At 45.9% G+C, this 72,089-nt stretch overlaps 2 protein-coding genes across 8 annotated transcripts; both read left to right on the top strand.

The window, feature by feature from the left end:
- The first annotated feature begins 14,970 nt into the window (after positions 1–14,970).
- Positions 14,971–36,934, top strand: LOC125508882 (vacuolar protein sorting-associated protein 52 A-like). Of its 7 annotated transcripts, none has more exons than XM_048673725.1 (20): positions 14,971–15,422; positions 15,817–15,904; positions 16,154–16,211; positions 16,663–16,758; positions 17,632–17,733; positions 21,093–21,176; positions 21,423–21,503; positions 24,169–24,312; positions 24,482–24,573; positions 25,208–25,289; positions 26,266–26,448; positions 26,632–26,747; positions 26,821–26,879; positions 31,324–31,424; positions 34,147–34,197; positions 34,280–34,459; positions 35,297–35,436; positions 35,516–35,590; positions 36,148–36,205; positions 36,298–36,484. In XM_048673725.1, the coding sequence occupies exons 2-19, from the start codon at positions 15,834–15,836 to the stop codon at positions 36,179–36,181; spliced, it is 1,749 nt and encodes a 582-aa protein (XP_048529682.1). In that variant the 5' UTR covers positions 14,971–15,422; positions 15,817–15,833; the 3' UTR covers positions 36,182–36,205; positions 36,298–36,484. The 7 variants fall into 7 exon arrangements, with proteins under 7 accessions (XP_048529682.1, XP_048529645.1, XP_048529651.1 ...); XM_048673682.1 differs by having other exon boundaries at positions 14,981–15,422; positions 35,297–35,431; positions 36,298–36,934; XM_048673688.1 differs by lacking the exon at positions 21,093–21,176 and having other exon boundaries at positions 14,980–15,422; positions 35,297–35,431; positions 36,298–36,934.
- Positions 36,935–48,192: 11,258 nt separating this feature from the next.
- LOC125532761 lies at positions 48,193–49,651 on the top strand. Its single transcript, XM_048696690.1, has one exon. The coding sequence runs from the start codon at positions 48,271–48,273 to the stop codon at positions 49,207–49,209; it is 939 nt and encodes a 312-aa protein (XP_048552647.1). The 5' UTR covers positions 48,193–48,270; the 3' UTR covers positions 49,210–49,651.
- The last annotated feature ends 22,438 nt before the right edge of the window (positions 49,652–72,089 follow it).

Here is a 72,089-nt window from a genome sequence, read left to right as displayed (position 1 = left end):
ATCAACATCTTCATCATCACCATCTCTTCTCAAAACCCTAGTTCATCTCTTGTATCCTATTCTTGTCTCCAAGTCCGAGATTGGTACCTGTGGGTTGCTAGTAGTGTTAATTACTCCTTGTAGTTGATGCTAGTTGGTTTATTTGGTGGAAGATCATATGTTCAGATCCTATATGCATATTAATACCCCTCTGATTATGAACATGTTTATGCTTTGTGAGTATTACGTTTGTTCCAGAGGACATGGGAGAAGTCTTGCTATTAGTAGTCATGTGAATTTGGTTTTCGTTTGATATTTTGATGAGAGGTATGTTGTCTCTCCTCTAGTGGTGTTATGTGAACGTCGACTACATGACACTTCACCATTATTTGGGCCTAGAGGAAGGCATTGGGAAGTAATAAGTAGATGATGAGTTGCTAGAGTGATAGAATCTTAAACCCTAGTTTATGCGTTGCTTCGTAAGGGGCTGATTTGGATCCATATGTTCCATGCTATGGTTAGGTTTACCTTAATACTTTTGTTGTAGTTGCGGATACTTGCAATAGAGGTTAATCATAAGTGGGATGCTTGTCCAAGTAAGGACAGTACCCAAGCACCGGTCCACCCACATATCAAAGTATCAAAGTATCGAACGCGAATCATATGAGCGTGATGAAAACTAGCTTGATGATATTCCCATGTGTCATCGGGAGCGCTTTTCTCTATATAAGAGTTTGTCCAGGCTTGACCTTTGCTACAAAAAGGATTGGGCCACCTTGCTGCACTTTATTTACTTTTGTTACTTGTTGCTCGTTACAAATTATCCTATCACAAAACTATCTGTTACCACTTGTTTCAGTACTTGCAGAGAATACGTTTCTGGAAACCGCTTATCATTTCCTTCTGCTCCTCGTTGGGTTCGACACTCTTACTTATCGAAAGGACTATGATAGATCCCCTATACTTGTGGGTCATCAGGGACATGATAGGGATGAATATGAGAGCAGGAAAAGAGGTCCCAGGCAAGTGTGGGTGGCAAAGGTCGAAGTGGACAGACAGGAGGGACATCATGCCTTCATTCACGACACTCGACGTAAAACGTCAATAATGCTTGATCGCATCCCGGATGACTATGAGAGATCGGCGGACCCTGGGACCCAGGGCCGTTGGGAGCTATGAATATCCTAGCCTGGAACTCTCGGGGATTGGGGTTGGACTCGACAGTGGGCGAACTACGCGATCTGATTAGGTCTCACAACCCAGCGGTGGTGTTTCTGAGTGAAACTAAGAAGAGGACGAGGGCTATGGACAAGCTCAAGTGGAGTTTGGGCTTTAGGTGCGGGTTGGCCGTGGATTGCAATGGCAAAAGTGGGGGGCTTGCCCTCTGGTGGAGGGATCACTTACATGTCACTATAAGACCATGGTGCCAATATTTTCTAGATGTTGAGGTGGTCAGTGAGGGCAAAACCTTTAGGATCACTGGATTCTATGGGGAACCGGATGTCGAGCGTAGATGTAAATCTTGGGATGCTCTTAGCTATCTGAAGAGGCAGGATAACCTGTCGTGGTTGTGTGTTGGGGATTTCAATGAGACTCTCTTTCAGTCGGAGCAGAGGGGAGGCAATCAGAGGGGTTTTCTATAGATGGAAGCATTCAGGGACTGCCTTGATGATTGTGGCCTTGCAGATCTTGGTTCTACAGGATACCCGTTCACTTGGGATAACAAGCGAGACGACAATGACAACATTCAGGTGCGGTTGGACCAGGGTACATGCAATGATGATTTCCTGGCCATGTTTCCCACCTCCTTTGTGGAGCATATCATCACGGAGGAATCTGACCATGTGGCTTGGGTGGTTCGTGTTTTGGAGATGGCTCCAACGCTTGAACCCCGGAGGGAACGGTTGTTTCAATACAAGGAAGCATGGACACGTCACGAAAGCTATGAGGCAACGGTCGCTGAGCAGTGGGCTTGCGCCTCAACAGGCGAGTCGGGGCTGGCTGCTGTTTGTAGCCGCCTTAAGGGCATGACAGTCGGAATGCAGGAATGGGGCAAGATGGTTTTTGGTTCGGTTCGCAAGCAGATTGTGCACCTCAAAGATCAGCTTCAAAAGGCCAAGTTCAGAGGCTTAGCGGCGGAGAACTTGTAACACCCACGATGCCTTTACGGTTCCCCAGTTAACCGTTGGAGTATCAAACGAACTCCAAATGGCACGAAACTTGACAGGCGGTCTACCGGTGGTGTACCAAGGCCGCTTGGCAAATCTCGGTCCATTTCGAGAAAGTTTAACACCTGCTCATGAAAAGAGACAAAAGGGGGACGCTAGAGGACGTAGGAGTGTCGGATTGCAAAACGGACAATAGGGAAAATGCTCGGATGCATGAGACGAACACACATGCAAATGATATGCACATGATCACATGATAAGATGCAACACGCAAGCAAATGACAAGGCAACTGTTGGGGAACGTAGCAGAATTTTAAAATTTTCTACGCATCACCAAGATCAATCTATGGAGTCATCTAGCAACGAGGGAGAGAGGAGTGCATCTACATACCCTTGTAGATCACGAGCGGAAGCGTTCAAGAGAACGGGGTTGATGGAGTCGTACTCGTCGTGATCCAAATCACCGAAGATCCTAGCGCCGAACGGACGGCACCTCCGCGTTCAACACACGTACGGAGCGAGGACATCTCCCGCGCCTTGATCCAGCAAGGAGGAGGGAGAGGTTGAGGAAGAGGGCTCCAACAGCAGCACGACGGCGTGGTGGTGGTGAAGCTGCAGTACTCCGGCAGGGCTTCGCCAAGCTCTTACTGAGGAGGAGAGGTGTTGGGGAGGGGAGGGGCTGCGCCTTGGATGTTCTGTGCAGCCCTCCCCTCACCCCTCTATTTATAGGGGAAGGGGGAAGGGGGCCGGCCCCCTCTAGATGAGATCTAGAGGGGGGCGGCCAAGGGGAGGGGGGCTTGCCCCCCAAGCAAGGGGGCGCCCCCCTTAGGGTTTTCCCCCAACCCTAGGCGCATGGGCCCTAGGGGGGTGTGGCGCCCCATCCCACTTGGGCTGGTTCCCTTATCCATACAGCCCATAAGGCCCTCCGGAAGAGGTGGCCCCTCCCGGTGGACCCCCGGAACCCCTCCGGTGGCCCCGGTACAATACCGATATGCCCCCGAACCTTTCCGGTGACCGTATGACAACTTCACATATATAAATCTTTACCTCCGGACCATTCCGGAACTCCTCGTGACGTCCGGGATCTTATCCGGGACTCCGAACAACATTCGGTAATCACATACAAGTCTTCCTAACAACCCTAGCGTCACCGAACCTTAAGTGTGTAGACCCTATGGGTTCGGGAGACATGCAGACATGACCGAGACGACTCTCCGGTCAATAACCAACAGCGGGATCTGTATACCCATGTTGGCTCCCACATGCTCCACGATGATCTCATCGGATGAACCACGATGTCGAGGATTCAATCAATCCGTATACAATTCCCTTTGTCAATCGATACGTTACTTGCCCGAGACTTGATCGTGGTATCCCAATACCTTGTTCAGTCTCGTTACCGGCAAGTCACTTTACTCGTACCGTAATGCATGATCCCGTGATCAACCACTTGATCACATTGAGCTCATTATGATGATGCATTACCGAGTGGGCCCAGAGATACCTCTCCGTCATACGGAGTGACAAATCCCAGTCTTGATTTGTGCCAACCCAATAGACACTTTCGGAGATACCTGTAATGTACCTTTATAGTCACCCAGTTACGTTGTGACATTTGGCACACCCAAGGCACTCCTACGGTATCCGGGAGTTGCACAATCTCATGGTCTAAGGAAATGATACTTGACATTCAGAAAAGCTATAGCAAACGAACTACACGATCTTTGAGCTAAGCTTAGGATTGGGTCTTGTCCATCACATCATTCTCCTAATGATGTGATCCCGTTATCAATGACATCCAATGTCCATAGTTAGGAAACCATGACTATCTTTTGATCAACGAGCTAGTCAACTAGAGGCTCACTAGGGACGTGTTGTGGTCTATGTATTCACACATGTATTACGATTTCCGGATAACACAATTATAGCATGAACAATAGACAATTATCATGAACAAAGAAATATAATAATAACCATTTTATTATTGCCTCTAGGGCATATTTCCAACAGTCTCCCACTTGCACTAGAGTCAATAATCTAGTTACATTGTGATGAGTCGAACACCCATGCAGTTCTGGTGTTGATCATGTTTTGCTCTAGGGAGAGGTTTAGTCAACGGATCTGCCACATTTAGGTCCGTATGTAGTTTACAAATCTCTATGTCTCCATTTTGAACACTTTCACAAATGGAGTTGAAGCGACGCTTGATATGCCTAGTCTTCCTGTGAAACCTGGGCTCCTTGGCAAGGGCAATAGCTCCAGTGTTGTCACAGAAGAGAGTCATCGGGCCCGACGCATTGGGTATGACTCCTAGGTCGGTAATGAACTCCTTCACCCAGACTGCTTCTTCTGCTGCCTCCGAGGATGCCATGTACTCCGCTTCACATGTAGATCCCACCACAACACTTTGCTTGCAACTGCACCAGCTTACTGCCCCACCATTCAAAATATACACGTATCCGGTTTGTGACTTAGAGTCATCCAGATCTCTGTCGAAGCTAGCATCGACGTAACCCTTTACGACGAGCTCTTCGTCACCTTCATAAATGAGAAACATTTCCTTAGTCCTTTTCAGGTACTTCAGGATATTCTTGACCGCTGTCCAGTGTTCCATGCCGGGATTACTTTGGTACCTTCCTACCAAACTTACGACAAGGTTTACATCAGGTCTGGTACACAGCATAGCATACATGATAGACCCTATGGCCGAGGCATAGGGGACGACACTCATCTTTTCTCTATTTTCTGCCATGGTCGGGCATTGAGCCGTGCTCAATCTCGTACCTTGCAATACAGGCAAGAACCCCTTATTTGACTGATCCATTTTGAACTTCTTCAATATCTTGTCAAGGTACGTACTCTGTGAAAGACCAATGAGGCGTCTCGATCTATCTCTATAGATCTTGATGCCTAATATATAAGCAGCTTCTCCAAGGTCCTTCATTGAAAAACACTTGTTCAAGTAGGCCTTTATGCTTTCCAAGAATTCTATATCATTTCCCATCAACAGTATGTAATCCACATACAATATGATAAATGCTACAGAGCTCCCACTCACTTTCTTGTAAATGCAGGCTTCTCCATAAGTCTGCATAAACCCAAACGCTTTGATCATCTCATCAAAACGAATGTTCCAACTCCGAGATGCTTGCACCAGCCCATAAATCGAGTGTTGGAGCTTGCACACCTTGTCAGCATTCTTAGGATCGACAAAACCTTCCGGCTGCATCATATACAATTCTTCCTTAAGGAAACCATTAAGGAATGCCGTTTTGACGTCCATTTGCCATATCTCATAATCATAGAATGCGGCAATTGCTAACATGATTCGGACGGACTTCAGCTTCGCTACTGGTGAGAAAGTCTCATCGTAGTCAACCCCTTGAACTTGTCGATAACCCTTAGCGACAAGCCGAGCTTTATAGATGGTCACATTACCATCCGCGTCTGTCTTCTTCTTAAAGATCCATTTATTTTCTATGGCTCGCCGATCATCGGGCAAGTCAGTCAAAGTCCATACTTTGTTTTCATAAATGGATCCTATCTCGGATTTCATGGCTTCCAGCCATTTGTCGGAATCCGGGCCCGCCATCGCTTCTTCATAGTTCGAAGGTTCACCGTTGTCTAACAACATGATTTCCAAGACAGGGTTGCCGTACCACTCTGGTGCGGAACGTGTCCTCGTGGACCTACGAAGTTCAGTAGTAACTTGATCTGAAGTTTCATGATCATCATCATTAACTTCCTCTCTAGTCGGTGCAGGCACCTCAGGAACATTTTCTTGAGCTGCGCCACTTATCGGTTCAAGAGGTAATACTTCATCAAGTTCTACTTTCCTCCCACTTATTTCTTTCGAGAGAAACTCTTTCTCTAGAAAGGACCCATTCTTGGCAACAAAGATCTTGCCTTCGGATCTGAGGTAGAAGGTATACCCAACAGTTTCTTTAGGGTATCCTATGAAGACGCATTTTTCCGATTTGGGTTCGAGCTTTTCAGGTTGAAGTTTCTTGACATAAGCATCGCATCCCCAAACTTTTAGAAACGACAACTTAGGTTTATTCCCAAACCATAATTCATACGGTGTCATCTCAACGGATTTTGACGGAGCCCTATTTAAAGTGAATGCGACAGTCTCTAAAGCATAGCCCCAAAATGACAGCGGTAAATCGGTAAGAGACATCATAGATCGCACCATATCTAATAGAGTACGATTATGACGTTCTGACACACCATTACACTGAGGTGTTCTAGGCGGCGTGAGTTGTGAAACTATTCCACATTTTCTTAAGTGTGTGCCAAATTCGTGACTCAAGTATTCTCCCCCACGATCTGATCGCAAGAACTTGATTTTTCTGTCACGTTCATTCTCAACCTCACTCTAAAATTCCTTGAACTTTTCAAAGGTCTCAGACTTGTGTTTCATTAAGTAGACATACCCATATCTACTCAAGTCATCAGTGAGGGTGAGAACATAACGATAGCCACCGCGAGCCTCAACACTCATTGGACCGCACACATCAGTATGTATGATTTCCAATAAGTTGGTCGCTCGCTCCATTGTTCCTGAGAACGGAGTCTTGGTCATCTTACCCATGAGGCATGGTTCGCACGTGTCAAATGATTCATAATCAAGAGACTCTAAAAGTCCATCTGCATGGAGCTTCTTCATGCGTTTGACACCTATGTGACCAAGGCGGCAGTGCCACAAGTATGTGGGACTATCATTATCAACTTTACATCTTTTGGTACTCACACTATGAATATGTGTAGCATTACGCTCGAGATTCATTAAGAATAAACCATTGACCATCGGAGCATGACCATAAAACATATCTCTCATATAAATAGAACAACCATTATTCTCGGATTTAAATGAGTAGCCATCTCGTATTAAACGAGATCCCGATACAATGTTCATGCTAAAGCTGGCACTAAATAACAATTATTAAGGTTTAAAACTAATCCCGAAGGTAAATATAGAGGTAGCGTGCCGACGGCGATCACATTGACCTTGGAACCATTCCCGACGCGCATCGTCACCTCGTCCTTTGCTAGTCTCCGCTTATTCCGCAGCCCCTGCTTTGAGTTACGAATGTGAGCAACTGCACCGGTATCAAATACCCAGGAGCTACTACGGGTACTGGTAAGGTACACATCAATTACATGTATATCACATATACCTTTCGTATTGCCGGCCTTCTTGTCCGCTAAGTATTTGGGGCAGTTCCGCTTCCAGTGACCACTTCCCTTGCAATAAAAACACCTAGTCTCGGGCTTGGGTCCATTCTTTGGCTTCTTCCCGACAGCTTGCTTACCGGGCGCGGCAACTCCCTTGCCGTCCTTCTTGAAGTTCTTCTTACCCTTGCCTTTCTTGAACTTAGTGGTTTTATTCACCATCAACACTTGATGTTCCTTTTTGACTTCTACCTCTGCTGATTTCAGCATTGAATATACCTCAGTAATGGTCTTTTCCATCCCCTGCATATTGAAGTTCATCACAAAGCTCTTGTAGCTCGGTGGAAGCGACTGAAGGATTCTGTCAATGACCGCGTCATCCGGGAGATTAACTCCCAGCTGAGTCAAGCGGTTATGCAACCCAGACATTTTGAGTATGTGCTCACTGACAGAACTATTTTCCTCCATCTTACAACTGAAGAACTTGTCGGAGACTTCATATCTCTCGACCCGGGCATGAGCTTGAAAAACCATTTTCAGCTCTTCAAACATCTCATATGCTCCGTGTCTCTCAAAACGCTTTTGGAGCCCCGGTTCTAAGCTGTAAAGCATGCCGCACTGAACGAGAGAGTAATCATCAGCATGTGACTGCCAAGCGTTCATAACGTCTTGGTTCTTTGGGACAGGTGCGTCACCTAGCGGTGCTTCTAGGACATAATCTTTCTTGGCAGCTATGAGGATGATCCTCAGGTTACGGACCCAGTCCGTATAGTTGCTGCCATCGTCTTTCAGCTTGGTTTTCTCTAGGAACGCGTTGAAGTTGAGGACAACGTGGGCCATTTGATCTACAAGACATATTGTAAAGATTTTAGACTAAGTTCATGATAATTAAGTTCATCTAATCAAATTATTCAATGAACTCCCACTCAGATAGACATCCCTCCAGTCATCTAAGTATAACATGATCCGAGTTAACTAGGCCGTGTCCGATCATCACGTGAGACGGACTAGTCAACATTAGTGAACATCTTCATGTTGATCGTATCTTCTATACGACTCATGCTCGACCTTTCGGTCTTCTGTGTTCCGAGGCCATGCCTGTACATGCTAGGCTCGTCAAGTCAACCTAAGTGTATTGCGTGTGTAAATCCGGCTTACACCCGTTGTATTCGAACGTTAGAATCTATCACACCCGATCATCACGTGGTGCTTCGAAACAATGAACCTTCGCAACGGTGCATAGTTAGGGGGAACACTTTCTTGAAATTATTTCGAGGGATCATCTTATTTAAGCTACCGTCATTCTAAGCAAATAAGATGCAAAACATGATAAACATCACATGCAATCAAATAGTGACATGATATGGCCAATATCATTTGCTCCTTTTGATCTCCATCTTCGGGGCTCCATGATCATCGTTGTCACCGGCATGACACCATGATCTCCATCATCGTGTCTTCTTGAAGTTGTCTCGTCATCTATTACTTCTACTACTATGGCTAACGCTTTAGCAATAAAGTAAAGTAATTACATGACGTTTATGTTGACACGCAGGTCATAAATAAATAAAGACAACTCCTATGGCTCCTGCCGGTTGTCATACTCATCGACATGCAAGTCGTGATTCCTATTACAAGAACATGATCATCTCATACATCACATATATCATTCATCACATCCTTTGGCCATATCACATCACAAAACACTTGCTGCAAAAACAAGTTAGACGTCCTCTAATTGTTGTTGCAAGTTTTTACGTGGCTGCTATAGGATTCTAGCAAGAACGTTTCTTACCTACGCCAAAACCACAACGTGAATTGCCAATTTCTATTTACCCTTCATAAGGACCCTGTTCATCGAATCCGATCCGACTAAAGTGGGAGAGACAGACACCCGCCAGCCACCTTATGCAACTAGTGCATGTCAGTCGATGGAACTGGTCTCACGTAAGCGTACGTGTAAGGTTGGTCCGGGCCACTTCATCCCACAATGTTGCCGAAGCAAGATAAGACTAGTAACGGCAAGATAATTGACAATATCGACGCCCACAACTGCTTTGTGTTCTACTCGTGCATAGTAACTACGCATAGACCTAGCTCATGATGCCACTGTTGGGGAACGTAGCAGAATTTTAAAATTTTCTACGCATCACCAAGATCAATCTATGGAGTCATCTAGCAACGAGGGAGAGAGGAGTGCATCTACATACCCTTGTAGATCACGAGCGGAAGCGTTCAAGAGAACGGGGTTGATGGAGTCGTACTCGTCGTGATCCAAATCACCGAAGATCCTAGCGCCGAACGGACGGCACCTCCGCGTTCAACATACGTACGGAGCGAGGACGTCTCCCGCGCCTTGATCCAGCAAGGAGGAGGGAGAGGTTGAGGAAGAGGGCTCCAACAGCAGCACGACGGCGTGGTGGTGGTGAAGCTGCAGTACTCCGGCAGGGCTTCGCCAAGCTCTTACGGAGGAGGAGAGGTGTTGGGGAGGGGAGGGGCTGCGCCTTGGATGTTGTGTGCAGCCCTCCCCTCACCCCTCTATTTATAGGGGAAGGGGGAAGGGGGCTGCCCCCCTCTAGATGAGATCTAGAGGGGGGGCGGCCAAGGGGAGGGGGGCTTGCCCCCCAAGCAAGGGGGCGCCCCCTTAGGGTTTTCCCCCAACCCTAGGCGCATGGGCCCTAGGGGGGTGTGGCGCCCCATCCCACTTGGGCTGGTTCCCTTCTCCATACAGCCCATAAGGCCCTCCGGAAGAGGTGGCCCCGGTACAATACCGATATGCCCCCGAACCTTTCTGGCGACCGTATGACAACTTCCCATATATAAATCTTTACCTCTGGACCATTCCGGAACTCCTCGTGACGTCTGGGATCTCATCCGGGACTCCGAACAACATTCGGTAATCACATACAAGTCTTCCTAACAACCCTAGCGTCACCGAACCTTAAGTGTGTAGACCCTACGGGTTCGGGAGACATGCAGACATGACCGAGACGACTCTCCGGTCAATAACCAACAGCGGGATCTGGATACCCATGTTGGCTCCCACATGCTCCACGATGATCTCATCGGATGAACCACGATGTCGAGGATTCAATCAATCCGTATACAATTCCCTTTGTCAATCGATACGTTACTTGCCCGAGACTCGATCGTGGTATCCCAATACCTTGTTCAGTCTCGTTACCGGCAAGTCACTTTACTCGTACCGTAATGCATAATCCCGTGATCAACCACTTGATCACATTGAGCTCATTATGATGATGCATTACCGAGTGGGCCCAGAGATACCTCTCCGTCATACGGAGTGACAAATCCCAGTCTCGATTTGTGCCAACCCAACAGACACTTTCGGAGATACCTGTAATGTACCTTTATAGTCACCCAGTTACGTTGTGACGTTTGGCACACCCAAGGCACTCCTACGGTATCCGGGAGTTGCACAATCTCATGGTCTAAGGAAATGATACTTGACATTTAGAAAAGCTATAGCAAACGAACTACACGATCTTTGAGCTAAGCTTAGGATTGGGTCTTGTCCATCACATCATTCTCCTAATGATGTGATCCCGTTATCAATGACATCCAATGTCCATAGTCAGGAAACCATGACTATCTTTTGATCAACGAGCTAGTCAACTAGAGGCTCACTAGGGACGTGTTGTGGTCTATGTATTCACACATGTATTACGATTTCCGGATAACACAATTATAGCATGAACAATAGACAATTATCATGAACAAAGAAATATAATAATAACCATTTTATTATTGCCTCTAGGGCATATTTCCAACAACAACAATAGCAAAAAACTGGAAGACACCTGGCGCAACGGTCTCGGGGCGTCACAGAACTCTTCGGAGGTTCGAGCGATTGAGGAACAACTCCGCGAGACATACGCCGGGGAGGAGTTGCTCCAGCATCAACGCTCCCGAGTGGATTGGCTGCAGGCGGGTGATATGAACACGAAGTATTTCCAAGGGAGGGCGTCTCACAGGAGGAGGAAGAATACTGTACGGACGCTTCAACGCGAGGATGGCTCCAAGTGCAAGGTAAATGAAGAAATGAGAGAGTTGGCCGCTGGTTTCTATGAGCAGCTTTTCGCCTCAGAAGGGTCTAATCATGCTGTTGTTCTTGAAAATATTAATGAAGTGGTCTCGGCTGAGATGAATGCAAAGCTAACCGCCCTGGTTTCTGATGATGAGGTGGAGACGACCTTGTTCCAAATGGGGCCGACGAAGGTGCCGGGCCCGGACGGCCTTCCGGCGATGTTCTACCAGCGACACTGTCGCTTATCAAGGATGATGTTTGCTGCGTTGTCAAGGACTTCCTTGCTGGCGTGGCTGCACCGGATGCTTTCAATGCTACGGTGATTGTTATGATACCGAAAGTTAGCTCACCGGAGTCGCTCTCACAATTTCGCCCTATTAGTCTATGTAATGTCTTGTACAAGATCGCGTCCAAGGTTCTTGCCAATAGGCTCAAGTTTGATTCTGCCGGTTCTCATTTATGAAGAACAAAGCGCCTTTGTTCCCGGGCGGCTTATTACTGATAACGTTCTTATGGCCTATGAATGTGTTCACGCGATCAGAACAAGGAAAAGGAAGAGACCACTTTGCGCTGTCAAACTAGACATGATGAAGGCGTATGATAGGGTGGAGTGGAGTTTTCTTGAGCAGATACTGGCACGCTTTGGCTTTGAGGCTGGTTGGATAGCCATGATTATGCGATGTGTCACTTCAGCTAAATTTGTTGTGAAGCTTAACGGTGGCTACTCCAGGAGATTCTGCCCATCCAGAGGATTGCGGCAAGGGGACCCCCTATCCCTTTACCTGTTCTTGTTCTTGTTCTGCGTGGAAGGTTTCTCTGCCTTGTTGAAGCGGGCTCAGGAGGAGAATGAGTTGAAGGGGGTGTCGTTTGGGAGCACTAGCCCCCAAGTGACACATCTTCTGTTTGCTGATGATAGTATCGTCTTTCTTCAGGGGTCAGCGGATAATCTTGAGAAGCTGAAAGCCATTTTGGAGGTGTATGAGGTGGCTTCGAGGCAAAAAGTGAATATGAACAAGTCCTCTATCTTCTTCGGGAAGGATGCCCGGAGGGGCAAAAGGAGGTTCTAAAGAGGGCTATTGGGATTGAGTCAGAGGCCTTGAGTGAGCGTTATTTATGCCTACCAACGGTGGTTGGGAGAGCTAAAGATGGTGTGTTTAAATATGTCACGGAAAGCTCGAAAAAGAAGGCTACGGGATGGAAGGGGCAGGGCCTATCCAAGAAAGCTAGGGAGGTCTTAGTGAAATCGGGACTGCAGTCTACTCCCATGTTTACCATGAGTTGCTTCCACCTCACAAAGAGGATGTGCCGGAATTTGTCATCAATCTCCTCTAAATTCTGGTGGGGTGCTATCAATGGTGAACGCAAGGTACAGTGGATTGCTTGGGACAAGATGTGTACTGCTAAGCGAGTGGGTGGCATGGGGTTTCGTGATCCTGAAGTGTTCAACCAGGCGCTTCTAGCAAAACAAGCTTGGCATCTACTTCAGTTGCCGTCCTCATTATGCGCCCAGGTTTTGAAGGCTCGGTATTACAATGATAGGGGCATTCCGAATGCTACTTGCCCAACGGGTGGACCGTACACATTCAGGAGCATTATCCATGGGCGTGATTTGCCGTGAGCTGGCTTAGTGTGGAGGATCGGAGATGGAATGCAGGTCAATATCCATCATGATCAATGGATCCCGAGGAAGGGGGGTTTGACACCGTTGGGTGCTGAGTTCATCCCGGGTTTGACAAAAGTTAGCCACCTACTGGATCAGTCAGGGGCACGGTGGGACGATCAGAAGCTGGCTGCTATGTTTTCAAGTGATGATGCTCGGGATATCAAACAAATTGCAGTGGGTGGGCTAGGCGTTGAGGACTGCCTCGCGTGGAACTATACGAAGAACAGACAGTTCACGGTCCGCTCGGCCTACCACTTGCGGATGGAGATGAACAAAGCAAGGCACGATAAGGCAGAGTCCTCATCTGTGAGTAATCACAAAAGCTGGCTGGCTCTATGGGATTCAGATGCTCTGGGGAAGGCCAAGATACACATGTGGCGCTTAATGAGGAATGGCCTTGCTGTTGGGAATGAGCTGCGGAGGAGGAGCATCAAAGCTGGTGTATTCTGTGCTGCTTGCGGTCGAGACGAGACCATTTTCCATCGTTTTTGGAGATGCCCGCACTCGGCCTTGTTCTGGAAGAGGCTGTGCTCAGAAATGGGAATGAGGGTGGCGATCCCGCCCTGTCAAATTGATTCCCAGAGTGCACTCAATCGGTGGCTGCTGGATTGGCTTCCCGTTGCTCATGAGGACGAGAGGTCATTGGTGATCCAAGTTGTATACACTCCGTGGCCAGCGCGCAATGAAACCAGTGAAGGGAAGCGCATTGAGGATCCACCAGCGATTGCTCGCCGGGTGGTGGCTCTCACGGAGGAGTGGAAGTAGGTCCATCAGCATTCGCCACCACAGCCGAAGCAGAGGGCTCAGGTCAGATGGGAGGCGCCAGAGGCCGGGTGGGTGAAGGCCAATGCTGACGGGGCACTGTCCATCCAAAGGGAAAGGGGAGGGGCTGGAGTACTTCTCCGAGACCACAATGGTGGTTTTTTGGCTGCTGCATGCCACTCCTACAAGAATATGGTGAGCCCCGAGATTGCTAAAGCCCTCGCATGCAAAAGGGCAATTCAAGTGGCAGCTGAAATCAATGTGCAAAGGCTCCATCCGGAGCTGGATAACGACCCTGTTTGGTTCCACGAGTTAGAGTTAGTTTGGGTTAGTTTGGACTCAACTAACCCAAAAATATCCAAACATGAGGGTTAGTTTGGGTTGGATGCATCTAACTCATCCAAAAAATCTAATCAATCCAAGAGGTGCTTATTTGGGTTAGTTCTCCTTGGGACCACTAAAAAACATCTTTTTCTCTCATTCTCCTTGCAGCAGATCCCTCCCCACTTCCTCGAAGTTTCTCGTCCTCTCCCTTCCTCCCTCTCGCACCGCTCGTGAAGGCGCCTCGTCGTATTCGCGCTCTCGTCCGCCGCCGGTAAGCAGCCCCGCCCTATCCTCCCGTTCCACCCCCCTCGTCTCCCCGCGGCCCGTCCACCCGCCGGTAAGCAGCTCCTTGCACGGCCCGGCCCCGCCGGTCTCGGCCAGGGACGACATATTCGGTCGGTGGGCTACGCGAGAGGCCAGCGCGGCTCCTTGCCGGACGCGTCCCCGTCTGCCTCGGCTAGGGCTCGCTCTGCCAAATCCGGCAGGAAATAGGGTGCAAAGTAGCCAAATGATTGAGAAAGACCATTTATTATTAATCTAACCCTGCCATCCAAACATCTCTTTGGTTAGAGTTAATTAAGGACTAGTTTAGGGTTAGAATCTAACTCTAATTTCTAAGTTAGAGTATCCAAACAGGACCAATGTGGCTGTTGTTCAGGCTATCTCTAGCAGCAAAAGAGATTTCTCTATGTTCGGGCCTGTTGTGTAGGAAATAAAAAAATATGCTCCAGGAGTTCACTAAAATGAAGGTGTCGTGGAGGAGCCGTGAAGCAAATCGTGCCGCCGATAAATTAGCTAAAGCAGGTTTAGATGATGATTTATGTAAGGTGTGGTTTTCTGTGTCCTAGAGTACGTTCTGAAGTTTTACGACATTCCTAGCTTCGTTTAATAAATGGCGGCGATGATGATCCAAAAAAAAAGTTTTCCCGCTGAAAAGTGCCACGGCCCTGCTCCCGGCGCAATGCGCTAATCGCGATTTTGCTCACTAGGGTCTCGCCGGGATCGTCGCGCGAGGGCTCCTTGGATCCCCCCCAGGTCCCAGCGCCGCTCGGGATGGATTCCGCGGCGGAGCGAGGAAGTCGGAGCGTGGGGGCAGGGCGAGGTCCTCAGCCTCACGCGTGGCGGGCTTCCCCGCCTGTTCGTCCGCCCCAATTCTCTCGCCACCACGACCTCTTGGCCCGAGCCGCTCCTAGTTCCCTCCCACTAGCAACGCCAGGGAGCTCTTCCTGATAGTCGTCCTCCTCCCCCTCCCCGCCGCTGGATTGGCCAGTGGAGATCCGTCGGGGCGCGATTCCTTTTGTTGGTGAGAATGCCCTAATCCGTTTGGGTTCTTGTTCGTTTTCCTTGCCGCTAACAATCGAATCCGACCAAATCTCCGCTCTTCGTGGGTCTCAGTTTATCCATATCCTGTTGATCCACTGTTAATAATTAATATACGAACTACTGCTACCAAGAGCCGTTTTTTATTTCAGAACAAAATTAGGGTCCCAACTGTTTTAAACCTTGCGTCTTCGACTATGTTTCAGCCTTATCCCGCAAAAAAAAAGACTATGTTTCAGCCTTGGGTGATTCTTCTATAATTTTTATTAACTCAGCTGAGTATCAGGCGAGAAATGCAGTTTACCCCATGACAGAATCTGCATCAGTTATTTATTCACCATTTCTTGCAAGAACTAAAAGAAGGGCGATTATTACAGGAACTGCAAACAGCTGCATGACGGGGGTCCAGGAACAGCAATACGAAGAGTTCTTTGGTGGGTTTTTCTTTGATGAAGATGCGTTAAGGTACTACCACCCTAGTAGCGTTGATGAAATAGGTACTGTATATCAAAGGCTTTGGGCTCCGTGGAGCAATGCCATTAGCTTACAATGCATGCTTGTAAGGAAAGTATAGGAGTAGGACACTATGATTTTTCCCCTGTTACCTTAGCTAAACATATTTGCTGTAGTCGAGAGTGTTGTTGCTTGTTTGTGCGAGAGAAGATTACTTTCTTCAGTCATGGAATCTTCATTGTTGGTTATTTGCTGGAACAGCAAGGATATATCATTGGATGGGCTGGACAAGGAACTTGAGGAGCACAAGAACTATGATGTGAGTCTAAAGCCCACTGATCCACATTCTCCATTTCCATATAACAATGGTCTGAATTAACTGTTCTTACCATTGGAGTATTGCACTTTAACGATTTTTAGTTATTAATGACTGCACAATTTGCAACTTTTACTTGATGAAGTACTGATTGCATATTAATGGCGCAGTGTATGTAGCGTCTTTATTTGTTATTGATGGTTTTAACATGTATCCTATATTTTGGACCACCAAATGCCTGTTATCCGATTTCCTTACCATTCCGAAAGATGTCTGATGTTCTTTTTACAAAAATAAAAAAATAAAAAAAAATCCTGAAATAAATGAGACCTAGGCTATGCGCCATTAATTAGCTTCCACCGCTACATACACTGCCCAGGTTCTTAGAAGCACGATCTTTCTTTTTTCATATGATAATATCAAGTGTCATACGCTTCTCTGTGCTGTTTTCCAGGTGCTAATAAGTATTCTAGCCAACGGTGAAAAACAGCGTGACATGGCAACCATGGTGGAAGGCAACCTAGGCCATATTGAACAGGATCTGATTCAAGTATGTGTTTCTGCAAGCTTCAGCTGTGTCACCAATCTGCTAATAAAACTATACACACAGTGCGGCACATGTGTGTCTTCCAAAGCGTTGGATATTGGATTATTGCATGGTACTACTGATTGTTTCTTTAGACTAGAAATATTCTACATTTTCCTTGCTGGAGCTATATTCCATGGAAAGAGAAGGAATTTGAATGATTCAATGTTTATGGCAGCAAACTGAGGAGTTAGGAAAAATATTATTTCTAATGATATGATTCTAGCCAGTTTTTCTTTGAGCAGAGCATGATTAAACTTGTTTTGAGTCTTTGTTGTCCTGTTTGCTTGCTATATGGTACAAGCTAAATCTATATTTTTCCTAGCTTCGTTTACCCACATATTGTTTTGAACTTTAAAACAATGGACTGCTATCTCATCTGTTCAAAATGACTCATCTACCGATGCTTGCTTTTCTCTTATGAATGACTCTCATGTTACTCAAGAACTCAATTCAAAGCTCTAGCAGGTAGACATGGACATAGCAAAGGTCACAAACCAGTAGTGATAGGAAGTTTTGTGTAACAGACCTAGGGAAGTAGGATTTACAATTAGTGCCAGTGCTTAGACATGGCATGATACCATTTTTTAGAAGGTATTGATTCTGATACTTATAATGAGTCTGGGCCATGTGTTGTGACTTATATTTTGCTAACTAGTATGTGGTTCCTATAATGTATGAAATTACCAAGGGAAGGTCTCTTGCATAGTTTCTTGATCTTCAACATAGCTGTGCCGTGATGTTTTGCATATTTCAATCCATACGTTTCTAAACTTTTATGTACAAAATTGCATGGAAATATCTAGATCTTAAGAGGATCTTTCTTCATGTCTACAGGATTATATAAAAGATAATGACAGCCTAGTTCTGTTGCATGATCAGATTCATGACTGTGACATTGTTTTATCTCAAATAGGATCACTTCTTAGTGGATTTCAGGTATATTCTTGATTACTATGTAGTACATGTAGGGTCCTTATTTATTTGATAACCTTTCTGTTGCAGTAGGTTAGCTTTTTCTCCGAGGGAAAATATGTATGGTGTTGATGTTATAAGCAAACTGTTGAGATTTCATACATGTCAATATGTAAAGTGTGGGGATGTAGCTAGCATGACGTGACTGCTTATTTGAACGTTTAATTTTCAAATTTTATTAAATTGATAGGCTGTATCCCCGTTGAGGTGTGGAGAAGCCTTGGGGACATAGCGATAGTATGGGTAACCAAGCTTTTCAACCTCATTTTTCGGGCAAACAAGATACCAGAAGAATGGAGACGGAGTATATTAGTACCAATCTTCAAGAACAAGGGGGATGTTCAAAGTTGTACTAATTACCATGGAATTAAGCTGATGAGCCATACAATGAAGCTATGAGAGGGAGTCATTGAGCACTGCTTAAGAAGAATGACAAGCATGACCAAAAATCAGTTTGGTTTCATGCCTGGGAGGTCGACCATGGAAGCCATTTTTGTGGTTCGACAACTTATGGAGAGATAGAGGGAGCAAAAGAAGGACCTGCATATGGTGTTCATTGACCTGGAGAAGGTCTATGATAAGATACCGCGAAATGTCATGTGGTGGGCCTTGGAGAAACACAAAGTCCCAACAAAGTACATTACCCTCATCAAGGACATATACGATAATGTTATGCCAAGTGTTTGAACAAGTGATGGCGACATTGATGACTTCCCGATTAAAATAGGACTAACCAGGGGTCAGCTTTGAGCCCTTATCTTTTTGCTTTGGTGATGGATGAGGTCACAAGGGACATACAAGGAGATATCCCATGGTGTATGCTCTTTGTGGATGATGTGGTGCTAGTCGATGATAGTCAGACGGGGGTCAATAGAAAGTTAGAGCTATGGAGACAAACCTTGGAATCGAAAGGTTTTAGACTTAGTAGAACTAAAACCGAGTACATGATGCGGTTTCAGTACTACTAGGCATGAGGAGGATGTTAGCCTTAATGGGCAGGTGGTGCCTCAGAAGGACACCTTTTGGTATTTGGGGTCAATGCTGCAGAAGGATGGGGATTATCAATGCAGATGTGAACCATCAAATCAAAGCCGGATGGATGAAGTGGCGCCAAGCTTCTAGCATTCTCCGTGACAAGAGAGTGCCACAAAAGCTAAAAGGCAAGTTCTATAGGACGACGATTCGACCCGCAATCTTGTATGGCGCCGAGTGTTGGCGACTAAAAGGTGACATGTTCAACAATTAGGTGTGGCGGAGATGCGCATGTTGAGATGGATGTGTGGTCACACAAGGAAGGGCAGAGTCCGGAATGATGAGATACGGGGTAGAGTTGGGGTAGCACCGATTGAAGAGAAGCTTGTCCAACATCGTCGGAGATGGTTTGGGCATATTCAGCGTAGGCCTCCAGAAGCTCAAGTGCATAGCGGACGGCTAAAGCGTGCGGATAGTGTCAACAGAGGTCGGGGTAGACCGAACTTGACATGGGAGGAGTCCCTAAAGAGAGATCTGAAGGAGTGGAGTATCACCAAAGAACTAGCCATAGACAGGGGTGCGTGGAAGCTTGCTGCTATCCATGTGCCAGAACCATGAGTTGGTTGCGAGATCTTATGGGTTTTACCTCTAGCCTACCCCAACTTGTTTGGGACTAAGGGCTTTGTTGTTGTATTAAACTGATAGGCTGTCAGAATTTATTTGGTCATACACGAGACCTGTTACGTGTCAAAGTAGCCCAGTGCCCACCTGAACTCTATGTTGCTTAGGTGGGGCAGGCCCAGCGTTGCAATTCAGTACTACCAGGATTGAGTGTGTGTGTGCATGGGTGGGGGGGGGGGGGGGGGGGGGTTACAAATGAAGAAATATGAGAGATAGAGAAGAATGCATAGTACAATATGAATATCTCTCAATGCAGTCTCGGATTCATTTTTCTGCCCATGATTCATGATGCTTTTAACCCATGCTGTCACATGGTGGGTACTTTCTGATTGGCAATACATTGGCTCAGTATATTGGTTGATGCTCAACAACCGTGGTTATCATTGTCCGTCATGCCTTTTAGATTGCTGGTCCGTGGCCTTGCCACGCTGCGCGACTTACAACCAAGCCTTTTGCGGTCTGGTTGCCACTCATTCAATGCCTCATGGTAAAGAGAGGAAAGGGAAAACAATGATAGAGAAAGAGGAGGTCCAAGGGGAGGGAGTGCATCTAGAACTCGCTAATCCAGTGTTAGGCATATGATTGCCCATTCTAATGAACCTTCTTGCCATCAATCCCACTTATATATTGCAGCAAATGGTTGTGGTTGCCGTCGCCTACCATATTTGTGGGATCTGAGAAGTTCATTCTTTCATGGTCCTTTGCCATTATACGAGGCTTACCGGCTGTCATGCACTCTTTGCCATCTAGTTGCCACTCTTTCAGTTCCTCTGGAGTTGGGAGCAGAGATCGCTGAGCTCAGAACGAGCAATCACCAGTGGAAGAAGACTATCTGGGGAATCCTGTTAACCTGGCTTTGGGTTGGTACTTGACCGGACAATGCAGGACAAATGGGTTGTCATTGCCATACTACTAGCTGATCAATTAGATCATAACCATCGTAAGCTCACAGCGCACTGAAGTTTGAAAGCCTGAGAAAGTGAGAGTGCTTGTTATGGATGTGGTACTAGTGAGGCAGCGCTAGGCAAGGCGAGTATCACACAATAACTGTTGCCATCTGTCAGCACTGCCCCTGATCTGACTGTTGAAGTGTATATGTGGATTGCCTAGCCCTTTCCATCAGTTCGGACTTTTGGTTGCGTTGGCTAGTGCATGAAGCTTAACTTGGTATCAGGGCCTATCTTGAGTTCAAGTCCTGGCTTTCGCAGTTTATCCAAAAAATTGCTGCTGCCCCCTCTATCACTATGTCCACGTATAGGCCTCTTGAGCCATACCTCTGAGTCTATCCACGTGTTGACTTTCCACGTCACACGTGAGAGGGGGTGTTGAAGTGTATATGTGGATTGCCTAGCCCTTTCCATCAGTTTGGACTTTTGGTTGCGTTGGCTAGTGCATGAAGCTTAACACCGACATCCTTGCCCTCACCACAGGTGTTGGCTTGCAACAGCGTTTGGAGGGGGAGGAATCCTTGCATCAACAAAGTAGACCTGAAATGGAGAGGGTTGGTGAGGCTTGGGTGGCCATACCTGACGGGGAAGTGTGTGCTCCCTAAAACTTTTAGTTTTGTGATACAATTTGCAAATAGATGTCCAACATTAGCTCCCAGCTTCCCACACAACCAGCTTGTGACCATAATCATATTATTGAAATTACGTCTTGTTGCATGACAGGTTCACATTGGTTCTTTAAGCTCGGAACTTAGAAGTCTCCACGAGAAATTCTTGGACTTGGGTGTGAGGCTGAAGAACCGGAAGGTAAGGACAATCCTGTTAGGCTTTTACTGAGACTGCGCGATAATCTCATATAGGTACAGAAATTCTTCACTTTAACAAAATACTTTACGAGTAACAAGAGTTACACGGAAGTTTAGTTTTGGCGTGATACAAAATTGAATGGTAAAATATTAATTGGCAGCAGTAGCATACTTGATGCACTCATAATGTTTACTTTAGTGGTTCAGTAAATATTAATGGGCTGATACGGGAGCTTATGCTGTACAGTTGGCTGAGACAAAGCTTGCAGCATTTGTCGAAGAAATTGTCGCTCCTCCTGGTTTGGTGAATGCTATAATTGATGGAGAGGTAAGCATCTAACAACAACTCTGCAATTTGATGCGGGGGTTTTCCAGTATGATAGGTTACTTTTGAATTCTTTTGTTCCACACTGCAAGTCTTGACGGTTTTAGTAGCTATGAGCCAGTGACTTCAATATTTTTTCTTCATGCACATCAGCACATGTAGATGAGAGTATATGTGTGCATCAGTGCATGTGATAAACAGTTGCTGTACCATTTACTCTGTATGTTAATGTGCTGTCTAATATTTGTCGTTTTAGTTAGACATGATTGTTCAAGGGTGAAGTGCACTAAAAATGGTTTTTTCTAAATGCTCAGTTCAGCACCACCCCACTAGGCCATCACTATCATCTTCAATAGTTAGGACGATCCAGTATATCTTATTCTTATCCTGTTCTCAGTTTCAATCAAATTATTGATATTCATATGGATTTTTGTTTTGGTTTGCTCATATGGAATTGAAAGGTTTTAGACTTAGTAGAAGTAAAACCGAGTACATGAGGTGCGGTTTCAGTACTACTAGGCACGAGGAGGTTAGCCTTGATGTGCAGGTGGTGCCTCAGAAGGGCACCTTTCGGTATTTGGTGTCGATGTTGCAGAAGGATGGGGATATCGCTGAAGATGTGAACCATCAAATCAAAGCCGGATGGATGAAGTGGCGCTAAGCTTCTGGCGTTCTCTATGACAAGAGAGTGCCACAAAAGCTAGACGGCAGGTACAGGACGGCTATTCGGCCCGCAATGTTGTATGGCGGCGAGTGTTTGCCGACTAAAAGGCGACATGTTCAATAGTTAGGTGTGGCGGAAATGCGCATGTTGAGATGGATGTGTGGCCACACAAGGAAGGACTGGGTCCGGAATGATGATATACGTGATAGAGTCGGGGTAGCACCGATTGAAGAGAAGCTTGTCCAACATCGTTTGAGATGGATTGGGCATATTCAACGCAGGCCTCCAGAAGCTCCAGTGCATAGCGGACGGCTAAAGCGTCAGATAATGTCAAGAGAGGCCGGGGTAGACTGAACTTGACATGGGAGGAGTCCGTGAAGAATCCGAAGGACGGAGTATCACCAAAGAACTAGCCATGGACAGGGATGCGTGGAAGCTTGCTATCCAATGTGCCAGAACCATGAGTTGGTTGCGAGATTCTTATGGGTGTCAGCTCTAGCTTACCCCAACTTATTTGAGACTAAAGGCTTTATTGTTGTTGTTTGCTCATCTATTTTGTCCCGTTTAGATGATAATGAATGCCAAGCTGTGCAGAAAGAAAGTTGTGGTTTCGTGGATCCACAAACATACATTGTTTCTTACCGCAGTGAAGACGGCTAGACAGCATGGTTGAAGGGGGGGGGGTGGTGGTGGTTACGTAGTCATATGTTGGGATAAGTGAACTAGAGGATCAAATGATAGTGTACAGAGATTTGTTTCTTACTGCTTGCGTCAAAAGAATATGAGCATTCTCATATGCTGGATGCTTTGGTCTTGACATTTCCTACACACGACCCAATTCATTAGATCTTTCCTAGTATAACTGTGCTCCCTAAATATATCTTTCCCTACCACCTGGTACACTCTTTCTTAGTATTTCTGGACTATCCGAATCCTGTTATTTCCTGATTCTCCCTGAGTGTCCAACTTGGCTCTGTAGCTCAAACACAACCTATCCAATCTGCTGATGCTGCTATCCTCGTCCAATACATGAACAACATTGCACCCCTCCTGGACACGCAGATTGTCCTCAAGCTGCCTTCCGATATGCACATATTTTCATTACAAAATTGAACCCTGGTATGCTGGTATCCTTTTGAAGGAATTAGCAGGAGTTCTTATGTATGTTTTGGTTAATGCTTTTTAGTTGCAGCCTTTTCGTAATTGTTGGCCAACATTACCTGGTTTTCTGTGTAGTAGTTGTATTTTAAGGTTCGATTGTGGCAGCTGAACTGTGTTGCGCTGAACTTACTCTATAATCTGCTGTAGAAAAATAGGCACAAAAGTAGGAAAAGTTGGCTATTTAAACGGTAAAGCGTGCGGGTAATGTCAAGAGAGGTCGGGGTAGACCGAATTTGACATGGGACGAGTCCGTAAAGAGAGATCTGAAGGGCTGGAGTATCACCAAAGAACTAGCTATGGACAAGGGTGCGTGGAAGCTTGCTATCCATGTGCCAGAACCATGAGTTGGTCGCGAGATCTTATGGGTTTCACCTCTAGCCTACCCCAACTTGTTTGGGACTAAAGGCTTCATTGTTGTTGTATTGGTTGACTAACCACCCTTTCCTGCTTCCGTTCCTATTCTTCTACAGTAGATTATAAATAAATTCATCACATCATATTTGAGCAACCACAAACTGTGCCTAAGTTGGCAATTCCAATGCTTTCTTTACGCACTAAAAGTTTTGTTGAACATCTGTACGACGCTGTTTAAGCTTTCTATAGATGTGGTGTTGGCCCTTTTCCAAAGAAAACAACATAGACCATCAGATGTTTTTCCTTTTCAAAGAAAACATCATGGATCTAGTAGCATACTGGAACCAGCAAGCCACCCAATAAATGGAATTTAAGATGTTTCTCTTTTTCAAAGAAACATCATTCTCCTTTTGCTTTCCTAAATCACATATTTGCTGATGCACGAATATAATAAGTTCAATGACTTGCTATTCCAGTTCCTTTTGGCAGGTAAATGATGATTATATCAAAAGCCTAAACATGTTGAGCAAAAAGTTGAGATTTGCTCAAGTTGATCCACTGCTTAATGCATCAAAAGCTCTGAAAGATATTAAGCAAGAACTGGAAAGGCTTCGGAAAAAGGCACTATCAAAGGTTACCTAAGAATGCACTCATATAGATTAACGATTGCTTTATGCCCTGGTTTTCAAGCTAACAGAAATCTGTTTGTGTTCTTACATTTTGCTTGCCTCTGTTGATTACTGTAAAATATTTACTACTGGTGTGATGCTTACCATTTATTTACCACTATTTACTTTGTCAGGTGTCCGCCTATGTCATTGGGATATTCTCTTCCATGAGAAAGCCTGGAACTAATATCCAGATACTTCAACAAAATTTGCTTCAGAAGTATAGGTATACATGGTGGAAAATTAAATGTCTATGGAGTATCTAGCCGTTCTGTCTTCTCTACCCAATAGTTATCTTCATGGTATTAGATCTTATGTTCCTGGTTGTATGAAGAATCGTACCTATACTCTTCTCATTCACGTTAGACTATATGTGCCTGAAAGCTGTATGCATTTTTGTTTTTCTTAAAGTCAGTTCATGCTTGATTTTTGAACTAAGTGGATAGGGGTAAGGAAAATCATTTGAGGTTGCTAAAGACAACAAGAAACACAGAATAAACAGCCACTTGCTACGATGAAGTTCATAAAATTTAGAAGTTGGAAGCATTATTTTCTGTGATATACTCCCTCCATCCCGAATTACTTGTTGCAAAAATGGATAGAAATGGATGTATCTAGAACTAAAAATATGTCTAGATACATCCATGTCTGCGACAAGTAATTCCGGACGGAAGGAGTATATTTTTTCAGTTAATTTAGCTTCTTTAGTCCTGTCGTTGCACGAATGAACAAAACAAGACAACATGACATCATCATTTGCTTTATTTCAATTAGTCATGTCACTGTTGCATATGCAAGATACCGTAAGCATTCTGATAATTTCCTACAGGAGCTGATTATTGCTTGCATGGTTCTCTCAGGTATCTTGTTCTCTTTCTTAAAGAACATGGAATCGAGACATATAATGATGTCTGTGCAGCATATGTTGATAAAATGAACAAGGTAAATCTGTGTGAAATTATTTCCACTCTTTTTTGAGAGAAAATATGTTTTCCCATGTCTGTCCATGACTACATGATTGGCTGAGGAGTATGAAGAGAGTTTTCAAGACTTATCACTTGTGTCATGCCTGAGCTATTAGGTACTGGGAGATCAACATACATGTTGAACATATGACTTTTGGCTGGTGATGAAATATGACAGGCCTCATGGTTGGAATTCTGGTGGAAATAGATGGCAGTAGGCTGAGGCTCCGATTGCTTTTGATTGTCTGTCTTTTGATGAATGGATTTTAATTTAGTGAAATATCAACATTCAGATGGAAATTTGCATGCTCAGAACTACATGTAGTTGCGACTCTGGCAATATGGACCATGCTTCCTTTCATTTGGCATCAACATTCATCAATTCCTCTCATCCTTTCCTTGTCCTTGACTTGCCTCTTACCTTTTTTCTCTATGTGGTGTCAATCGAATTGTCCTTTTCAGACATCTAAATTACATTGTCACGTAACTACTAATACAATGACTATCTGCTGTGATGTCGATACATTGTTCCTTCTAAATAGCCACCTGAACTCACATAGTGCAATGATGATATGTCTGCTTGTATGGTCTCTTATCTTGTTCGCCATGGTCAGAGTATAGACGCAACTGTGCCCACATTACACATTGGACCTAATAAGATTCTTGGTTCTTAAATTATAGACCACCATTTGATGTTCATTGCTCACTCATAAAAGCACGATCATGATTTCATAATATGGTATGTGAATATTTTGACAATTGCTATCTATGGAAGCTTCATGGTGTGTTTTGTTGTCTTGCTTTGTGGAATCTATGGTGATCTGTCACCAGAATTGTGCTATATCAGCTACTGTGCTGTATATGTTGCTTAAAATTTTAACTTAGCTTATTCTTTTTTGATTTGGCCATACATGCTAATTACCTTGCCCCCTCCCCCCACCCCCCTCCAATAGGTGCTGAGTGAAGATTTTCGTGTGTACTTAGAATCATTGGAGAGTTTGAAGCTAGATATTGGTGTATCCACTGATGTGATTGGATATGACGCCAATGTCCTAGACCTTATACCAAGGGGGAGAGAGCAACTGAGAAATCATCATTTCATGTTTTCTTTAGGTGAACGATCAAACATTTTGAAGGTACATACATAATTATTGTTAACTACTACCCCTGTTTCTCAATATAAGACGTTTTAGCAGTTTAAATTGAACTGCCAAACCATCTTATATTTAGGAACAGAGGGTGTAGTTGAGTATTCAGAATTGCACATTTGTTTTGTATTTGCAGCAGATTCATGGCCATATTGTTACCTCACTTTGCAGGAGATTGATCAGCCTGGCTTGGTACCTTGTATATCTGAAGCTAATTCCTTGAAATACCCATATGAGGTTATTTTTAGGAGCCTACAAAAGCTTCTGATGGACACTGCTAGCTCTGAGTACGTGAATATCCATCTATTTAATCTGAGCACAGTAATGGTGCTGATGGTTCCTGTAAAACAAAATTTTCAGGTATATTTTTATCAAAGCATTCTTTCGCGAAGAGTCGATGTTTTATCAAGTTTTTGAAGGTGCAGTCTTTTGTTTTCTTTTTTACTTATTTGCCTCATGTTTCCTCTTTTTAGTGGCTATATATGTTTATGGTAGGAACCGGATCCCTACCAGGGCATGGTCTCAGGTCTGTAGGGGTGGAAAGAGGGATGGCGTGGTCGCCGGCGCTGGGGCGCCGTTGTTGCGTGCGCGCGCGCGCGCGAGAGAGAGAGAGCAGGGGCGGCGACTAGGGTTAGGTCTCCCGGCTCCCTAAGGAAGCCGAGCAAATATGATTGCTTCTTGCTTAATCCCAAAACGGGTCCTTACACGAGTTCATATAATCTTCCTAATAAGATAATTGGGCTAGGCCCCTAATAATGATAAGATAAACTGGGCCACAACTAACTGGGCTAAGCCCCTAATATGCCGGTCATAACATCTCTCCCCGCCTGCACAAACAGCTCGTCCTTGAGCTGGAAGGCGGGGAAGATCAACGGTTGCCAAACACCTCTGCGTCCGGTAGAAGAGTCGTGGGCAGACGTGGCCCGGTACGTAGGGCTCGTCGCAGTTGAAGCACAACCCTTGGCGGCGACGCTCGAGTTGCTCGGCCGGGGTGAGCCGGCGGAACGAGCGTGCCGCAGCCGCGGCGAGGGGCGCCGCGGAAGCCTGGGCAGGCTGACCCTGCGCAGGAACTTCCGGCCAGGGTGGCGGCCCAGCGGCCCGGGGTGGTGGCGCCTGCTGGATGGGCACCGCGCGACGCTCGAACGCGCAGGCGTAGTACATGGCCGTTTGGAGGTCCTATGGCCCGCGCATCTCCACGTCCACGCAGATGTGGTCTGGTAGGTCGCCGACGAAGAGCTCAGCCCGCTACGAGCCGAAACGCCAGGGGCGTGGCACGCTAGTGCCTGGAAGCGGTTGGCGAAGTCTTGCACCGAGGTGAGGAACAGAAGACGCCCAAGCTCCGCCAGACGGCTCCCGTGTATAGGCGGACCGAAGCGCAAGAGGCACAAATCGCGGAAGCGCTCCCATGGTGGCATGCCGCCCTCGTCCTGTTCGAGGGCGTAGTACCACGTCCGCGTGGCTCCTCGGAGATGATACGAGGCGATCCAGGTGCGGTCGGACGCGAGCGTGCGTTGTCCCCTGAAAAATTGGTCGCATTGGTTGAGCCAATTCAAGGGGTCGACGGTGCCGTCATAGGTCGCGAACTCCAGCTTGGAGAATCTCAGTGGCGTCTGGACGTGGACGACGGGCGGGTGCGCCTCGTCAGCACGGAGCAGCGAGGATGACGGGGCCGAGTAGGCGGGCCTCAGGGTGCCGCCCTGGAATAGGGGCCCATCGACGCTGGCAAAGGGCTCGGCGGAGCCCGAGGACCTGCCAAACTGCATGGCCGGGTGCGTCGCCGGAGGGGCAGCACATGCGGCCCGACCGAGGCCGTCGTGTAGACCGGCTCAAGGGACCCAGCGAGCCAGGCCGGTAACGGAGACAGCGACGGGGGAAACCGGACCTGGTGGATGGGCACCCCCGGGCCCATCATCGGGATGCCCAGGGCCACGGTCGCCGGTGGCGGCGGCTGCAGCTGTTGCCCCCGTTGTATGGTGGAGGCGCTGGGGTTCGTCGCTGGTGGCGGCTGCCACGACAGCTGTTGCATGGCGGCGGCGACGGGGGTCGCCGAGGATGGCGGCTGCTGCGGCGGCGGGGCGGTGGCGAAGGGCACAGGCGGCTGCGGCCCATAGGATCTCGCGAGGAACGTGTAGATGCCCGTGACCGCCTGGGTGAGATCCCGGATGGCAGCCGTCATCTCCTCCGGGGTGAAGACGACGGGAACGGGCGCGGCGGAGGTAACCGGCACCGGCATGAGCGGGGCGCTGGCCGTGGTGGCCATCAGAGCGGTCGTCGCGGTAGGGTAGGGGTGGGCGGCGGCGAGGACATGATCGCACCGAAGCTATCTGATACCAAATTGGTAGGAACCGGATCCCTACCAGGGCGTGGTCTCAGGTTGTAGGGGTGGAAGGAGGGATGGCGTGGAGGAAGGCGTGGTCGCTGGCACTGGGGCGCCGTCGTTGCGTGCGCGCGCGCGCGAGAGAGAGAGAGAGCAGGGGCGGCGGCTAGGGTTAGGTCTCCCGGCTCCCTAAGGAAGCCGAGCAAATATGATTGCTTCTTACTTAATCCCAAAACGGGTCCTTACACGAGTTTATGTAATCCTCCTAATAAGATAATTGGGCTAAGCCCCTAATAATGATAAGATAAGCTGGGCCACAATTAACTGGGCTAAGCCCCTAATATGCCGGTCATAACAGTTTATGCCAATTATATATGTTTATGCCAATATTGAACATCCTGTAAATACCTTCACAACACACAATGGTTACTATATGTAGGGATGAGAGAGAGACGTACCAGCAGCAGCATATGCTTTCTCTCGTATTGCAGCGCTCGGGGATAACAGGGATGAACACATCCCCTTTAGGTCAGTCACGGATGGGCCTGGGCCACATGGGCCAACAGGATGGGCCACACTTACAACACCCCCCCTCAAGAAGGGATAGATATATGTCATTCCCATCTTGTCACACGCTGAACTGGATTTTCTAGTTCCCAGTCCTTTAGTCAAGTAATCTGCAATTTGTTGTTGTGAACTCACATACTCTTGTCTTGGTAATCCCAGCATCTAGTTTTTCTTTGATAAAGAATCTGTCAATCTCCACATGTTTGGTTCTATCATGTTGAACTGGGTTGCTTGCTATGTTAATTGCCGAGTTGTTGTCGCACCATACATTCATACAACTGGTCTTCAATATCATCAACTCTTCTAATAGATTTATTGTCCATAACAACTTACTCAATCCCTGAGACATGGCTCTTTATTCAGCCTCTGCAGTTGATTTGGAAACAACAGGTTGTTTCTTGCTTCTCCAAGACACTAGATTTCCTCCTACAAAAACACTAGATGTCCATGACTCTTGTATATCAGTCTTTTCCCAGGAGAACCCTTCAAGTATCTCAGGATTCTATATGCTGCCTCGAGATGTTCACTTCTAGGTTCATGCATATATCTGTTCACAACACTTATTGCAAATGCAATGTCTGGTCGTGTATGACACAAGTATAACAATCTTCCCACCAATCGCTGATATTTTTCTTTATCCACCAGATCACCTGATTGGGCAGTCAATTTATGGTTTTGATCAATTGTGGTTGAAGCAGCTTGATAACCCAACATGCCAACATCACAGAGGAGGCCCAGATTATACTTTCTTTGAGAAAGACCTATTCCTTTTCTAGACCTTGCCACTTCTATACCAAGGAAGTACTTGAGTCGACCAAGATCTTTAACTTTAAATGCCTTACTCAGACACCCCTTTAACCTTGTTATCTCTATGTCATCTTCGCCGGTGATAATGATATCATCAACATAAACTGCAAGGATGGTCATTTTCCCTTTAGAGTGTCCATACCCCATGTCACACACAACCCGTCTAAACTTATCAAACCAAGCACCTGGAGACTGCTTCAGTTCGTAAAGAGCTTTCTTTAGCCTGCATAACTTGCCAACAGTCTCAGGAATCGAGAACCCAGGTGGAATCTCCATGTATACCTCCTCCTGCAAGTCCCCATGAAAGAAGGCATTCTTCACATCGAGTTGGTGTAAAGGCCACTCGAAATTTGCTGCACAAGAGATCAGAATCCTCACAGTGTTCATCTTTGCTACTAGAGCAAAGGTCTCATCGTAGTCAGTGCCGTATGTCTGTCTACATCCCCTCACCACAAGCCTTGCTTTGTACCTTTCAACCTTTCCTTCTGCATTCTGCTTCACAGTGTATACCCACTTGCAGCTGACTGCCTTCTTTCCTGCTGGAAGGGGTGTTAGTACCCATGTCTTGTTCTTACACAAAGCCTCTAGCTCTTCCACCCGCCACTTTGAGTCCTCCTTTACCTTATTCCAGTTAGTCCGAATTGACACAGACTAAAGAGAAGCAACAAATGCTTTGTGGGCTGGAGATAATGCTTCATAGGAAACATAATTTCAAATATCACTGACATCAAATCCATACCTCTTCTCTGGTATCCCTGTTGTTGCTTGAGTAGTTCTCCTTAAGGCCACTGACTCCTGTGGCTGATCTAGTTGCTCCCCTGATGTGCAACACCCTCACCTCGCTTTTGTGAATACACCTTTAGCTACTCCTCTTGCTTTCCTGTCCACCTTGGCACAGTACAGATCTTAGCCGACGCTCGCTTCCGTGAATACACCTTTAGCTGCTCCTCTTATTCTGATGTCCACCTCGGCGGATCTGAGCCGGTGCCGGTGTGCCAATCTGCACATCACCGGTGGAAGTCGATGCTTCTATCACAGGAGCCACATGAGTTACTATTTAGCCGCCTATTGCTAACAGCCCAAATTTAATGTGGAGCATCATAATTCATAAGGCATATGCTTCAGATGATGTTGCAAAACCTCACAACCTTCTTTATCCTTGTAATTTTCAGGACCTTTTGCAGTAATTGATGAAAACATGAAGCTTACTCTTGCAAATAGTCATGATGCAATATGCCTGATGCTCATGATCTGCATAACTAAAAAGCACCAGGTAGGAAGGTATTTGCTATTTTCCCTTTGCTAGGGAGGAAAACTGAACTTATGTCTCTGTTTTTTCTTCCCGCACAATACGGACAAGGAGTGAGTAAAACAAAATAAATTGACCAATCACATACGTCCAATAGCACAAGGCAAGCCACATGTATACTCGGTTTAATGATGATGCATGTCTGGCGACATCCACATTTCCATATTTCATTATTTGTTCAGAACTATTTTCGCTAAAGCGAACCACTTTGGAATCAATTAAAGAAATAACAGAACCCTTACATTTGTTTTTCCATACCAACTATCAGACACCCAATTCTTAGATGACATTGGTGGGAGCACGAAGCAATGCCCTCACATATGAAAATTTGGTCAACACAAAACCTGGAGTCCAGACAACCCCCAACACTATTCAATCTAAAGATAACAGAAAAATCGACGATTGCATTATATGTAAATAAAGGGTGCTAATAGGTACTCGAGTGTTTTTTCACCTTGAGAGTTGAGAGTACATGAATTTCCATCCACATAATTTTCCTGTTAAACCTGGAATTAATAGGGGATCATGGAGATCTCATGGCTAAGAAAAAAAAATACTCAAGTACAACCTAGACACTCATAAATAAATGCATAACTGGTAGTAATTTCAACATTATCGTTCTTACCAGGAATATGAACTTTGCTTTCTTTGGTGATATGAAACCAACTTTTGTCAAAGTTGAGACATTTAACTTTTAACGAGGTATACTATTCTGCTATCCTTCAGAATTTAATGTAGATCTATACTCCAGAGTGAAAGTAGTTATTTGATATACAATACCTGCAAGAAGAAAAAAAAGAAGTCTCGGGTCCTCGGGGGCAAACCCTAGCCGCCGCAGCTCGGGCCTCCCCTTCCGGCCTTCCTCCCCCGCCGCCGCCGCTCGGCGCTGCCGGGCAAAGCCCAGCCGACATAGGTGGCGGCGGGGCGCTCTTCCCTCTCGCCGCGTGCGGCGCAGGACGCGGGTCCGAACGGCGCGCGGGGGCGTCAGGCTGCCGCGGGGCCTGGCGGCGCGGTGGCGGGCGGGCGGGGCGGCCGTTCCTCTGCTTGGCAGCGGGTGGCGGCGCTCTAGCTCCTTGTCGACGCGCGGTGGCTGCGGGGCGGCGTCCTTTGGGTGGTGGCGCGGGGGTCGTCCGCGTCCAGATCTGGCCGGGTCTGGCGCCGACGGCCGTTGGCTGGCCGGGGCTGCGGGCAACAAGGCCCACGATCGTCTCCTCCCTGCTGCTGGTGGGGATAGGGGAGGCGTGGTGGTGGCGGGGGCGGCGGCCGACTGCATCTGGCGGTGGCTTTTGTTGCTCCTTGGTGCCGGCTTCGGTTGGCTTGGGCTGCGGTCGGCTGGGACCTCCGTGCGGTTCGACGGAGGTAACAACGGCGTGGTTGGTGGCGGTGGTGGCGATGTGTGCTGGCCGGATCTGGCGTTGGGGGTCGGCCGTCGGCGCGTGGCACCCAATTGTGCGTGCTCGGCGGCTCCGGCACTTGGAGCTCGCCGGGTGACGCGGGTAGGGTAGCGGTTGGGCGTGGCCGTTGCTCCGGCTGTGGGCGGCGGCGTGGGGAGGTGCGGTGGTGGTGGCCTCCCGGTGTCGTGGCGGCTTCATGGTGGCACGACGGATCTGCCCGCGGCAGCGGCCGGCTTCTCCGGCGTCGGCTCGTCTGCGTTCGGATCGTCTCAGCCTTCGCCCCATCTTCTCATTGCCCGGGCGCTACTCCCATCAAAGGGCTGGTCCTCTCCCAGCTACGGTCCACCGCTTGTCTCGCGCCCGGTGCTGCAGGATCGAGCTCATCTCGTGCATGGTGCAGCAGGACGGAGCTCGTCTCGTGCTCGGGGCAGCATGACGGGTCGGTGGATGCCAGTTCTGGCCAGCCTATTGGGTCTTGGCGCCGGGGGCTGCCCAGGGGTGCGAAAGGTGGGACCTTCCGCTCGTCTCTTTCGTTGGGGTTGCGGTGGGTTTTGGGTGAGGTGGTGTCAAGATCTTGGATGCCGGGGCGGCGGCCCTGGTGGTGGTAGCGCGGTGCTCTTGGGCAGAGCCCGTGCCTTGGTGCTGCCCAGTCACCATGGCCGTGTGGGCGGCGTGGTTGCCGGGGTGCGGCGTTCGGTGGCGGTGAGTGTTGGCCGAGGTGAAAACCTGTTCTATCTTTGGACGGACCGGCGGCGGCGAAGATTGTTCCCTTCTTGAAGGCGTCGTCGCGGCTCTCATTGCCTGTCATGCGGCACCAGGGGAAACTCTGATCCTTGGATCGGGCAGTGGCGGCTCTCCGGTGTCGTACCCTTCCTGAAGGCGCCGCCTTGGAGCACATGGTTCGTCATACGTAGCTTCATCTCTTCGTGGTGGTAGTGCTAGGGGTGGTGTTGCTGCGCTCAGCACCTATGTATCCTGCCCTGGGTGTGTGCGTGTGTTGCGGTGGTGTGCGTTTGTACTGGGTGCTTGTTGATCGGTGCTTTATATATAAAGCGGGGCGAAAGCCTTTTTCGGTAAGTAGTTGTTTCAAGTAAGACACAATAACAACAGACATCCTAGCTATAATAGCACAAATTTAGGTGCTTTAAAAACTACATCAGTGGTGCTTATGTTGCAGGTTGGTTCTTCTCAATGAAATAGATTTTGCCTGTTAATCTACTGTGTCATACCTCCGTCAAATGTTTGCAAAATAAGATAACAAAAATTGTTTTCCCCTTATTTTGTCATTTCAGCTGGTTATGTCCAACAGGCGGCTTCCTTGTCTAGATACATATTTGGATAAGGTTTGTGATGAGGCATCAATTTATTCTGAATGCCCCGTTAACTCTGTTCTTAATAAATTGCATCCCGTCCTTTTCTCTTCAGGCTCTCATCTATCTCTGGCCACGTTTCAAGATAGTGTTTGACATGTATATTCAAAGCTTGTACCAATGTGATGCGAAAATGTTATGGGTGGATGGGACCCATCCACACCACATTGTAAGGTGCTACATGGAGTTCACAGCATCTCTTATTCAACTTAATGCTGAATGTGGAGATGGTCAGGTTAGTTCAGTTACATAAATAGCCAGCATCAGATTCTGCTAGCATTAGCTTATTTCATTTTTGAATGCAAATCTACTGTGTTTCTAAACAAATAAATGTTTTGATTTTTATTGGAAAGCGCTATATCTATATTCTACAGTATGTTTGTAGTCAATGGCCCTGATCACCTATTTGCACTTATTTAATCATGCACCTGTGTCCCATTCTATTGAATTTTGGATTAACTAAGTAGCGTCATTCAAAATATATATTTCATGGACTTCTCATGATTGTTGGTGCATATGATGTACTTAAGTACATGCATTTCGTTCCAATAAAATCATTTATACCATGGAAGACGTCTTTGTTAAGCTTCATGCACTAGCCAACGCAACCAAAAGTCCGAACTGATGGAAAGGGTTAGTGCAATCCACATATACTGTAACACCCCCTCTCACGTGTGACGGGGAAGACAAGTCAACACGTGCAACCGGAAGAGAGCGACGGCGCGCGAAACTCACGTATGACTCAAGAGGCCTATACGTGGACACAAAGGGGGGCATCGGCAATTTTTAGATAAATTGCACAAACCAGGACTTGAACTCAAGACCTTAGCTCTGATACCATGTTAAGCTTCATGCACTAGCCAACGCAACCAAAAGTCCGAACTGATGGAAAGGGTTAGTGCAATCCACATATACTGTAACAGTCTTTAAGGGAAAGCAGCATTTCTGTTCCTGCTTTAGCAATATCATCTTGCCAGTGTCTGTTTTTCTCCCAATAGCTTTGTTGGTTCAGTAAAATACCCTGATTTGTTTTAATGTTTTTCTTATAGTATATCTAATATCATTTATGTAGCTTGATATGAGCTTGAAACGGTTGCGGTTAGCTGTTGATGATCTACTTGTTAGATTTGCCGAAAAGTTTGCAACTCAGAAACTGCAACACCTGTTTCTTTTGAATAATTGTGACATGGCCATCTCTATCCTGAAGGTTAGGTTTGTGCTTTCATGCAAATAACTATTCATCTTGTGCTCCTTTCAGCCTATTGGGGTTTACCATGCCTATGTATTTCAGGAAGCTGGTGAAGAAGCAAAAGAACTGCGGAGATATTTTGAAGAGAAGCTGGAAAGTAACCTGGTTTCATTTGTGGTAAAATGTCCTATCACCCCATGCCAACCGCGGTGTAAAATTAAATGTTAGAGCATTTCTTGACTTCTGGTGGGATCTCATTTTGACATGATTTTAGGGAACTACAGTGGAACCCGGCTGGAGTCTGAACTACAGTGGGATCTCATTTAGACATGATTTCAGTGTCAATCACTAAATGGCTGATTGTAGCCTTTATGATACACTCAAATAAAATTCTGCAAAATCAAATTAATAGTGTCATCAAAAAGTCATGCACATAATATGGCATAGAACTAATCTCAGTGTCTTCATGACTTTTGCTTTTGATGTATCGGTCTGTCCGCTAAGATCCGATCAATGTTATAGAAGGTTGCATATCATCATTGCATATCATATGCCAAATTATTTAAAAAAATCGCCAGCTTAGCAGATGGCAGATGAATATGGTTAGGCCGTTAGTTTCCTTATCAAGATAAAGACAGCAGATTTATAATGCCTCTTTTCTCAAATGGAAATGGATCGACTGAATTTACACCCATGGATAGCTTTTGACTTTCTTGACCTTTGCTGGTTTACAGGATGAATTGCTCATGGAGTATTTTGGCGATTTAATTAAATTTGTGAAGAACCACATTTGTAAGTTGGACAAAACTATATTGCCGAAGTATGTTATTTTTGTTACTCATGGGAAATTGGGAATATGCAGAAAATGACTATCACTTTTGCAGCCGAAGACCTAATTTCTTACACTGAGTGCCCAAAAATTGCTGATGTTGAGCTGGTTGTGAAGAACTTCGCCGTGAAGTGGAGAACTGCTCTAGAGCTCATGCACAATGAAGTTGTAACTTGTTGCAGTAACTTTGTGTCTGGTATGGCGATTCTAAAAGCAGCAATGGCTCAGTTGCTTAATGACTACAACAGACTCTCAGAATGTGTGAAGATGATCCCAGGTGGATCTTCTTTGAACAGGAATCTGGTTTCTATCACCTCGATTTCATACGAAATCAGGAAATATTCAAGAACACTCTAGTTACTTGAATAGCATGGCAGCCACGCACATATCCTACGCCTCTGTGTAATTGAGGCTCAAATAAATGATTGTGGATGGACTCTCAGTATCAAAGCTGGAGAGGAACTTGTGCTCTGTCAAGCAATAAAGAGCTGAAAAATACATCAGTGTTGATATTTTTTAATCCTTCTACCAAATAATGTCATTTGTAGTTGGATTTCAACATTAGGCAATAGTGCAAATTTGGATATTATGTATTTTTTTATTATAGCTTATTTTATTGGATATGCTGTTGCTGAAAGTTGTGGACAAAATGATACTCGTCAATTATGTCCTAGTCACAGTTTATTCCTGAATTTGTTTTACTTACTGGGGCTGTAGTTATATCAGTTTTTCATGAAGAGAAATCATTGCTGTAGGTACAGATCAAAGTTAAAATGACGGGTAAGATTTTTTTATTATTAAATTTGCTCTTCTACTTCATTAATAGCATAATAGATTCTCCTGTTTTAATTATGAATTTATTCTTTTATGATTGGTCACAGGAAAATGTGAAACAAAATCAAGCTTATGTACAGTCTTCTGATATATACTTCTCATTACTTGAAGCTTGCTTGTATGATTGAACTACCATAGTGTGATACAGGGTCCATCAAATCCTGGCTCCAGCTATCTAGGGGACAAGGTATTTGGTGCGATACCCTTGGGCTTACATTTCCACTAGTTTCAGTTGACGTATCATTGTCGATTGGTGAAGGTAAGTGCCTTATCTTATCTTTTCCCTACTTTTCCGCAGGCACTTACATTTTCTTTTTTGGATTTAGATAATGTTATAATGGAACTGTTGTAGGTCTGTAGCTTCCTAGCTGGAGGTGATCCAATTGAAATTCAATATGCTTATGTGAAACCATTTTTATCGGCTTATGTTAACTAAATGCAATAAATTCAGTATTTAAATTAAGATTGCTTGAAAAAAAGGGCAGCCCGGTGCATGTAGCTCCTGCTTGCAAATTGGCAGAAATCGATTGCATGCTATTTCTTCTGCATCTTCAATATTTATTTTGTAACTATGTGTGGTAAACTACATAATTGCACATTGGACTAAATAAATCACAAAATAACCAAGGAGCGCTGCTGCTATGATTTCACCAATATGTGTGCGACGAACAGTTGAAGGATTGAAGTTTGTTATGAGTATAAAGTACTATTGAAATACTAAAGCTTAATGTTACATCACTGTGACTTATGATTCCACATTGTAGGGTTTTTAAGTTTCCACCCTATTACTTTCTGTCATTCATCCATTATCAAACTTCTGCTTGGTTCGTGTTACTTCTAATTTTTGCTTGATTAGAGTTAGAATAAACAAAAGCTAGGATTTCTTGGTTTCTAAGATTGAAGCTGTTTCTGTGGTTAGACACCATGTGTTTCTCAATTGTTCAGCTATATGCACGGATACTAGACAGATGCCCTAGTTGCATAGCACAAAGGCCTATACTAGATTAAGTGCCTACTAACCCTTACCGTCTTCTCCAGTTCCATGGGTGTGTGGTGGGCTACTACTCTTTGCCGCCTAATCGTGGCAGAGTGCATGACACCAAACTTATTTTGGATAAGAATGCTTCCACCACAATTTAGTCGAGAAGTGAGGGGAAAGGAGTATGACAGGCAGATTTTATGGCTAGGAAGGTACGGCACAACACAACTTTGATGGTGGACCAAGCGCATACCGTGGAAAGTAAAATTTGGCAGTGAATCAAACAGTCTCTATCAGCATGATAAATGTCCACAAAAGTGGTACTGTAATAGAGTCGTTAACAGTCACTGATGACAGCGCTATTGCAGGCGACGAAGTTGTGGATCAGAGCCGGGGACCCAGATTTATCAGCCTTTGAGCACCGTTCCAATCTAGCTAAACCTAAGGGAAAAACAAAATCCGCCTTATGGAAGTGGTGAGAAACCATCCTTCATGTCCCCATCTTGATCATCCAATCCATGCTATCCATTGATCTCACGCGATCCTCCAAGATCTCTTTTGGATCAAAAGATGGACGTGACTATTCTATTCTTAAGCCATGGTGATATCAGATTTATTGTGGTACAGTGGCGATTGTACGATTCATGCAGAATCAGGAGGAACATAGTGGACTGGACAGAGATAGACAGCTACAGCCAGTGCCATCCTGACTCGGATTCTCGTGCACTGCGTTGTCCGCCTATCTGCAAAGCTGCAGCTCCAGGCGATTCAGTGGCTGGGAAATTCGCATGAAACAGTATACAATTTTCCGCATACAACAATTCAGCTGTTTTGCCTTTTTTTTTTGAGCGAACTGGTCTGCTTTTGTTTACTTGAGGTATGGTCACATCTTTCTTTTTTGAGGAATTGGCTGCTCTATGCCTATATATTAAGAGGGATGTAAAGGTAAATAAGGCCTGTCACAAGATGGTCTGTAAGCAACCAGAAATTGCGACAGGTTCCGAGAGTGAGATGCCGGTGTGGTGCATGCATTGCGAAAGACCCCACCACTCCTCTCCACTGGGCTAGAGAGGGGCGGCTGGAGCATGATCCTTTCCTCGCCGTCCGTCCGTCCGTCCGTCCATCCATCAGACAGCCGGTACGACGGTGGCGGTTGTTGGTGATAGGCCATCCCTCGTGGGGGCCTGTCCATTTTGGTTTTGGTGGCTAGCCATCTCTGTGTTTTTATCTTTCCAGTTTGCTTGCTTGGGTGCTGGTGGACTGAATATATCAAACCATCCAGGAAGACACCAGCTGCCTGCCATAGTCGGCTGGGAGTGAAAGAGAGTCGGACCGGACGGATGGAGGTACTTGCAAATCTCGTCCTTCATAATAGATCTCCCTCCGCTCCTAAATATACAAGTCTTTTTAGATATTTCAAATTGAGTACAACATACGGATATATGTAGACATATTTTATAGTGTAAATTCATCCATTTTGCTCCGTATGTAGTCATTTGTTGGAATCTCTAAAAAGACTTATATTTAGGAATGGAGAGAGTAGAAATATCTATATCTAAAAAGACTTATATATTTAGGAACGGAGGGAGATCTATTATGAAGGAGGAGATTTCTAGCAGTGTCTTCTCCACAGCACACTAAACCACTTGTATCAGTAGTATCTTTGCATTGTGACCTTGTAGCAGTCGATTATGGTGTTGGAGGTGGAAAAAAGCTTCAGATACACACTGTCGTGTTGTCTAGCTGATGTAAAATGGGAGAAGAGTTTGATTTGCCGATCCTTGAGCATAAATACATCAGCCAGTACGTAACGTCGTAACGTATGTGCGGTTTGCTAACAACATGTATACTACACTACACTATTGCGAAAGGCCAAGATTCCCCTAGCAAGAAGAAAGTGTATGCATGAGTGCTGCTTGTGTAAGCAAACTCACATAGCAGCAGAAAACAGTTTAGCATCCAGGTTCCGAGCCTCTGTCCAGTTGGATACTCCTGCTGCCACTATTATAGTACGACTGCTCTCTGGCTTTCTGCGCATCCATGCAAGCAAAGCAAAAGCAGAGGCACGAAATCAAGCCGCTGGATTACGGATTGCGACATGGCTCGTCTGTTAGCGGGAGAGGTGGGTCGAGCGAGCCATGTGCGCCCAACTGCTCCGACCAATGGATTGCGAGCCCGTGGCGAGGCGGACGTCTCGTCGGAGCCTCGGAGGAACATGTCTATTGCGTCTGCATGCGCTTTTCCTCGAGAATGCGCTTTAATTTCCTTTCTTTTTTCTTCTAGATATAGTAGACTAGATAGACAGGGTAGTGGGTGCTCGGGGAGCACGGGCGGGCCCCGCTCCCCCGCGCCGGCATACGGATAAGCAACGAGCGAGCTGACCTAGACTTGCAAACCCATCATTAAGATTAAGATAAGCAAGCGACGACGACGACGACGACGACAACGACGACGCAGGCAGCGTCCGTCCGTCCGGTGTGTGCTTGTTGCTGCTCCAGCCTTGGGTCTCAATTGACTGACTGACCGACCGATTGATAAAAGGCAGGATCGGACAAGGCATGTTGGTGGGTGCATAAAAGGTAGGTGCCGTGGAATAAACCCCCGCTGTTATTCTTCTGATGAAGCTACTGTTAGCGTGCTGCGACTTCTTAAGTTCAGTTTGCGGTTGCCTCGTCCTTATTTTACACATTTTTTGACCACCATGTTAGAAACAGCTCGGTTAATAATTAAACTAAATACACACTAACATAGAAACAAAAGCTTGTTTTGGGTAAAATATACCAAAAAACGGCTGGATAAACTGGGTCATCATGGTCTACTGGATTAGTGTTCGTATGGTCTATATGTCGGTTTTTGTTTGTGTCTTTTCCTTAGCACTTACTTAGGGAATCAGTATATACTCCCTTCGTAAACAAATATAAAAGTGTTTAGATTACTAAAGTAGTGATCTAAATGTTGGATTATGAATGGGCTTAGGTCCATATAAGACACTAATCCCTGGTTAATCTTAAGGCTCATGTATGAGATGGCAGTTGGTGGGAAATTTAGACCCCTTTATAAGGGATGCTCTACCACTTGCCATTGGGAGCTTGGGAAGAGGAGTGGTACACGCGCGCTCCTCCTCCTCCGCTGCCCGCCTCGCCTCGCCTCGCCTCGCCTCGTCACGACGCGCGCGCGGGAACAACGACTCCCTTGCCGGGAGTGGGTCGACTCGGTCGTGGGCCTCCGCAAGGCCCACGACTTTCTTCCTTACGGACTATATCGTTCGAGATCCTGTCCGGGAGAACGGCAATAAGGTTTTTGGGGAGCGTCTCGACGCGACTGCTCCGGTCCGTCCCCAACTCTGTTCGCCTCTGCTTCCACTACTTCCTCGGCATCGACACCATGGCTGCCGCCGCCGCCGCTAAGAAGAAGGCCACGGACGACGTCGAGGCTGCCGCTGCAGCCGCCGCGTTGGCCTGGCCAACCGGAGGGTATGATCTGTTCATCCCTCGTTTACTCGTACTTATGCTAGCCGTATATGTGCTGCTCATAGAAGGTTCGATTCTATGTTCTGTACATGCTAGTATGCTTAGGTATTGCTATGAGATGCATACCTTTTATGCCATGCTTACTGCTTACTTGTGGATAAGTCTAATCGGAAAAGTACTAATATTTTCAACAATCCAAAAACCTTATTTTAGGCATTTTTCGATTTAAGGCTTTGCTGCTACTCTGAAACCGGAAAAGTTTATCGGGACGCATTTTAAGCGTTGGCAGACTAGGACCACCTTGTGGCTCACAGCGATGAACGTGTTCTGGGTTGGTGGTGTGTCCCTCACAGAAACGATTGCTCCTGAACAGGAGAAGGCGTTTAGAGAGGCAACCACAATCTTTCTGGGAGCAGTTCTGAGTGTGATTGGAGACAAGTTAGTCGACGCCTGTATTCATATGGGCATTGCCAAAAACTTGTGGGATGCGCTGGAAGTCAAATTCGGCGCAACTGATGCTGACAGTGAGCTGTATGCCATGGAGCAGTTCCATGATTACAGGATGGTTGATAACCGTTCTGTATTGGACCAGGCTCATGAGATATAGTGCATTGCTAAGGAGCTGGAGCTCCTGAAGTGTGAGTTACCGGACAAGTTTGTCGCGGGTTGCATTATTGCAAAACTCCCTCCTAGTTGGAGGAACTTTGCTACTTCTCTCAAGCACTTGAGACGTGAATTCTCTGTTGAGGATGTCATTGGTCATCTCAGTGTTGAGCAGAACTCGAGAGCAAATGACTCACACGTGAAAGGGGCAGAGGGTTCTTCTAGCGCCAATGTGGTGCAGAAGAACTTCCACAAGTTCAAGGGAAAGAACTCTGTCCAGCAAAATATTACCTTTAAGAAGAAGGGTAAGAAGAAAGACAAAAAGAGAGATGGCTGCTTTACTTGTGGTTCAGATGAACATTGGGCAAACAAGTGCCCAAACAAGTACAAGAAGCCAGCACAGGACTCCAAGTCTGTGAATGTCACTCTAAGCAACAATGATGCGGCATCTGGGTATGGTAATCTGTTTACCATACTTTCAGTTTGTCAGTCCACCGATTGGTGGATTGACACTGGGGCCAATATTCATGTGTGTGCTGATGTGTCTTTGTTTTCTTCCTACAAGGTCGCACGAGATTGTTCCGTCCTGATGGGGAATGGCTTGCATGCTTCTGTTCATGGTGTTGGCACGGTAGATCTGAAGTTTACTTCGGGAAAGATCATGCAACTGAAGAACGTGCAGCATGTCCCCGCCATAAAGAAGAATCTCGTTAGTGGCTCCCTTCTATGTAAAGAAGGGTTTAAGTTAGTATTTGAGTCTAACAAAGTAGTCGTATCTCGGTATGGACTATTTGTTGGAAAAGAATATGCTTGTGGTGGTTTGTTCCGCCTTTCCCTGGAGGATTTCTGTAATAAAGTCGTGAACCAAATTCATTCTAATGTGAATGAATCTGAGGTTTGGCATTCACGTCTTTGTCACATAAATTTCGGTTGTATGACGCGGCTAGCTAAGATGGATTTAATCCCGAGTTTCACTTTAGCCAAAGGCTCTAAGTGCCATGCGTGTGTGCAAGCTAAGCAACCTCGTAAGCCTCACAAGCCTGCGAAGGAGAGACACCTGGCACCTCTAGAGCTCATACATTCAGATCTCTGTGAGATGAATGGTGTGTTGACTAAAGGTGGAAAGAAATACTTCATGACTCTGATTGATGATTCCACTAGATACTGCTATGTGTATTTGTTAAATACTAAGGATGAGGCTCTACACTACTTTAAAGTCTATAAGGCTGAAGTTGAGAACCAACTTGAGAAGAAAATAAAACGAGTCCGATCTGATCGTGGTGGAGAGTACATTTCTAATGAGTTTGATTTATTCTGTGCGGAACATGGCATTATTCATGAGAGGACGCCTCCCTACTCACCCCAGTCAAACGGGGTTGCCGAACGGAAAAACCGTACTCTAACTGATTTGGTTAACTCCATGTTAGATACATCGGGTTTATCCAAGGCATGGTGGGGGAAGGCTGCATTGACATCTTGTCATGTCCTGAATAAAGTTCCCACAAAGGATAATGAGACTACTCCCTATGAGCAATGGGAAAAGAAGAGAACTACACTCTCTTACTTGCGCACTTGGGGCTGTTTGGCGAAAGTCAATGTGGCGATAATCAAAAAGCGCAAGTTGGGACTAAAGACCGTGGACTGTGTTTTTCTTGGCTATGCCAAGCATAGCGTTGGCTATAGATTTCTAGTGGTGAAATCTAAGGTACCTGACCAGAAGGTCGGTACAATTATAGAGTCTAGGGATGCTACATTTTTTGAGGATATTTTCCTCATGAGAGATATGCAAAGCAGTTCTAGACTGGAATCTGATGAGACTCCTGAACCTGCTATTCCGATGGAATATCATGAACATAAAAGTGATAAGAGTTCCATGGAGGATGACGAAGAAGCTCCTGTTAGGAGCAAGAGACAGAGGACTGCAAAGTCCTTTGGTGATGATTTCCTCGTGTACCTCGTGGATGATGATACTTCCAGCTCCATTTCAGAAGCTTATGCATCTCCGGATGTTGACTACTGGAAGGATGCGGTCCGTAGTGAGATGGATTCCATCTTGGCTAATGGGACATGGGAGATCACTGATCGTCCTTATGATTGTTGACCATTAGGATGTAAGTGGGTGTTCAAAAGGAAGCTTAGGCCCGATGGTACTATTGAGAAGTATAAGGCTAGGCTTGTGGCCAAGGGTTATACCCAGAAAGAAGAAGAGGATTTCTTTGACACTTATTCACCTGTGGCTAGACTGACAACCATTCGAGTGTTACTCGCTTTGGCTGCCTCGCATGGTCTTCTCGTTCATCAGATGAACGTTAAGACGGATTTCCTTAACGGAGAGCTAGACGAGGAAATTTACATGCAACAACCGGATGGCTTTGTAGTAAATGGTCAAGAAGGAAAGGTGTATAAGCTAGTGAAATCTTTGTATGGCCTGAAACAAGCGCCTAAGCAATGTCATGAGAAGTTCAACACTACTCTGACATCTGCTGGCTTTGTTGTGAACGAAGCTGACAAATGTGTATACTATCGCTATGGTGGGGGCGTAGGAGTTATACTGTGTCTGTATGTCGATGACATACTGATATTTGGGACCCACCTCAAGGTCATTGAGGAGGTCAAGTCTTTTCTATCTCACAACTTTGAGATGAAAGACCTGGGTGTGGCTGATGTTATCCTGAACATCAAGCTACTGAGAAATTCTGAGGGTGGAATTACACTTTTGCAATCCCACTATGTTGAGAAGATTTTGAGCAATTTTGGATATTCGGACTGTAAACCTTCTGCAACACCATATGATCCTAGCGTGCAGATTCGAAAGTTCGAAGGCACGGCTGTAGATCAATTGAGATATTCTCAAGTGGTTGGTTCACTGATGTACCTAGCACGTGCTACTCGTCCTGACATCTCATTTGCTGTGTGCAAACTGAGCCAGCTTGTTTCCAATCCGGGAGATGTGCACTGACATGCTGTTGAGCGAGTGATGCGTTATTTGCAAGGTACTGCGAACTATGGAATTCACTATTCTGGGTACCCAACGGTACTTGAGGGGTATAGTGATTCGAATTGGATATCTGATGCTGATGAGATGAAAGCCACTAGTGGACATATCTTCACACTTGGTGGTGGTGCTGTTTCCTGAAAGTCTTGCAAGCAGACGATCTTAACCAGATCGACTATGGAAGCAGAACTCACAATATTAGACACATCATGCGTCGAAGCAGAATGGCTTCAAGAGCTTTTGATGAATTTGTCGATGGTTGATAAACCAGTGCCGGCTGTCCTTATGAATTGTGACAATCAAACAGTGATTGCCAAGGCTAAGAGTTCAAAGGACAACACGAAATCCACAAAAGCACATAAGAAGAAGATTGAAATATGTTAGAAAATCAAGAAACTCTGGAGTAATAGCGTTGGATTATATCCAGACGGCTAAGAATCTGTCAGACCCTTTTACGAAAGGGCTATCACGGGTTGTGATAGAAAATGCATCGAGAAAGATGGGTATGAGACCCACGTAAGTTGCCATGGGGGTAACCCAACCTATGTGATCGGAGATCCCGTGAATTAGGATCTAGGAAAACAATCCAGTGGTGAACTGAGGAGAGTATCCTTAATTAACCCACTCCGTTGGAGATGCACAATACTCTCAATTCTGTAAGGCAGACTGTCTTTTGTTTTAATATGTTCCAAAGCTTGTGTAAGCAAGATGCTAACCTACAGAGCATTCTTTGGAGGAACACACCTATGTGAGCCCGACTGCTGGTCACAGTCTATGAGATTGGGTAATCTCTGTTAAGCTCATGAGAAGGTACAGAGTATGACTAATAAGCTCCACCCGTGGGGTTTAGCCTTCGGCAGCCATGTATCAGCTGACAATAGGCGAAACTTCTACACGCCAAACTGAGAATTCAAGGCATAGTCCATTGTTCAGTTGTGAATAAGTCTAATCCTGTTGCTCTAGGTGGAAGTTCAACTTAACAGTCTCCACTGAAAATTCTGGTATATCAAACATTGTTTGGAACAGTTGACAAACTTATGTGCCTTGAGATTTGGTGAGGGATTGTTGGATTATGGATGGGCTTAGGCCCATATAAGACACTAATCCCTGGTTAATCTTGAGGCCCATGTATGAGATGGCAGGTGGTGGGAAGTTTAGTCCCATCTTGCTAGTTGAGGAGAGTTGAGACCCCTTTATAAGGACTGCTCTACCACTAGCCATTGGGAGCTTGGAAAAAGGAGTGGTACACGCGCGCTCCTCCTCCTCCGCCGTCCGCCTCGCCACGCTTCGCCTCGTCATGACGCGCGCGGGTTGCGGGAATGAGCCGAGCCGAAGCTTATTTTTGCCGCTCAGGAATGAATTAATTAATCAGGGATTAATTAACGAGCCGCTAACATGTGGGCCATTGTCCAAGACGTTGGACTGTGGGCTCACTTGCGTTGCCGGGATTCGTCGACCCCTTGCCGGGGTGCGACGCTTGCCGGGAACAACGACTCCCTTGCCGGAAGTGGGTCGACTCGGTCATGGGCCTCCGCAAGGCCCACGACTTTCTTCCTTACGGACTATATAAGAAGGCTCTGGCCAGTGAAGTAACCAAGTTCGGTTCACTCACTCCCTCTCGCGTGACCTAGCCGTCATCTACTGTTCCTCACTCTGTGCTGCCTCCGGCGATCCCATCCCGACGACCGAGTGCACGGCTGATCGGGAGAACAGGTGCCTCCGGAACCTTGTCGTTCGAGATCCTGCCCGGGAGAACAACAATAAGGTTTTTGGGAAGCGTCTCGACGCGACTGCTCCCGATCCGTCCCCAACTCTGTTCGCCTCTACTTCCACTACTTCCTCGGCATCGACACCATGGCCGACGCCGCCGCCGCTAAGAAGAAGGCCACGGACGACGCCGAGGCTGCCACTGCAGCCGCCGCGTTGGCCTGGCCAACCGGAGGGTATGATCTGTTCATCCCTCGTTTACTCGTACTTATACTAGCCGTATATGTGCTGCTCATAGAATGTTCGATTTTATGTTCTGTATGTGCCAGTATGCTTAGGTATTGCTATGAGATACATACCTTTTATGCCATGCTTACTGCTTACTTGTGGATAAGTCTAATTGGAAAAGTGCTAATATTTCTAACACTAAACGCTTTTATATTTCTTTACAGAGGGAGTAGCTTTCTTTCTTGGTGTGTGTGTGTGAGATACGATGACACGGTGCACAGGATGCTGGCGCTAAAGAAGACCCAGGGCCCGTAAGTCATGGGTACCTCTGTTTTAGGACAAGTCATGGGTATCTCTTGTGTTAACCATCATAGATACCTCAAAAAACAAGCAGCGATAATGCGGTCTCAACCAACCAAAACCAAAACTAAAACCCAAGTGGGTGGGTATTGAGTATTGACACATCGTCATGCAGCTGACGTATGTGTATATGGCGCCCTATTTCCAGCTCCACCCTTGGCTGAATCATGCATGCTTGTCTCCATTTCTTCGTATATATGGTCTGTAGAAAATGCAGTTATACTCGCTCTGTACAAGGGATCGACGACTGGTTCAGTACTCAATAATGATTCACAGCGAAAACACGGCATGCGTGCTGCATACTGTATTCATCCACCATACTATGCACTGTTAGTAGTTGATAGTATATGGGTGTTTGATTGACTGACCTCGCGAGACGACCGGACTCCGCGCCCTACTATCAACTGCGGTTAAACCTGCTCTCTTCCTCCTTAATCAAACCATTTAGTACCTGCATTATGTGGGTTACTTTCAAGTTAGTAGTAGTACTATATATGTTAAGCTGTAGCCTGTTCCACTCAGGTAAGAACGGTCGCAGCACGAGCGGAGCGTATTCACACCGGCCGGGTGCAACGTTGGATATTCCTTATTTTGTTCTTTTCCTCGAAACTTATTTACTTTGGAAATTACTCTACCAGTTGAGGCTGAGAAGATGAAAATATCTTGTTTAAAGATAAAGAAAAGATGAAAATATCTTTAGCGTGCGCTTTATGCTTTTGAGAGAGGTCAGTCCGTCAGTACCTCAGCTCCTTCTCCCGCCCCGGCTATATAAGCGACTCGACCCACACATTCATCGCTCCCCCCCTCCTTGCACGCCATCGAGAGCCATCCTCCCCCCTCTCGCGGTCTAGTATGCTCTTGCCCGAGATGAACTGCTCCTTCCTCAAGGCGGCGGCGGTCGCCGTGGTCGTGGCGGTTCTGGCGGCCACGGCCGGCGCAAACTCCTTCGTCTCCGTGGCGCCTCTCCCCGCCGTTTTCCTCTTCTCCCCTCCCTGCTTCCTGTGGATCGCCGCCAACGTCATCGTCGTCTGGCTCCTTTCCTCCTGCCGCCACCGCGGAACAGCCGTCGCGGCCGGACTCTCGTCCACGGCCAGCGACGTATCCGCTGCCATGGGCGGCATGCTCTTCCCTCCGTTGGAACACGACGTCTTTGCTGCCGCTCCTGATGACGTCGTCGCGCCGCCGGCGCCGGTCTCGACGAGCCGGCCGCGGGAAGCGAGAACGGCTAAGAGGCCGGTCGACCGCCCCCGCGTGCGGAAGAAACTCGCCGGCGAGGGCACGGTCACGGTGGGAGGCGCCGTGGCGGAGGCCAAGCCCAAGGGCAAGAAGGAACACATCGAGGAGGAGAAGCCGAGGCCCTCGGCCGCCGCGACCGAGGCCAAGGCCGTTGGCGTGGACGACGTGTCTATGGACACGGCGTGGCAGTCCATCGTGAGGAGCGGCGCGGCGCGGCCGGTGGCCGTGCGGAAGAGCGAGACGTGGGGCGGCGAGGAGCTGCCGCGCATGCGGCGCGCGGCCGACAAGGCCGTGGTCGCGCGGAGGGAGATGCGTAAGTCAGCCACGATGGTCCCGCCCTCCCCGCCGCACCCGGCCGCGGCGTCGTCCCCGGTGGCGGAGAGGCAGGGGTGGCGCACCAGGGACGTGCTGGGGATGGCGCAGGACGAGCTCCTCCGCCGCGCCGAGAGCTTCATCCGGAGGCAGCACGAGCACCTGCGCATGCAGCGGCAGGAGTCCGAGCAGCGCCAGGCCATGGAGCGCGACCGCCGCCGCCCTGCTCCCATCCGCGTCTAGTCGCCGGCCAGCACGACATGCATCGCACATCGCCTATGCACGCGTAGCGTACGTACGTGCTAATCCATCCACAGGATGGATGGATGCACGCGTCCATGCATGTACGGAAGGAAGACTGTACAGAAGTTGGTCAGCTAGCTAGCCGTACTAGCATAATCATCAAGAGACAAAGATGCCTGCCGCCATTGCATGCCTAGAAGGAACGATGGAAGGACTACGTAGGTAGAGGGGGAGGATCCGGCCATGGCTGTCTAGCTACGTAGCACACTGAAGCAGTACTGGTCTGGTCATGCACCGCGTCCTGCAGCTTCGGTCGTTGTAGATTAAATCCGTATGTACGTAGGATCATGGTTGAGTGAGTGAGGAATCAACGCTACATGTAAGTTACTTTAACCTCTAAATAAATGAAGAGCGGTAGCCGTTTCTTTGTTCTTTTGCTCAATTTTGCTGTTTCAAATTCTCGGAGACCCCTGTCCGTAGCGCAAGAATTTCGTAGGAAATCCACAAGAAAATTCATCTCACTTGCCTTGTTCATCACAAAGGATGTGTGCTTGATAGCTGAATAGGTAGATGTGAGCATGCTTGAGATTAAGGGCCTCTTGCATCAAGTGGATTTTGGATTTCACTGATTTAGTATAACTTTGTACCGTATCAATAATAATTAATATTGATTGAAGGGAGTAAAGGATTAAAATCGTAAGGAAATTTTCTAACTATCCCTGATTGTAGGATTGCAAACCTCGTTGCATGAGAGTTGCGGCCAGCCTATTTGGATCGTGAAATTCAAATTGGATCATGAGAAGAAAAAAGACAAGAATATAATAGGAGTGCATGCACAAAAAGAGGATTGTAAAATGCGGGAATCTTGAAACTTGGGTATTTGGTCCACAAAAATAGAAAAGCATGTTGATCTTAATAAGCACAATCAAAGTAAAGTCAAACCATATGAAAATATATAATTAGGATATTATTAGACCTTTACGTACGAATTACTAAAGGAGGTCTGAGTAGATTGTAAATTCTCGCGTTTTTCTTTAAAACTGTGATCAAAGAAATGTTTCCTCCTTTTTCATTTACTCCATTACTTTGAATCAAATTGACGAATGGTAGTACCAAAGGGGAAAACACATACTTATAGTTTCCTCCACTTCTCCTATGAACTATAGAGGCCCTGATTTTGGAGGAATCCAAACATGAGGTCAGGCCAAATGGATTTTTCTTTAAAGTTCCAGTGCATCTTATGTCTTTCTCTCTGGATTCTCTTCCTAATCAAGTAACACACAATCTTAGAAATTTTATATTTTTTCTCCGCGGATCGTCCAAAGGTTCTTCGGAACGTTCCTTATATTTTTGTTTGCTTTACGATTCAAGATGTCATGACATTTCAATCATGTGCTTTTCATATTTCCTTTTTTGGTCAACACTTTTTTCTCTCTCCACGCAACGTTCCCTAGTCGCGGTCGGATTTGGTCATCATGAATCACCATACATGTTTTGATATCACTGAAACTAGCAGAAGCCGACATATGCGAGCACTGCTTCACATTGGAGATACCTCCACCGTCTTTCGGCCTCCGGAGATATTCTTTTCCTTAGTTAGGCTTGCTGAGTTCTTCGGCACTTCGACCATAGCTATGGTGGCAACAATGCTTAGGATCATACCTTGTCCAGATCCGTCTTTGATGCGTCTGCTGGAGCCGATGGCATTGCTTGCCAGTTGCCAGGCCGAAGGAGAAGATGTGTTGCATCTGGTTGTAGTTTCGGATGGGTGTGTTGAGGAACTCAGCGCCCTTGGGGCGGTCCTAAGATAGAAGCACAAGTGTTATTAGTTGTTAGAAGGCAATGGTTGACAGTGTGCAAAACAAGGGGACGGTGAGCTAACCGCGACATCGCCGGTGTAGTGCTCTGCCTTCAGAATGATAGAGAAAGTGCTCTGATCCCAGGATGCACCACTAAAGTCTCAGAGCTTGGACACTTGGATCCATCGAGCTCTTGTAGGATCGAAAGTATGTCTAGAGGGGGGGGGGGGGTGATTAGACTACTTGACCACATAAAAATCTAGCCTTTTCCCAATTTTAGTTCTAGGCAGATTTTAGCAACTTAGCACAAGTCAAGCAATCAACCTACACATGCAATTCTAAGAGTATAGCAGCGAAAAGTAAAACAATTGCATATGAAGGTAAAGGGAGGAGTTTGGAGTGTGCAAACGCAATTGGAGACACAGAGATTTTTGGCGTGGTTCCGATAGGTGGTGCTATCATACACCCACGTTGATGGAGACTTCAACCCACGAAGGGTAACAGTTGCGCGAGTCCACGGAGGGCTCCACCCACGAAGGGTCCACGAAGAAGCAACCTTGTCTATCCCACCATGGCCGTCGCGCACGAAGGACTTGCCTCATTCGGGTAGATCTTCACGAAGTAGGCGATCTCCTTGCCCTTACAAACTCCTTGGTTCAACTCCACAATCTTGACGAAGGCTCTCAAGTGACACCTAACCAATCTAGGAGACACCACTCACCAAGAGGTAATAAATGGTGTGTTGATGATGAACTCCTTGCTCTTGTGCTTCAAATGTTAGTCTCCCCAACACTCAACTCTCTCTCACATGATTTGGATTTGGTGGAAAGATTATTTGAGTGGAAAGCAACTTGGGGAAGGCTAGAGATCAAGATTTATGTGGCTGGAGTGGAATATCTTGATCTCAATACAATTGTAGGTGGTTCTCTCTCAGAAAATGTATGTTGGAAGTGTAGGCATGTCCTGATGGCTCTCTCCACGAATAAAGAGTGGGTGGAGGGGTATAAATAGCCCCCACACAAAATCTAACTGTTACACACAAATTACCAAACTCGGTGGGACCGAATCATGAAACTCGGTCAGACCGATTTAGTTCAAAATGTGAACGTTAGGATTTTCTGTGGGACCGACATGTCAACTGGGTAGACCGATTTTGTTAGGGTTAGGGCATAACGTAATCTCGGTGAGACCGATTTTGGTAATGGACTAACAGAGAGTTGGTCAGGCAAACTCGGTGGGACCGATTCGCTCATCTCGGTTGGACCGAAACGTTATGAAAGGGAAACATAGAGTTTACATTGCAATCTCGGTGGGACCAATCTCTCATCTCGGTTGGACCGAAACGTTACGAGGGGAAACAAAGAGATTACAATCCCATCTCGGTGAGACCGAGATCCCTATCGGTGAGACCGAAAAGACTAGGGTTTCTGGCAGTGGCTATGTCAACTAAACTCGGTGGCACCGGATAGAAAGTTTCGGTGGGGCCGAGTTTGACTTTTGGTTTGGGACATATGTGGATGTGAGAAAGTAGTTGAGGGCTTTTGGAGCATATCACTAAGCACTTTGAGCAATTAAGCCATTAGGCAACACCTCATCCCCTCTTAATAGTATTGGCTTTTCCTATGAACTCAATGTGATCTTGGATCACTTAAATGAAAAGATGTAGAGTCCTGAGCTTTGTGCTTGAGCCAATTCTTTGTCCTTAGAATTTTGAGGGATCCACTTTTCTCATCCATGCCATGCCAATCATTGAGCTTTCCTGAAATGTTTATCTTTAAGTAGCATTAGCTCAATGAGTTATATGTTGTTAGGAATTACCAAAACCACCCAGGGATAGTTGCACTTTCAATCTCCCCCTTTTTGGTAATTGATGACAACATATAGATCAAAGCTTCAACAAATGATAAATAAGATTGAAAAACATTGTCGATTTGAGAAGTATGTGATAAGTAAGAGCTCCCCCTAAATTTGTGCATTATTTAAAATTTGCTTGTGAATGCAAATGCACAATCGATTAGGATCATGGGTTACTCTTCCATGTCACATACATCTTGGTGGAGCGCTCAAAATGATAGAGATTAAAAGCATGCACTCATCACCAAGCAAGTGAATGATCATATAAGGATATAAGAGATAGCATCATTCAACCAAGCATTAAGGGTAGCATATGATCAAACACATGATCAACAAGTATCTCACAAGGACATAAAGTATCTCACACAAGCACTCAATAAAGAAGTTCAACCAAAATAGCAAGAGAGATAAAAAGAACAACACTCTCTCTCTCGAAGCCTATGATCTATACATTTTTCTCCCCCTTTGGCAACAAGTTACCAAAAAGTTCAAAAATGCATAGTGCTAAACAACTCTCAGGCTTGATCTTCGGGAGGTGGTGTAGAGAGAACTCCAAGGACGAAGGCTTCCGATGAAGTAGTTGGAGCTAATGGAGTGGGTGCTAGAGGTGGCACTGGAGCTGTGGCTGCTGGTGCTGACACTGAAGCTCGAGTATCTGAGACTGGCACTGCAACAGACATTGTACCTCGTGGCACACGCTTGAAAGCATCAGTAGTTGATTTGTCCTTCTTCTCCTATGCTTCCTCCTAAAGCTGCTCAACTGCAGTTTGGATCTCAGTTACCTTGACATCCAGATCATAGAACTTCTGCTCAACGATCCTCTCCAAGCTCTCCTGATTCTGAGTCAGGGTGGCCAAGCCCTTCTCAATCCTCAGTGTAGCTTGAATCGGATATCCAAGCTGATCTTGCTTGCTCTTCAGGAATACTTGAGATGCCTCTTCAGCAGTTGGAATCCTTGCAGCTTTCTCTGCCCTTGCCTTCTCTCTCTCTTCTCATGTGCTTGAGCTGAAGGTGGTTCATTTTCATTCATGAAAATAGTATTGTCTTCAAAATCAGGGTAGATGGGCAGGTGCTCCTTATCCAAAAGATACTTGCCTGTGCCCATCTTTGAGTTGACGAGCTCCTGAATTTGTGGGGCATACCCACAACTCCTCTTCTGATCAACTGCTGTCCTTTTGATTGTCTCCACAATCAGACTCATGACTTTGAATTTTTGAGGCACATCAAACAAATGTAGCAAGTTGATGGTATGTCCTCTGATCATCTTGTGATCACCTGACTTGGGTAGCAGTGTGTGTCTGAGGATCCAATTTATAGTAGGCAGACTAGACAACAAGTAGTGGACAGATCCAAACTTGTGAGTATCCAAAGCAGCATCTGGGATCTCTTTGTACATGTTGGCCATTGTGTTGTGGTCTTTCTTCTTCTCAGCATATACATCCAAGTCATCTTCATGCTCTGCAGGGGCATTGATCAAGTGAGCCCATTCATTAACAGAAGACTGGTACCTTGTACCTTCGGACATCCAAATGATCTTTCCATCTGGGTAGAAGTGGGCAGTGGAGTAAAACTGCATGATCAGCTCATCGTTCCACTTGGTGAGCTTCTGGGCCACAAAGACATCAACTCCACATGCCTTGAAGCTGTCATATACACCTGGATAGTGATCTTCATTCTCTTGGATGTACTCCCAGTCAACCTATTTCATGTCACACACAATGGGCTTCTTCTCAAGAAACACTGTCTCATAAAAATCTTGTTCTTCCTTGGTGTGAAACCTGTAGTCCACAGCAGTCCTCCTCTTGACATCATATGGATCAGACTGTCTCCATAACCTCAGTCCTGCATCCTTCCTGATTTTCATGTTTTCTGCCACAGGGTGAGCATCATTATGGTCAGGGATCTTAGGCTTCAGCTTTCTCAACACAACTGAGTCATCTTCTTCTTCTTCTTCAGCAGCTTCAGGCACCGGGGCCTTGTTTTTCTCCTCAGCAGGAATGTTTCTAGTGCTTCTCTTGGGTTTAGGCTTCTGAGATGGAGTAGTATCCTTGGGAGAAGCTTTGGGCTTAGATGGAATAACCCCTGATCTGATTGCATCTCCCATGTGCTTTTGAGCCTTAGGAACTGGTGCAACATCCTCTTCCTCTTCATCTAAGCCTCTCATTATTGATGATCTGTCAAGCACTCTGGCAATGGTCTTCTTGACCATTTCCTTCCTTTTCTTTCCTTCTCCAATAGCCTCTTCAGTTTGCTTGGAGGTTTCAGCAGTTGAGGCTCTAACCTTTAAGGTTGGAACCCTCTTGGCAGGGGGCTTCTTGTGCAAGCCAGGCTTAGTTGATGCTGAAGGAAATATGCCCTAGAGGCAATAATAAAGTTATTATTTATTTCCTTATAATCATGATAAAGGTTTATTATTCATGCTAGAATTGTATTAACCGGAAACATAATACATGTGTGAATACATAGACAAACAAAGTGTCACTAGTATGCCTCTACTTGACTAGCTCGTTAATCAAAGATGGTTATGTTTCCTAACCATGAACAATGAGTTGTTATTTGATTAACGGGGTCACATCATTAAGAGAATGATCTTATTGACATGACCCATTCCATTAGCTTAGCACCCGATCGTTTAGTATGTTGCTATTGCTTTCTTCATGACTTATACATGTTCCTATGACTATGAGATTATGCAACTCCCGTTTGCCGGAGGAACACTTTGTGTGCTACCAAACGTCACAACGTAACTGGGTGATTATAAAGGAGCTCTACAGGTGTCTCCAAAGGTAAATGTTGGGTTGGCGTATTTTGAGATTAGGATTTGTCACTTCGATTGTCGGAGAGGTATCTCTGGGCCCTCCTCGGTAATGCACATCACATAAGCCTTGCAAGCATTGCAACTAATGAGTTAGTTGCGGGATGATGTATTTACAGAACGAGTAAAGAGACTTGCCGGTAACAAGATTGAACTAGGTATTGGATACCGACGATCGAATCTCGGGCAAGTAACATACCGATGACAAAGGGAACAACGTATGTTGTTATGCGGTCTGACCGATAAAGATCTTCGTAGAATATGTAGGAGCCAATATGGGCATCCAGGTCCCGCTATTGGTTATTGACCGGAGACGTGTCTCGGTCATGTCTACATTGTTCTCGAACCCGTAGGGTCCGCACGCTTAAGGTTACGATGACAGTTATATTATGAGTTTATGCATTTTGATATACCGAAGGTTGTTCGGAGTCCCGGATGTGATCACGGACATGACGAGGAGTCTCGAAATGGTCGAGACATAAAGATTGATATATTGGAAGCCTATGTTTGGATATCGGAAGTGTTCCGGGTGAAATCGGGATTTTACCGGAGTACCGGGAGGTTACCGGAACCCCCCGGGAGCTATATGGGCCTTAGTGGGCTTTAGTGGAAAGGAGAAAGGGGCAGCCCAAGGTGGCTGTGCGCCTCCCCCCTTCCCCTAGTCCTATTAGGACTAGGAGAGGTGGCTGGCCCCCTCTCTCTCTTTCCCCCCTCAAGGAGTCCTATTCCAACTAGGATTGGGGGGGGGGAATCCTACTCCCAGAGGGAGTAGGACTCTCCTGGCGCGCCACACCTTGGCCGGCCAGCCTCCCCCCTCTAGTCCTTTATATACTGAGGCAGAGGCACCCCAGAAACACACAAGTTGATCCACGTGATCTATTCCTTAGCCGTGTGCGGTGCCCCCAGCCACCATAGTCCTCGATAATACTGTAGCGGAGTTTAGGAGAAGCCCTGCTGCTGTAGTACATCAAGATCGTCACCACGCCGTCGTGCTGACGGAACTCTTCCCTGACACTTTGCTGGATCGGAGTCCGGGGATCGTCATCGAGCTGAACGTGTGCTCGAACTCGGAGGTGCCGTTGTTTCGGTGCTTGATCGGTTGGATTGCGAAGACGTACGACTACTTCCTCTACATTGTGTCAATGCTTCCGCAGTCGGTCTACGTGGGTACGTAGACAACACTCTCTCCTCTCGTTGCTATGCATCACATGATCTTGCGTGTGCGTAGGAAATTTTTTGAAATTACTATGAAACCCAACAGTGGCATCCGAGCCTAGGTTATTTATGTTGATGTTATATGCACGAGTAGAACACAAGTGAGTTGTGGGCGATATAAGTCATACTGCCTACCAGCATGTCATACTTTTGGTTCGGCGGCATTGTTGGACGAGATGACCCGGACCAACATTACGCGTACGCTTACGCGAGACCGGTTCCCCCGACGTGCTTTGCACATAGGTGGCTTGCGGGCGACTGTCTCTCCAACTTTAGTTGAACCAAGTGTGGCTACGCCCGGTCCTTGCGAAGGTTAAAACGGAGTCTATTTGACAAACTATCGTTGTGGTTTTGATGCGTAGGTGAGATTGGTTCTTGCTTAAGCCCGTAGCAGCCACGTAAAACTTGCAACAACAAAGTAGAGGACGTCTAACTTGTTTTTGCAGGGCATGTTGTGATGTGATATGGTCAAGACATGATGCTGAATTTTATTGTATGAGATGATCATGTTTTGTAACCGAGTTATCGGCAACTGGCAGGAGCCATATGGTTGTCGCTTTATTGTATGAAATGCAATCGCGATGTAATGCTTTACCTTATTACTAAGCGGTAGTGATAGTCGTAGAAGCATAAGCTTGGCGAGACGACAACGATGCTACGATGGAGATCAAGGTGTCACGCCGGTGAAGATGGTGATCACGACGGTGCTTCGGAGATGGAGATCACAAGCACAAGATGATGATGGCCATATCATATCACTTATATTGATTGCATGTGATGTTTATCCTTTTATGCTTCTTATCTTGCTTTGATTGACGGTAGCATTATAAGATGATCTCTCACTAAATTATCAAGAAGTGTTCTCCCTGAGTATGCACCATTGCGAAAGTTCTTCGTGCTGAGACACCACGTGATGATCGGGTGTGATAGGTTCTACGTTCAAATACAACGGGTGCAAAACAGTTGCACAAGCGGAATACTCAGGTTATACTTGATGAGCCAAGCATATACAGATATGGCCTCGGAACACGGAGACCGAAAGGTCGAGCATGAATCATATAGTAGATATGATCAACATAACGATGTTCACCATTGAAAACTACTCCATCTCACGTGATGATCGGTTATGGTTTAGTTGATTTGGATCACGTAATCACTTAGAGGATTAGAGGGATGTCTATCTAAGTGGGAGTTCTTTAATTAATTTGATTAACTGAACTTAAATTTATCATGAAACTTACTACCTGATTATTATCTTGCTTGTTTATGTTTGATTGTAGATAGATGGCTCGTGCTGTTGTTTCGTTGAATTTTAATGCGTTCCTTGAGAAAGCAAAGTTGAAAGATGACGGTAGCAATTACACGGACTGGGTCCGTAACTTGAGGATTATCCTCATTGCTGCACAGAAGAATTATGTCCTGGAAGCACCGCTGGGTGCCAGGCCTGCTGCAGGAGCAGCGCCGGATGTTATGAACGTCTGGCAGAGCAAAGCTGATGACTACTCGATAGTTTAGTGTGCCATGCTTTACGGCTTAGAATCGGGACTTCAACGACGTATTGAACGTCATGGAGCATATGAGATGTTCCAGGAGTTGAAGTTAATATTTCAAGAAAATGCCCGGATTGAGAGATATGAAGTCTCCAATAAGTTCTATAGCTGCAAGATGGAAGAGAACAGTTCTGTCAGTGAGCATATACCCAAAATGTCTGGGTATAATAATCACTTGATTCAATTGGGAGTTAATCTTCCAGATGATTGCGTCATTGACATAATTCTTCAATCACTGCCACCAAGCTACAAGAGCTTCGTGATGAACTATAATATGCAAGGGATGAACAAGACTATTCCCGAGCTCTTCGCGATGCTGAAAGCTGCGGAGGTAGAAATCAAGAAGGAGCATCAAGTGTTGATGGTCAACAAGACCACTAGTTTCAAGAAAAAGGGCAAAGGGAAGAAGAAGGGGAACTTCAAAAAGAACGGCAAACAAGTTGCTACTCAAGAGAAGAAACCCAAACCTGGACCTAAGCCTGAAACTGAGTGCTTCTATTGCAAGCAGACTGGTCACTGGAAGTGGAACTACCCCAAGTATTTGGCGGATAAGAAGGATGGCAAGGTGAACAAAGGTATATGTGATATACATGTTATTGATGTGTACCTTACTAATGCTCGCAGTAGCACCTGGGTATTTGATACTGGTTCTGTTGCTAATATTTGCAACTCGAAACAGGGACTACGGATTAAGCGAAGATTGGTTAAGGACGAGGTGACGATGCGCGTGGGAAACGGTTCCAAAGTCGATGTGATCGCAGTCGGCACGCTACCTCTACATCTACCTTCGGGATTAGTATTAGACCTAAATAATTGTTATTTGGTGCCAGCGTTAAGCATGAACATTATATCTGGATCTTGTTTGATGCGAGACGGTTATTCATTTAAATCAGAGAATAATGGTTGTTCTATTTATATGAGTAATATCTTTTATGGTCATGCACCCTTGAAGAGTGGTCTGTTCTTGTTGAATCTCGATAGTAGTAACACACATATTCATAATGTTGAAGCCAAAAGATGCAGAGTTGATAATGAGAGTGCAACTTATTTGTGGCACTGCCGTTTAGGTCATATCGGTGTAAAGCGCATGAAGAAACTTCATTCTGATGGACTTTTGGAACGACTTGATTATGAATCACTTGGTACTTGCGAACTGTGCCTCATGGGCAAGATGACCAAAACACCGTTCTCCGGTACTATGGAGAGAGCAACAGATTTGTTGGAAATCATACATACAGATGTATGTGGTCCGATGAATATTGAGGCTCGTGGCGGATATCGTTATTTTCTCACCTTCACAGATGATTTAAGCAGATATGGGTATATCTACTTAATGAAACATAAGTCTGAAACATTTGAAAAGTTCAAGGAATTTCAGAGTGAAGTTGAAAATCATCGTAACAAGAAAATAAAGTTTCTACGATCTGATCATGGAGGAGAATATTTGAGTTACGAGTTTGGTGTACATTTGAAAAACTGTGGAATAGTTTCGCAACTCACGCCACCCGGAACACCTCAGTGTAATGGTGTGTCCGAACGTCGTAATCGTACTTTACTAGATATGGTGCGATCTATGATGTCTCTTACTGATTTACCGCTATCGTTTTGGGGATACGCTCTAGAGACGGCCGCATTCACGTTAAATAGGGCACCATCAAAATCCGTTGAGACGACGCCTTATGAACTGTGGTTTGGCAAGAAACCAAAGTTGTCGTTTCTGAAAGTTTGGGGCTGCGATGCTTATGTGAAAAAGCTTCAACCTGATAAGCTCGAACCCAAATCGGAGAAATGTGTCTTCATAGGATATCCAAAGGAAACTATTGGATACACCTTCTATCACAGATCCGAAGGCAAGACTTTTGTTGCTAAATTCGGAAACTTTCTAGAGAAGGAGTTTCTCTCGAAAGAAGTGAGTGGGAGGAAAGTAAAACTTGACGAGGTAACTGTACCTGCTCCCTTATTGGAAAGTAGTACATCACAGAAAACTGTTTCAGTGACACCTACACCAGTTAGTGAGGAAGCTAATGATAATGATCATAAAACTTCAGATCAAGATACTACTGAACCTCGTAGATCAACCAGAGTGAGATCCGCGCCAGAGTGGTACGGTAATCCTGTTCTGGAAGTCATGCTACTAGATCATGATGAACCTACGAACTATGAAGAAGCAATGGTAAGCCCAGATTCCGCAAAATGGCTTGAAGCCATGAAATCTGAGATGGGATCCATGTATGAGAACAAAGTATGGACTTTGGTTGACTTGCCCGATGATCGACAAGCAATTGAGAATAAATGGATCTTCAAGAAGAAGACTGACGCTGACGGTAATGTTACTGTCTACAAAGCTCGACTTGTCGCAAAAGGTTTTCGACAAGTTCAAGGGATTGACTACGATGAGACCTTCTCACCTGTAGCGATGCTTAAGTCTGTCCGAATCATGTTAGCAATTGCCGCATTTTATGATTATGAAATTTGGCAGATGGATGTCAAAACTGCATTCCTGAATGGATTTCTGGAAGAAGAGTTGTATATGATGCAACCAGAAGGTTTTGTCGATCCAAAGGGATCTAACAAAGTGTGCAAGCTCCAGCGATCCATTTATGGACTGGTGCAAGCCTCTCAGAGTTGGAATAAACGCTTTGATAGTGTGATCAAAGCATTTGGTTTTATACAGACTTTCGGTGAAGCCTGTATTTACAAGAAAGTGAGTGGGAGCTCTATAGCATTTCTGATATTATATGTGGATGACATATTAGTGATTGGAAATGATATAGAATTTCTGGATAGCATAAAGGGATACTTGAATAAGAGTTTTTCAATGAAATACCTCGGTGAAGCTGCTTACATATTAGGCATAAAGATCTATAGAGATAGATCAAAACGCTTAATTGGACTTCCACAAACAACATACCTTGACAAAATTTTGAAGAAGTTCAAAATGGATCAAGCAAAGAAAGGATTCTTGCCCGTGTTACAAGGTGTGAAATTGAGTAAGACTCAATGCCCGACCACTGCAGAAGATAGAGAGAATATGAAAGATGTTCCCTATGCATCAGCGATAGGATCTATCATGTATGCAATGCTGTGTACCAGACCTGATGTGTGCCTTGCTATAAGTCTAGCAGGGAGGTACCAAAGTAATCCAGGAGTGGATCACTGGACATCGGTCAAGAACATCCTGAAATACCTGAAAAGGACTAAGGATATGTTTCTCGTATATGGAGGTGACAAAGAGCTCATCGTAAAAGGTTACGTTGATGCAAGCTTTGACACTGATCTGGACGATTCTAAATCGTAAACCGGATACGTGTTTACATTAAACGGTGGAGCTGTCAGTTGGTGCAGTTCTAAACAAAGCATCGTAGCGGGATCTACATGTGAAGCGGAGTACATAGCTGCTTCAAAAGCAGCGAACGAAGGAGTCTGGATGAAGGAGTTCATATCCGATCTAGGTGTCATACCTAGTGCATCGGGTCCAATGAAAATCTTTTGTGACAATACTGGTGCAATTGCCTTGGCAAAGGAATCCAGATTTCACAAGAGAACCAAGCACATCAAGAGACGCTTCAATTCCATCCGGGATCTAGTCCAGGTGGGAGACATAGAGATTTGCAAGATACATACGGATCTGAATGTTGCAGACCCGTTGACTAAGCCTCTACCACGAGCAAAACATGATCAGCACCAAGGCTCCATGGGTGTTAGAATCGTTACGGTGTAATCTAGATTATTGACTCTAGTGCAAGTGGGAGACTGAAGGAAATATGCCCTAGAGGCAATAATAAAGTTATTATTTATTTCCTTATAATCATGATAAATGTTTATTATTCATGCTAGAATTGTATTAACCGGAAACATAATACATGTGTGAATACATAGACAAACAAAGTGTCACTAGTATGCCTCTACTTGACTAGCTCGTTAATCAAAGATGGTTATGTTTCCTAACCATGAACAATGAGTTGTTATTTGATTAACGGGGTCACATCATTAAGAGAATGATCTGATTGACATGACCCATTCCATTAGCTTAGCACCCGATCGTTTAGTATGTTGCTATTGCTTTCTTCATGACTTATACATGTTCCTATGACTATGAGATTATGCAACTCCCGTTTGCCGGAGGAACACTTTGGGTGCTACCAAACGTCACAACGTAACTGGGTGATTATAAAGGAGCATTACAGGTGTCTCCAAAGGTAGATGTTGGGTTGGCGTATTTCGAGATTAGGATTTGTCACTCTGATTGTCGGAGAGGTATCTCTGGGCCCTCTCTGTAATGCACATCACATAAGCCTTGTAAGCATTGCAACTAATGAGTTAGTTGCGGGATGATGTATTTACAGAACGAGTAAAGAGACTTGCCGGTAACGAGATTGAACTAGGTATTGGATACCGACGATCGAATCTCGGGCAAGTAACATACCGATGACAAAGGGAACAACGTATGTTGTTATGTGGTCTGACTGATAAAGATCTTCATAGAATATGTAGGAGCCAATATGGGCATCCAGGTCCCGCTATTGGTTATTGACCGGAGACGTGTCTCGGTCATGTCTACATTGTTCTCGAACCCGTAGGGTCCGCACGCTTAAGGTTACGATGACAGTTATATTATGAGTTTATGCATTTTGATATACCGAAGGTTGTTCGGAGTCCCGGATGTGATCACGGACATGACGAGGATCTCGAAATGGTCGAGACATAAAGATTGATATATTGGAAGCCTATGTTTGGATATCGGAAGTGTTCCGGGTGAAATCGGGATTTTACCGGAACCCCCCGGGAGCTATATGGGCCTTAGTGGGCTTTAGTGGAAAGGAGAAAGGGGTAGACCAAGGTGGCTGTGCGCCTCCCCCCTTCCCCTAGTCCTATTAGGACTAGGAGAGGTGGCCGGCCCCCTCTCTCTCTTTCCCCCCTCAAGGAGTCCTATTCCAACTAGGATTGGGGGGGGGGGAATCCTACTCCCAGAGGGAGTAGGACTCTCCTGGCGCGCCACACCTTGGCCGGCCAGCCTCCCCCCTCTAGTCCTTTATATACTGAGGAAGAGGCACCCCAGAAACACACAAGTTGATCCACGTGATCTATTCCTTAGCCGTGTGCGGTGCCCCCAGCCACCATAGTCCTCGATAATACTGTAGCGGAGTTTAGGCGAAGCCCTGCTGCTGTAGTACATCAGATCGTCACCACGCCGTCGTGCTGACGGAACTCTTCCCCGACACTTTGCTGGATCAGAGTCCGGGGATCGTCATCGAGCTGAACGTGTGCTCGAACTCGGAGGTGCCGCTGTTTCGGTGCTTGATCGGTTGGATTGCGAAGACGTACGACTACTTCCTCTACGTTGTGTCAACGCTTCCGCAGTCGGTCTGCGTGGGTACGTAGACAACACTCTCTCCTCTCATTGCTATGCATCACATGATCTTGCGTGTGCGTAGGAATTTTTTTGAAATTACTACGAAACCCAACAGATGCAACTGTGTCATACTCTTTCTTCAGCATCTTTTTCCTTGAAGTAGCCTCATCCTCAACAGCCACATAATCTTCATCCTCTAAATCAGAAGTTTTCTTCTTCCTTGTCGTGGTAGCTGCCTTTGGCAAGTTTCTTGGTGTGCTCCTGCTGCCATCATCAGAAGAAGTAGAGGGACTAGTGCCCTCACTCAGTTGAACCTGCTCCTCAGACTTGTTCTGGCTGTCACTTTGATCAGACATCTTGCAGGCAAACTATCAGCAGACCCTGTGAATGGATTATAGATGAGGTAGAGAAGATGAGCATCACAAAGTATAGGAGTTTTGCAAAATAATTGACCCAAAAACTTAGTTTTAGTTCTTCACAGAAAGCATTTCGGATCTACCGATTTGTAAACTCGGTGATACCGAAGCAGCTTTTGGGACCTAAACTAGTGAACTCGGTCAGACCGAGTCACAGTTCGGTGGCACCGAGACTGCTAGGGTTTCACAGAGAATTGAACTCGATCACACCGATTTGCAATTTTCGGTCAGACCGAAAACGCATGTGCAATGGCCTAAGCCAAATCGGTGAGACCGATTTCCACGACTCGGTCGGTCCGAGATGAGTTCGGCGGAGACCTAACCCTAAATTTTCAAATCAAATCTAATCTATGGGGCGTTTTCGCTGGACAGGATGATTTCATTCGTGGCAAGAATCACGGCAAAGCAATGTGCTAAGAATCAGAGTTATGGATTAGCACAAAGATCAAGTTCGTACCCTAGTTCGGCGGCGAACTTGCTACGGCGGCAACGGCGGGGCAGATTGCCGTTGACGGCGGCGGAGACCAGCGGCGGGAGGTCGCTGACGGCGAGAGGATGATCCGGAGACCCGAGGAGGGAGAGTAGGTTATGCGCGGGCGAAGGGTTTCGGAAATTTTTCCAAATTTTGGCCCGTCAGTATATATAACCTGACCCTGTCGGTGTGACCGAGTGGAACAACTCGGTGGCACCGAGATGCAAAACTACAGGCAATTACTGCAACTCGGTGTGATCGAAAGGTTCTAATCGGTTTTACCGAGATTGAAAACCTAGATCAACTAAGTGATCTCGGTAGGACCGAAAAGGATGAATCGGTCAGACCGAAATGCACAAAGAGGTTTTGGAAGTTTAAGTCTATGACGAATCGGGAACTCCGAGTGCTCCTCACACAGAGTGGTTCGAATCTAACTTGATCAAACTTTGTGATGTAGCATGAATAGAGTTTGAGACGAGAAAAGCATAGATAGCTAGAGGGAGTTCTTAGGCATTCTTGTCCATCCATTTGGCAAAAGAGAAAAGGCCAAACAATCAAAGCAACAAATGGATGTCCCCGAATGAGTAAAATATGCAACCAACATGCTCACACAATAAGATGGCAAAATAAATATGTGACAAAGCATGCACAAACACTCTAGCATCTATCAAGCAATTGGCGATGACTAGGTCATCTATAGATGAGTATATTGACTTAGGAGTCAAATGAGAACATTTGATCATAGGTCATACTTATCGTTTAAGCACAAGTGGGGTTACCACTTTTACATAGAGCATTATTGTACTCACACCATTAGAATTGCTTTAGCTCAATTGATTAGGGTAAAGCTCCCCCTAGATGTGATATCCCCCTAAGAGGGATCAACTATCCTTGGGTTTTGTCGATGATGACTTCATGTAGGTGTTGAAGATGTGGATGCTCAATGTTGATGTAGATCATTCGGAGCAATCCTTTGGAGTGAGTTGCACTTTCAATACCTACATTGGTTAGTCCCACAAGGAACAAACAAGGATATCCATAGACATAGAGTGACATGTACACAAGATGATGTCCATGGAAGCATTAGGTTACCTTGTCCCTTGTCTTACCAACAAGAGGGTTTGTGACTCCTTGAACTAGTGCAAGATATGAAAGTTGTTTGTACTTGTCCTTGCCAAAATGATACGAGTGAAGTATGTTGGCGGAGTCACCCTCAAGAACTCTCTAGTTCTTCTTCTTCGGGATCCACACCATCTTGATGGGAATCCTTGGAGTTGTAGTCGTACTTGATGAAGTAGAACTTGATGTAGTCTTGGGAACCCACTTGACCAAGGCTTTGGGAGCTTCTTCAAATGCATCAATCTCCTCTTGAAGCTTGCCCTTGCCTTTTACCTTGTGGTCTTGTGGTGGAAGATCATCTTGGGATTGTGTTCCTTTGAAAGAAGTAGGATCATACTTCTCTTGTTGAGGAACAAACTTCGTCTTGGGGTATTGATCTTCTTCCCACTCAACTCCATTGGCATTGAACTTTCGTTCCAAACCAACACCTTGATTCTTCCGGTGTCTTCCTTGCTTGCGTACAATTTCCTCAAATTGCTTACTTCTGGCAAGGCTCTTGTAAACACCTTTACTATAATTCCCTTCAATAAGCTATTTTATTGTTCAAGTGTAACTTGGCTAAGATAATCATTAGTGGAATCAAGAGAGCTACTAGAAGCAACAACATTGGATTTAGCATGATTGTTGTTACTACTAGATGAAGAATCTTTCTTGTTCTTGTTGCTAGATTTAACTTGTGGCATGTAAGTAGACAAGAGTAAACGCTTGGCAATGTAAGAATAACTTTTCTTGCGAAGATCATCATTGATTGCCTTTAAAAACTCATGTTCTTGCTCAAGGTTGAGCTTTTCAAAGCGTAGCTTATCATGAATCTTTAAAAGTTCTTGATGATCTTCCAAGGTAGTTTCATGAGCTAACTTAAGAGTGTTTAGTTCTTTAGTTAGGCACTCAATCTCCTTCTTATCATCGTCATTCGTTTTATCTTGATTATCATGATTAATAGCAAGCTCATCATAGTTTTCATAACTCGAGTTGTCAACAAGTAAATCATCATCTCCTAGCAAATATCTTCATCACTATTGAAATCAACATACACGGGGTGTGTTACCTTTGGACCTTTAGCCATGAAGCATCTCCCAATTCCTTCATTTGGTGAGTCAAATATGTCAAAGGAGTTGGTTGTCACAAGTGTTAGTCCGGCAACACCTCCATCTTGAGTATATTCGGAGTCGGAGTGATAACTTCTTTCGGAGTGATTGTCGGAGTCGGAACCGAATACCCATTCACCAACATGAGCTTGATGCCTTCTTTTTGTGTAGCTCCTTGATGACTTGTCCTTTCTTTCTGAGTCCTTGCTTCTCCGAGAGGGTCTTCGTTCATAACGATCATCTCTACTCATTCTCTCTCTTGATGGTGATTCTTCTCTTCTACTCCTTCTCTTGGGAGAATCTTCTCTTCTTTTGTAGGAGGTTGTACATTCATTGGAGTAGTGTCCGGGTCTTCCACAATTGTAGCAATTACGCTCACGACTAGAAGATCTTCTGTCATTGTAGGACCTTGACTTGGAACTTCTTTCCTTGATTCTACTTTTGTAGAACTTGTTGAAGTTCTTAACCATTAGACTCAATTCTTCATTGAAGATTTGCTTCTCACTTGATGATGTGGGAGCATCACACGTGGCTTTGTAAGCACCACTTGACTTGTTGTGAAGCTCTTCCTTATCCTTGAGTGACATCTCATGAGCAACAATTCTTCCAATTACTTCCGTTGGCTTGAGATCTTTGTAATTGGGCATCATTTGGATCAATGTGCACACGGTATCATATTTTCCATCCAAGGCTCTTAGGATCTTCTTGATGATGAATCTATAGGTCATCTCTTCACTTCCTAAGCCGACAATCTCATTTGTGATGAGAGCAAGCCTAGAGTACATTTCAGCGACGCCTTCACCATCCTTCATTTTGAACTTGTCAAGCTGACTTTGAAGCACATCCAATTTGGATTCCTTGACAGATTCGGTACCTTCGTGCATATCAATCAAAGTATCCCAAATTTCCTTTGCATTCTCAAGACGGCTGATTTTGTTGAATTCTTTAGGGCATAATCTGTTGAAGATAATATCACAAGCTTGAGAATTGTATTGCAACATCTTCAACTCTTCCGCGGTAGCTTCACGATTTGGTTCTCTCCCATCGAAGAATTCACCTTGCAAGCCAATACACACAATAGCGCAAACGGCGGGGTTATGTCCAAGAATATGCATTTTCATCTTATGCTTCCAACTAGCAAAATTTGTACCATCAAAGCAAGGACCTCTACGGTGGTAATTTCCCTCGCTAGACGCCATACTCTCCTAGGTTGTGAAACCAAGGCTATGACCACCAAAATCTATGGAAATCAAAGCAAATGGAGACCAAAGCTCTGATACCACTTGTAGGATCGAAAGTATGTCTAGAGGGGGGTGATTAGACTACTTGACCAAATAAAAATCTAGCCTTTTCCCAATTTTAGTTCTAGGCAGATTTTAGCAACTTAGCACAAGTCAAGCAATCAACCTACACATGCAATTCTAAGAGTATAGCAGCGGAAAGTAAAACAATTGCATGTGAAGGTAAAGGGAGGAGTTTGGAGTGTGTAAACGCAATTGAAGACACGGAGATTTTTGGCGTGATTCCGATAGGTGGTGCTATCATACATCCACATTGATTGAGACTTCAACCCACGAAGGGTAATGGTTGCGCGAGTCCACAGAGGGCTCCACCCACGTAGGGTCCACGAAGAAGCAACCTTGTCTATCCCACCATGGACGTCGCCCACGAAGGACTTGCCTCACTCGGGTAGATCTTCACGAAGTAGGCGATCTCCTTGCCCTTACAAACTCCTTGGTTCAACTCCACAATCTTGACGGAGGCTCCCAAGTGACACCTAATCAATCTAGGAGACACCACTCTCCAAGAGGTAATAAATGGTGTGTTGATGATGAACTCCTTGCTCTTGTGCTTCAAATGATAGTCTCCCCAACACTCAACTCTCTATCACAGGATTTGGATTTGGTGGAAAGATGATTTGAGTGGAAAGCAACTTGGGAAAGGCTAGAGATCAAGATTTATGTGGTTGGAGTGGAATATCTTAACCTCAACACAAGTGTAGGTGGTTCTCTCTCAAAAAATGTATGTTGGAAGTGTAGGCATGTTCTGATGGCTCTCTCCATGAATGAAGAGTGGGTGGAGGGGTATAAATAGCCTCTACACAAAATCTAACCGTTACACACAAATCACCAAACTCGGTGGGACCGAATCATGAAACTCGGTCAGACCGATTTAGTTCAAAATGTGAATGTTAGTTTCAGTGGGACCGACATGTCAACTCGGTGGGATCGATTTTGTTAGGGTTAGGTCATAACGTAATCTCGGTGAGACCGATTTTGGTAATGGACTAACAGAGAGGTGGTCAGGCAAACTTGGTGGGACCAATTCGCTCATCTCGGTTGGACCGAAACATTACGAAAGGGAAACATAGAGTTTACATTGCAATCTCGGTGGGACCGATCGCTCATCTCGGTTGGATCGAAATGTTACGAAGGGAAACAAAGAGATTACAATCCCATCTCAGTGAGATCGAGATCCTATCGGTGAGAACGAAAAGACTAGGGTTTCTGGCAGTGGCTATGTCATCTGAACTCGGTGGCGCCGGATATAAAGTTTCAGTGGGGCCGAGTTTGACTTTTGGTTTGGGACATATGTGGATGTGAGAAAGTAGTTGAGGGCTTTTGGAGCATATCACTAAGAACTTTGGGCAAGCAAGCCATTAGGCAACACCTCATCCCCTCTTAATAGTATTGGCTTTTCCTATGGACTCAATATGATCTTGGATCACTTAAATGAGAAGATGTAGAGTCCCGAGCTTTGTTCTTGAGCCAATTCTTTGTCCTTAGAATTTTGAAGGATCCACTTTTCTCATCCATGCCAATCATTGAGCTTTCCTGAAATGTTTATCTTTAAGTAGCATTAGCTCAATGAGTTATATGTTGTTAGGAATTACCAAAACCACCCAGGGATAGTTGCACTTTCAGCTCTCCACTTCCTTAGAGCATATCCAACAAAGGCGCTAAAAGTAGCCTGTGCTGAAAAAACCGCTAATTTAGCGCGGGGGAGGAAAAAAGCTCTCCAATAGACGCTACAAAATCCAGCACGGTGCAAAATCCATCCAGCGCGCTGGGAATTTCTGCATCTCACGCGGGATATTTGGTGTGCGGCGTATAGTGCGCTGGACAATCTGGAGACGACGCGCGAAGACCAACTGCCACATGAATCTTCCGACTCGCTCCGCTCCCTCTGCTCGTCCTACCTCGAGCTCGCCGCTGCAACCACTCCATGCAGCTTGCCGCCACCGGCCACCGGCCACCGCCACTCCTCTGCATGCTCGTCCTCTGCTCGTCCCAACATGGGGTGGAGCCACCACTTCCCTTCTTCTTGCTGGCTGCAGCTCGCCGCCTCGAGCTCACCAGTCGGGAGCGCGTGCCGACCAGGAGCCACCGCTGCCCTTCTGCTTGCCGCCTCGAGCATGCCGCCTCTGTAAGGGCATATTTCTCCCTAAGTGGTTTTGATGATTGATGACAATGCATTTGCGGACTAATCGTGTGCATTGAGCATTTGAGATATCTCAAGTCTAGGCACAAGACGATTCGGTGCCCCTCGGAGCCTATCGAAGACGGTTGTTCTTTACGTTTCTTTTTCCATGGATTTGAGTCGTAGGAAAGCCGTACTATTAAGAGGGGGTCCACTTCAGAAGGATTAGGGTGGAATCAACACGTACACATATGTTCCTTTGCACCACCTTTCCTTCACTTTGATGGAGCATCATCCGTTTATCCATGTCTCTATGATTTGAAGGCAACCAAGTGCTAAAGCCTCTGTGGCGTGCGGTAGTATTGCTCAAGGGAGCGGTAGTACCGCTACCTCCAGCCATGACGCTGATGCATGCGGAAGTAGGCGCAGAGGTAATTTTTTACATCCGCCCTTACACGGTAGTACCCGACGTCTGTCCGGTACTACTATGCCGGACTTTTGCATAGTTCCAACCTCAACGGAAGTTGTTATGAAAGTAATTTATTTCTTTTGTGCATTTCTAGTGCCAGTTGATACCTACCTTACGGTAGTACCGTAGGGGCACGCGATAGTATCACTCTGGCGGTTCTACCGCTCGTTGCCCTGTGCAACAGGCCCTCATCTGGTCACTACCGCGCAAGTAGTAGTACCGCACCCCTATGCGGTAGTACCGCAACACTATGCGGTAGTACCGCGGCCGTGTGCGGTAGTACCGCATTGCGCGGGCTGAGAGAGGGGGTAACGGTTGGATCTTTTCCCCCACTATATAAAGGGGGTCTTCTTCCCTAAGAAGATCACCTCTTCCCTCCCCATGCTCCATTGTTGCTCAAACCTCCATTTCACCCGATCTTTGTCCCTAGCCAAGCAAAACTTGTTGATTTTCTAGGGACTGGTTGAGAAGGCCCCGATCTACACTTGCACCAAGAGAAATTTGATTTCCCCCACTAATCCCTTGCGGATCTTGTTACTCTTGGGTGTTTGAGCACCCTAGACGGTTGAGGTCACCTTGGAGCCATATTCCATTGTGGTGAAGCTTCATGGTGTCGTTGGGAGCCTCCAATTAAGTTGTGAAGATAGCCCAATCTTGTTTGTAAAGTTTCGGTCGCTGCCTTCAAGGGAACCAATAGTGGGATCACGTCATCTCGCATTGTGTGAGGGCGTGAGGAGAATACAGTGGCCCTAGTGGCTTCTTGGGGAGCATTGTGCTTCCACACCCCTCCAACGGAGACATACTTCCTCTCAAAGGGAAGGAACTCCGGTAACACATCCTCGTCTCCACCGGCTCCACTCTTGGTTATATCTTGCCTTTACTTGAGCAAGCTTTTATTATGGTGTATCGCTTGCTTGCTTGTGTGCTTGTTGTTGTTGCATCATATAGGTTGCTCATCTAGTTGCACATCTAGACAACCTATTTTGATGCTAAGTTTAATTTGGTCAAGAAAAGCTAAAAAATGTTAGTTTCCTATTCATCCCCCCTCTAGTCAACCATATCGATCCTTTCAATTGGTATTAGAGCCTCGTCTCTTCATTAAGGACTTTACCGTCTGAAGAGTATGGTTGACACTGTAGACGAGGGGGAGGGCACTTCGGTGTGAATCCGTCCTTGTCTACGACCGATCGGGGATCCTCGGTCTCTCGTGAGGAATTCAATGTGGCTTTGGACACATTGAAAACCTCCATCACGACCGAGATTAAAGGCATGTTTAAGGAGTTTCTTGAAGGCCTTAAATTATCCACGCA

The sequence above is a fragment of the Triticum urartu genome, chromosome 1 (assembly GCF_003073215.2).
Source record: "Triticum urartu cultivar G1812 chromosome 1, Tu2.1, whole genome shotgun sequence".
Classification (NCBI taxonomy): Eukaryota; Viridiplantae; Streptophyta; class Magnoliopsida; order Poales; family Poaceae; genus Triticum; species Triticum urartu.
The sequence above is the reverse complement of the archived record's forward strand: the minus strand, read 5'-3'. Positions and strand labels throughout refer to the sequence as shown.

Coding starts and splice junctions, on each gene's coding strand:
- LOC125508882 (XM_048673682.1), top strand. CDS start 15,834: ATGACGGGGGTCCAGGAACAGCAATACGAAGAGTTCTTTGGTGGGTTT. Junction 16,212..16,662: donor AGGAGCACAAGAACTATGAT/GTGAGTCTAAAG, acceptor GCTGTTTTCCAG/GTGCTAATAAGTATTCTAGC. Junction 35,591..36,147: donor GTAACCTGGTTTCATTTGTG/GTAAAATGTCCT, acceptor GCTGGTTTACAG/GATGAATTGCTCATGGAGTA.
- LOC125532761 (XM_048696690.1), top strand. CDS start 48,271: ATGCTCTTGCCCGAGATGAACTGCTCCTTCCTCAAGGCGGCGGCGGTC.